Source organism: Lithobates pipiens, unplaced genomic scaffold (genome assembly GCF_037356315.1).
Source record: "Lithobates pipiens isolate NorthernLeopardFrog02 unplaced genomic scaffold, aLitPip1_a1.2 Scaffold_19, whole genome shotgun sequence".
Taxonomy (NCBI): domain Eukaryota; kingdom Metazoa; phylum Chordata; class Amphibia; order Anura; family Ranidae; genus Lithobates; species Lithobates pipiens.
In genome coordinates, this window is record NW_027507764.1 from 88180316 (window position 1) to 88252404 (window position 72089).

General features: G+C 44.8%; 1 protein-coding gene across 1 annotated transcript; it reads left to right on the forward strand.

The window, feature by feature from the left end:
- Positions 1 to 10042: 10042 nt before the first annotated feature.
- Positions 10043 to 17837, forward strand: BAMBI (BMP and activin membrane bound inhibitor). The gene is made up of 3 exons (XM_077491046.1): positions 10043 to 10332; positions 15334 to 15621; positions 17063 to 17837. The coding sequence occupies exons 1-3, from the start codon at positions 10266 to 10268 to the stop codon at positions 17479 to 17481; spliced, it is 774 nt and encodes a 257-aa protein (XP_077347172.1). The 5' UTR covers positions 10043 to 10265; the 3' UTR covers positions 17482 to 17837.
- Positions 17838 to 72089: the final 54252 nt, after the last annotated feature.

Sequence of the window (72089 nt, forward strand, 5' to 3'; positions counted from 1 at the left end):
TGTTTCCCACTTCTGTTCCTGTGTTGTCACTCTTTCTGTTCTCATTACACACCACATTTTACACCCAGTGGCATCATCACTGGGTCCCTTTGCTTCTCTATGCAGCGCAGGCGGATAATGACTGGTGGGACAGGCCAAAAGGATGCTGTACATGAAAACCGGAAGCTGTTGTAATGCCCACATGTGATGCTGAACCTCCATGATTCAATGTACTGAAATCCAATGAATGAAAGGGGTAGGTCAGGGACAGTAAGGCTGGGGAGAACATACTAGATCAGGGGTCTCCAAACATTATAAACAAAGGGTGAGTTTACCGTCTTTCAGAGTTGAGGGGGGCTTGACTGTAGCCAGTTGGAGTAAACAATGCCCCAACTTTGGAATTAGGAGGAGAAACAGTTGGTGTCAGTGGGAGAAATAGTGCCCATCGCTGGTGTCAGTGGGCGGAATAGTGCCCCATCAATGCTGTCAATGGGAGGAATAGTGCCCATCACTGGTGTTAGTGGGAGGAATAGTGCCCATCCCTGGTGTCAGTGGGAGGAATAGTGCCCCATCATTGGTGTCAGTGGGAGGAATAGTGCCCATCTCTGGTGTCAGTGGGAGGAATAGTGCCCCATCATTGGTGTCAGTGGGAGGAATAGTGCCCATCTCTGGTGTCAGTGGGAGGAATAGTGCCCATCACTGGTGTCAGTGGGAGGAATAGTGCCCATCCCTGGTGTCAGTGGGAGGAATAGTGCCCCATCATTGGTGTCAGTGGGAGGAATAGTGCCCATCCCTGGTGTCAGTGGGAGGAATAGTGCCCCATCATTGGTGTCAGTGGGAGGAATAGTGCCCATCTCTGGTGTCATTGGGAGGAATAGTGCCCCATCAATGCTGTCAGTGGGAGGAATAGTGCCCCATCAATGCTGTCAGTGGGAGGAATAGTGCCCATCACTGGTGTCAGTGGGAGGAATAGTGCCCCATCAATGCTGTCAGTGGGAGGAATAGTGCCCATCACTGGTGTCAGTGGGAGGAATAGTGCCCATCACTGGTGTCAGTGGGAGGAATAGTGCCCCATCATTGGTGTCAGTGGGAGGAATAGTGCCCATCTCTGGTGTCATTGGGAGGAATAGTGCCCATCACTGGTGTCAGTGGGAGGAATAATGCCCATCACTGGTGTCAGTGGGAGGAATAGTGCCCATCACTGGTGTCAGTGGGAGGAATAGTGCCCATCACTGGTGTCAGTGGGAGGAATAGTGCCCATCACTGGTGTCAGTGGGAGGAATAGTGCCCCATCACTGGTGTTAGTGGGAGGAATAGTGCCCATCACTGGTGTCAGTGGGAGGAATCGTACCCTATCATTGGTGTCAGTGGGAGGAATAGTGCCCATCCCTGGTGTCATTGGGAGGAATAGTGCCCATCACTGGTGTCAGTGGGAGGAATAATGCCCATCACTGGTGTCAGTGGGAGGAATAGTGCCCATCACTGGTGTCAGTGGGAGGAATAGTGCCCATCACTGGTGTCAGTGGGAGGAATAGTGCCCATCACTGGTGTCAGTGGGAGGAATAGTGCCCATCACTGGTGTCAGTGGGAGGAATAGTGCCCCATCACTGGTGTTAGTGGGAGGAATAGTGCCCATCACTGGTGTCAGTGGGAGGAATCGTACCCTATCATTGGTGTCAGTGGGAGGAATAGTGCCCCATCATTGGTGTCAGTGGGAGGAATAGTGCCCTATTATTGGTGTCAGTAGGAGCAATAGTGCCCCATCATTGATGTCAGTAGGAGGAATAGTGCCCCATCATTGGTGTTAGTGGGAGGAATAGTACCCCATTCTGGGTGTTAGTGGCAGGAATAATACCACGAGGGCCGGATAGTTGAGCAGAGGGCCACATTTGGCCCCAGAGCCACAGTTTGGAGACCACTGGACTAGATGATGCTTCAAGTCCTCCAGCCAGGACATGAGCCAAGCTCTGACTTGATGTAGCTTTTAATGCACACTGAGAGAAGCTCAGCTCACAGCCTGCGATGAAATCAGAGTAAGTGATTTCAGTACAGTGGGGGAGCCTGTACTACGGTACAAGGCGGAAGGTATGGTCAGAGTTCAGCATTAACCAGCTGCCAACTGATGATATGAATACATAGGGATAATCATGGTGCTCTTGTTCATTGATCTTTCTAGGCTGATACAGATGTGTTCTTCCCTGACTATAATATAAATATAAAATATGTAAATGTGGGAGATTATCTAATGGTAGGAGGGTGGAAAGCCTTGGGAGATACTACCAGACGCTGTTGTAGGCTCTCAGCTTTTAAATGCTGAAGAGGCATTAAGTCTCCCCCATCCATGCAGCCATTATGGCATTGGATTTCCAAGGCTAATTCCAACATACACAGTGAATTTGATCTGCATGTTCCTTAATGAGAGCTCCCTGTGCATGCCATAACCCATGCCATGCCATCTCTGCCTGGTGGTAATGCAGCTAATAGGGTTTACTTGGGATGTCTATAAAAGTGAAGCAGACAGCGGGGGTCTGATTGCAGAAGTCATGCAGGGTGTAGGGCCAGAGTCCTGTCTGCAGGTAGAAGGATGCCCCATATGGATCCTGGCTGAGACACTGCATGGTATTCAGTTCTGGGCACAACACTGGAAGGCTTGTATGGGGTGTTGTATGGTCAAGAGCCCGGCTGATATCCTGCACACACATCACGGCGTAAATAAATACCGGTCTTTAGTATCACTGGAGGTCTGCATATGAATCACATACATACAGACCTCCCCACAAGTCATACAGTATAAAGCTGCATAGACATGAATTATGTACAGCAAGCAGCATAGCTCCCAACTGTCCCTGATTTCGAGAGACTGTCCCTCCTTCCTCCTCATTTGTCCCTCATTTTGGTCTGATCTATATAGTTGTATAAAAAAAGCACTTTTTATCTTTCAAAAGTGTTTCCCAGTGATAAGCCTTTCATCCAAATTCTAAATTGCTGCATTTCTTAATTTTACAAAGCCAATATAAAGGAATAAAAGTGGTAAAAAAAAAAAGCACTTGCGGATTTAATTAACCTTTTTTTTTTTAAGCTATTTCCCCTTTAAGGGGGCGTGGCAGGGAACTAAAGGCAAAACCCTTTGTTTGTACATTTAGATAGCATAAAGCAGTGGTGGCTGGTGGTATATTTTTTTTGGGGGGGGGGGGTCACCAGCCCCGCACACACTTACCCCATCTAGGTCGCTGGCAGCGCTTCCCTCTGGGCAATGGGCGGCGGCGGCTTTCCCTGCGTCTCCTCCTTGGCATCACATCGGCTTCCGCTGTGCATCTCCTCCCTCCTCCTCCTAGGCCAATAGGATCACTTCTCCAATCGGGAAACTGGTTTCCACTTCCTGATTGGCCCGGAGGAGAATCAGGAAGACAATAGCAAATATGAATTCGCTATTGTCACACAACTGGGTGAGCCCACCCTTTTTTGAAGCCTATTAGAGTGTAAGCTCTAATGAGCGGGGCCTTCTGATTCCTCTTGTACCAAATTGTAATGTAACTGTAATGTCTGCCTTCATTTTGTTAAGCGCTGCACAAACTGTTAGCGCTATGTAAACCTGTATAATATAATAATATTAGAGCTTCAGGCTCTAATCACATGCTTCAATATAAAAATAAAAAATCCCATTGGAATCCATGCGTCTTCCCCCCTGCATGTAGATTAGGGGGCCGGATGCATGGATAGGGGGCCCCTGCACCCTGCATTAGGCATGCGGGGCTCCCCGGGCATGGGAAAGTGCCAGATGACTTACACTGCGCATGAAAAATGCCTAACATAGTCCTCATAGACCAACAGCAGGATTATGGCTCAGAGCATTCACGGTTTTTAATGTCTTTTGATTGAACATATGGACCAATTATAATGAGTTTAATTACATTGTGACAATCTATAGAAAGGTAACGACATATTATGAATAGAAGATGCATAGCCTAGTCATAGAGACATATGGCCCTTGTCACATGGGCTGTGTCTGATCAGCAGGAGATCCATCATCAGATCATCCACTGATCCGTAGCAGATCGCACAACTGTCACTTTAGATGGACCTGCATGCATTCAGGTTTCTGCTGCATTTAAAGTGTTACTAAACCCACAACAGTAAAATAAGTCTGTATATCCAGTAAAAGGGTTAATCCTACATATTGTGTGAAAAGGCTGTTTGATGCTGTCTTCTATGATCCTTCCCTACTTCCACTGTCCCCAGTCCATCTGCTGATAATACAGAGCCTTGGAGGCACTCTGCACATGCTCAGTTTGCTGTGTATTGCTAGAGAGTTTTTTTTGTTATTTGTTTTTTGGGAGGGTGCATGAGATCAGCACAGAGCCACCCTGCACTCTCCAGGCAGAGGGTCAGGGGTCCTGCAGCCTCATAGGACAATCAGGATAGAATGAAAACTCCTCCTATAAACTTTAACCACTGCTTGGCCAGATCCTGATGAAAGCCACACGACTCCTATATACTGCTGATGAGAAAAGGTATTTAGCAGTTTATATTTACTAAAATAATTGCATTTCCATGTTCTGTGTACAGTGGGAGACCAGATATAGTGAACGCAGGGAAACCAGAGCTTTCTGGACCCATATTAGAGGAGATTCCCATGAAGTCTGCCTGAAAAACTGAGCGGCGAATCTGATCAGACCACCTATGTGAAAAGGGCTTTATACTGAATGCTCATGTTGTAAAGTGCTGCTCAAACTGTTGGCACTGTATAAATCCTGTATAGTAATGATAATAATGTGTCTTTGTGGCAAGGACTAGAGCACCTGGGAGATTAAGCCCTTATCAATTATCATCCAAAAGCAGCGTGATAAGGGGTGCAGTATATGGTACTAGGGGTGCAGTGTATGAGTTGAGGGATGGAAACTGTATGAGATAAGGGGTGCACATGATGGGATGAGGGGTGCAGCCAGGGTATGAGATGGGGGGTGCACAGTATGGGATGGGGAGTGCATGGTATGGGATGAGGGGTGCACATTACGGGATGAGGGGTGCAGCCAGGGTATGGGATGGGGGTGCACGGTATGGGATGAGGGGAGCACATTACAGGATGAGGGGTGCAGGATATGGGATGAGGGGTTCTGTGTATGGGATGAGAGGTGCACTGTATGGGATGAGGGGTGCTGTGTATGGGATGAGGGGGGCTTTGTGTGGGATGAGGGGTGCACTGTATAGGATGAGGGGTGCTGTGTATGAGATGAGGGTTGCTGTGTATGGGATGAGGGGTGCTTTGTGTGGGATGAGGGGGTGCACTGTATAGGATGAGGGGTGCTGTGTATGAAATGAGGGGTGCTGTGTATGGGATGAGGGGTGAACTGTGTGGGATGAGGGGTGCAGTGTATGGGATGAGGGGTGCTGTGTATGGGATGAGGGGTGCTGTGTATGAGATGAGGGGTGCTGTGTATGGGATGAGGGGTGAACTGTGTGGGATGAGGGGTGCTGTGTATGAGATGAGGGGTGCTGTGTATGGGATGAGGGGTGGACTGTGTGGGATGAGGGGTGCACTGTATGGGATGAGGGGTGCAGTGTATGGGATGAGGGGTGCTGTGTATGAGATGAGGGGTGCTGTGTATGGGATGAGGGGTGCAGTGTATGGGATGAGGGGTGCTGTGTATGGGATGAGGGGTGCAGTGTATGGGATGAGGGGTGCAGTGTATGGGATGAGGGGTGCTGTGTATGAGATGAGGGGTGCTGTGTATGGGATGAGGGGTGCAGTGTATGGGATGAGGGGTGCTGTGTATGAGATGAGGGGTGCTGTGTATGGGATGAGGGGTGCAGTGTATGGGATGAGGGGTGCTGTGTATGGGATGAGGGGTGCTGTGTATGGGATGAGGGGTGCTGTGTATGAGATGAGGGGTGCTGTGTATGGGATGAGGGGTGCAGTGTATGGGATGAGGGGTGCAGTGTATGGGATGAGGGGTGCTGTGTATGAGATGAGGGGTGCTGTGTATGGGATGAGGGGTGCTGTGTATGAGATGAGGGGTGCTGTGTATGAGATGAGGGGTGCTGTGTATGGGATGAGGGGTGCTGTGTATGAGATGAGGGGTGCAGTGTATGGGATGAGGGGTGCTGTGTATGGGATGAGGGGTGCAGTGTATGGGATGAGGGGGGCTATGTATGAGATGAGGGGTGCAGTGTATGGGATGAGGGGTGCTGTGTATGAGATGAGGGGTGCTGTGTATGGGATGAGGGGTGCTGTGTATGAGATGAGGGGTGCTGTGTATGGGATGAGGGGTGCTGTGTATGGGATGAGGGGTGCTGTGTATGGAATGAGGGGTGGACTGTGTGGAATGAGGGGTGCACTGTATGGGATGAGGGGTGCAGTGTATGGGATGAGGGGTGCTGTGTATGAGATGAGGGGTGCTGTGTATGGGATGAGGGGTGCAGTGTATGGGATGAGGGGTGCAGTGTATGGGATGAGGGGTGCTGTGTATGAGATGAGGGGTGCTGTGTATGGGATGAGGGGTGCAGTGTATGGGATGAGGGGTGCTGTGTATGAGATGAGGGGTGCTGTGTATGGGATGAGGGGTGCAGTGTATGGGATGAGGGGTGCTGTGTATGGGATGAGGGGTGCTGTGTATGGGATGAGGGGTGCTGTGTATGGGATGAGGGGTGCTGTGTATGGGATGAGGGGTGCTGTGTATGAGATGAGGGGTGCTGTGTATGGGATGAGGGGTGCAGTGTATGGGATGAGGGGTGCTGTGTATGGGATGAGGGGTGCTGTGTATGGGATGAGGGGTGCTGTGTATGGGATGAGGGGTGCTGTGTATGAGATGAGGGGTGCTGTGTATGGGATGAGGGGTGCAGTGTATGGGATGAGGGGTGCTGTGTATGAGATGAGGGGTGCTGTGTATGGGATGAGGGGTGCTGTGTATGAGATGAGGGGTGCTGTGTATGAGATGAGGGGTGCTGTGTATGGGATGAGGGGTGCTGTGTATGGGATGAGGGGTGCTGTGTATGAGATGAGGGGTGCTGTGTATGAGATGAGGGGTGCTGTGTATGGGATGAGGGGTGCTGTGTATGAGATGAGGGGTGCTGTGTATGAAATGAGGGGTGCAGTGTATGGGATGAGGGGTGCTGTGTATGGGATGAGGGGTTCTGTGTATGGGATGAGGGGTGCTGTGTATGGGATGAGGGGTGCTGTGTATGAGATGAGGGGTGCTGTGTATGGGATGAGGGGTGCTGTGTATGGGATGAGGGGTGCTGTGTATGAGATGAGGGGTGCTGTGTATGAGATGAGGGGTGCTGTGTATGGGATGAGGGGTGCTGTGTATGAGATGAGGGGTGCTGTGTATGAAATGAGGGGTGCTGTGTATGGGATGAGGGGTGCTGTGTATGAGATGAGGGGTGCTGTGTATGGGATGAGGGGTGCTGTGTATGAGATGAGGGGTGCTGTGTATGGGATGAGGGGTGCTGTGTATGGGATGAGGGGTGCTGTGTATGAGATGAGGGGTGCTGTGTATGGGATGAGGGGTGCTGTGTATGGGATGAGGGGTGCTGTGTATGAGATGAGGGGTGCTGTGTATGGGATGAGGGGTGCTGTGTATGAGATGAGGGGTGCTGTGTATGGGATGAGGGGTGCTGTGTATAGGATGAGGGGTGCTGTGTATGGGATGAGGGGTGCAGTGTATGGGATGAGGGGTGCTGTGTATGGGATGAGGGGTGCTGTGTATGGGATGAGGGGTGCTGTGTATGAAATGAGGGGTGCTGTGTATGGGATGAGGGGTGCTGTGTATGAGATGAGGGGTGCTGTGTATGGGATGAGGGGTGCAGTGTATGGGATGAGGGGTGCTGTGTATGGGATGAGGGGTGCTGTGTATGGGATGAGGGGTGCTGTGTATGAGATGAGGGGTGCTGTGTATGGGATGAGGGGTGCTGTGTATGGGATGAGGGGTGCTGTGTATGAGATGAGGGGTGCTGTGTATGAGATGAGGGGTGCTGTGTATGGGATGAGGGGTGCTGTGTATGAGATGAGGGGTGCTGTGTATGAAATGAGGGGTGCTGTGTATGGGATGAGGGGTGCTGTGTATGAGATGAGGGGTGCTGTGTATGGGATGAGGGGTGCTGTGTATGAGATGAGGGGTGCTGTGTATGGGATGAGGGGTGCTGTGTATGGGATGAGGGGTGCTGTGTATGAGATGAGGGGTGCTGTGTATGGGATGAGGGGTGCTGTGTATGGGATGAGGGGTGCTGTGTATGAGATGAGGGGTGCTGTGTATGGGATGAGGGGTGCTGTGTATGAGATGAGGGGTGCTGTGTATGGGATGAGGGGTGCTGTGTATAGGATGAGGGGTGCTGTGTATGGGATGAGGGGTGCTGTGTATGGGATGAGGGGTGCTGTGTATGGGATGAGGGGTGCTGTGTATGGGATGAGGGGTGCTGTGTATGAAATGAGGGGTGCTGTGTATGGGATGAGGGGTGCTGTGTATGAGATGAGGGGTGCTGTGTATGGGATGAGGGGTGCAGTGTATGGGATGAGGGGTGCTGTGTATGGGATGAGGGGTGCTGTGTATGGGATGAGGGGTGCAGTGTATGGGATGAGGGGTGCTGTGTATGGGATGAGGGGTGCTGTGTATGGGATGAGGGGTGCTGTGTATGAGATGAGGGGTGCTGTGTATGAAATGAGGGGTGCTGTGTATGGGATGAGGGGTGCTGTGTATGAGATGAGGGGTGCTGTGTATGGGATGAGGGGTGCTGTGTATGAGATGAGGGGTGTTGTGTATGGGATGAGGGGTGCTGTGTATGAGATGAGGGGTGTTGTGTATGGGATGAGGGGTGCTGTGTATGGGATGAGGGGTGCTGTGTATGGGATGAGGGGTGCAGTGTATGGGATGAGGGGTGCTGTGTATGGGATGAGGGGTGCTGTGTATGGGATGAGGGGTGCAGTGTATGGGATGAGGGGTGCTGTGTATGAGATGAGGGGTGCTGTGTATGAAATGAGGGGTGCTGTGTATGGGATGAGGGGTGCTGTGTATGAGATGAGGGGTGCTGTGTATGAAATGAGGGGTGCAGTGTATGGGATGAGGGGTGCTGTGTATGAGATGAGGGGTGCTGTGTATGGGATGAGGGGTGCTGTGTATGAGATGAGGGGTGCTGTGTATGAAATGAGGGGTGCTGTGTATGGGATGAGGGGTGCTGTGTATGAGATGAGGGGTGCTGTGTATGAGATGAGGGGTGCTGTGTATGGGATGAGGGGTGCTGTGTATGAAATGAGGGGTGCTGTGTATGGGATGAGGGGTGCTGTGTATGAGATGAGGGGTGCTGTGTATGGGATGAGGGGTGCAGTGTATGGGATGAGGGGTGCTGTGTATGAGATGAGGGGTGCTGTGTATGGGATGAGGGGTGCTGTGTATGAGATGAGGGGTGCTGTGTATGGGATGAGGGGTGCTGTGTATGAGATGAGGGGTGCTGTGTATGGGATGAGGGGTGCTGTGTATGGGATGAGGGGTGCTGTGTATGAGATGAGGGGTGCTGTGTATGAGATGAGGGGTGCTGTGTATGGGATGAGGGGTGCTGTGTATGGGATGAGGGGTGCTGTGTATGAGATGAGGGGTGTTGTGTATGGGATGAGGGGTGCTGTGTATGGGATGAGGGGTGCTGTGTATGGGATGAGGGGTGCTGTGTATGAGATGAGGGGTGCTGTGTATGGGATGAGGGGTGCTGTGTATGGGATGAGGGGTGCTGTGTATGAAATGAGGGGTGCTGTGTATGGGATGAGGGGTGCTGTGTATGAGATGAGGGGTGCTGTGTATGGGATGAGGGCGCACTGTATGGGATGAGGATCTCAGACTTCCAATGTTCATATTACTGTTGCAGGTTAAAAAACATGAAATTTAGGAAGACAGTTTACTCTCAGCCCCTCCCACAGCAGCTCCGCCCCGCCCCGCCCTCGCCACCTCCCATTTTGTGATTAACAGCTGGACAGTCCAGCCAAGCTGTTTGCCCAGCGCGTCTGGGCGTGGCTCACCAGCCCAGCCGCCAACGAGGGGCGGAGTAGGCGTGTCTCGGCGCGTGCACCGTTTTTATGCAGAGCTCCGGCCGCAGAGAGCTCAGTGTGTTGCATGGCTGGCTCGGCGCTCGGATTGTATCGGGCGGATTATCGGTGATCGGAGGGCTCGGCGGTGTTTGCACTGGACACGGTTGCTTGTGGTTCCCGGATCCCGCATGTCCTGTGGCTTGGATGGTGACAATTTCCTGGAGCAGCCCGTGGTGAAAGACGTTCAGCGGAGCCGGGGAGAGCAGGGGGCTTGTCAATGGATCGGCTAATCTCCATCTGGCTACAACTAGAGCTCTGCGCTATGGCCGTCCTCCTTACTAAAGGTGAGTCACCGGAGTGAGGGCACTACAAGTACCAGCATGCCCGGCCACACTGCACTCCTCTATAGGGGGTCTACTGATCATCACTGCATCCTCCATAGACACAGAGGCTCCATAGAGACACATCAATGATACTTTGTATTCTATCCTCCATAGACACACATAATGATACTTTGTATTCTAAATAGTTTTAAAAGATCCCAACCAGAGCTGAGCGCTGCTAAAGGAGAATGTGAGAAGTGCGCTGCCGACACCAGAGGGCGCTCTGTCCATGGGGGGCACAGCCTGCTCTGATGAATGAAATGCTGATCCTCTATACTACATCGTGTAATGTATGGACATTGGGCTTTAAAGCAGTTTGAAACCTTTTATTATAGTGCAGCTTACCGATTCTTAAATATGATGGCTGTATTAGGTGGGTGGGGGTTTCCTTTTTATTTTCTCCTAGTGATCTGGCCAGTTTGTTTTATTTCAAAAGATCAAGCTGTCTTAAAAATGTAGCAGCTACAGGATTGAGACAAACCCATTTACCCATGGCAGGGGTGCTTACACTGATCAGCTTTTTTTTATATGTAAAGACTCCCAAAATATAGGGGGGGGGGGTACTGCTACAACCCCCCCCCCCCCCCAAACCTGTTGTGCTGCTGTGCTCATTCATCCAGAGTATTGGCACTCAAATACTGGTGTGTTACTGGCCCAATCACCAGGTGAAAAAAAATTAAAACGAATGCAGCCACCACATGACCGAATACATTTTCGGTTTTGCTATAAAGATACTGCAGAGCATCCTGCTGCTCTACATTTTTATTGCCTGGCCTACCCTGATCAGAGGAAAATCACTTATTTATTGCCAAAATGTCCTGCAGATATATATAAAACATTTTTTATTTTTTTTTTTTAATTCTTTGACTGTTATTCAATGTACTCTGCTACAGCTTATAACTGCCCTGGCCAGTACCAGAGTTGCCAGTCCAGGCAGGAGGGTAACCATTGATGTGGTGCAGTCTATGATCATTCCTAATTGCCCTTGTGACCAGATTTTGAGTTGCAGTTTTTCCCTTTCCAGGTGTGAGGGGTTAGTATTGATGCTGTTTAGTCTCCTAGAACTTGCTGCTCTTCTAGACCGAACCTGAGTGCCAATCTAAGCATGGGGTGGGCTCCTAGAACTTGTGTCTGGTCCTGGTCAGATGTGCCAGTAGAATTCATTGCATTAGTGTACCCACCTGCTTGGATCTCTGGTTCTGGCCAGAAGGGCAGTTATAGGATTGTCTGTTCAGACATGAGGGTAATCATTAATGCAATGGAGTCTATCAGAACATTTTAATAGTCCTTCTGGCTAGTGGAAGAGTTGGCAGTGCAGACCTGAGCCTGACAATTGATGAGATGCAGTTAACAGGGTCTTATCTCTGCCATTCTGGCCAGAACCAAGCTAGCCAGATTGCCCAACTAGGCTTGAGGCTAATTATTAATCAGTTATGAAGGCTACTGGAGCATAAAACTGCCCTTTGGCCAATTCCAAAATTGTAAGTCTTCCAATCATGAGGGTCATTATAATACATTGGAGCTTCTAATTGCCCTTGCTAGACATCCAGCACAGGCATGGGAGTAACCCAATGTTTTGGAGGTTACATGAGCTTATTGCCTTTGCCAGGGTTGCTAGACGTCCACTATGAGGATAATGTTTTTTTGCGGTTACTTGAGCTTACAATTGCCCTTACTATTGCCAGGGTCACTAGACATCCAGGCATGAGTGCAACCCAACATTTTGGAAGTGAGCATGTAAGTGCCCTTCTGGCCATTGCCAAAGTTTTCAAATCTCCAGACCATGCGAGATGGTAACTATTGTAGTGTAAGTTGCTTACATTTAGAATGGACCTTCTGGCCATTGCCAGAGTTGTTAAACCTCCAGTCCAGGCACAAGAGTAACTTCATATTGTAGTGGAGGCTCCTAGAGCTTATAATTAACTCTGCCACAAGCCAGAAAGGCATCCGACTACCAGTCCAGGCACGACCTGGGTAACTAATGATGTAGTGGAGGCTCTAGGAGTTTATAATTACTCCTCTGGCCATTGCCTGAGCTAGCGTACTACCAGCCCTGGCATTAGGGTAACTAATGCTATTTTGTTTCTGGTGGTAACATGGTTGTGTGGTGGGAGACTTACAAAAGTCCAGTCATTTCTTTCCCTTAGGTAAAGGGGGAGGTGTGCCGGCCTCAAATCCCAGGTCTTGTTGCTTTAGAGCTTATCCTCCTGGCTCAATCCAAGGGGAAGCAGATCCGGCGGTGACTAGGACTGATGTGAGGTCTGAGATACTGAAACTATGTGCCTGATAATGATATAATTAGAGGCTCGCATAACTTCTGGCTGCTGTTGACTTCAAAAGCTTTTGAACAGCCGAGAGGGGGGTGAAAAAAAAACCTCAGCGTCTCCTGTAGCCATCTTTGACTGGAACCAGGCATTTTTGGTTAATAGCTACATAACATTATAAAGAGATGGGGGGGGAGCCGGAGAACAGACACGGCATTGTTCGCTCTTCTCGGTGTTCCACTACCCTTTTTAGCCTTTTACAAAACATTGTAAGAAACTTTATACACAAACAGACAACATATACATCTTGGAGGTACAGGAGGGCTGCAAAGACTCAACTACAGCCCCCCTCCCCTCATCCGTCAACCTGTCACTGATAAACTTGCTTTATATCAGACACTGTTTAAAAAAAAAAAAAACGCATTTTTACAAATATATTCTATTTTTTTGTTTTTTTTTCTAGCAAAATGGTAGAACTGTAACTGCAGTTTTGTTAAAAATAAATAAAAAAATAAATAAAAATTGGCTCGTTGTAGACTGTTTTATCCTACTCAAAAAAAAAAAAAAACAAAAATAAAAAAACACCCAAACAAATCTACAACTTTTTTTTTTTGATTAGGATAAAAGCTGACTTCCCCCTGGAGCACTTTGGCCTTTTGAAAGCCTGAGGGAGATCTGGTCAGTGCTAATGCAATGCCTTCTGTTACCCAGGCGATCCTGTCATTTGGCTTCCATTAACTAAGCTATTAAAGCAAGGGAGCCAGAGCTCGGTGCACAGAGGTGAAATGTGATCTCAAGGTGGGCCGCGCTGTAATAACATCTAGGCCTGCCCGTGCATTGTAAGCACTCTCTTGCTTTCTAGATAAGGCTGTTATGCTGAATCTTGGAGACGGCTAAACAATCAAACGAAAGCATTTTACTTCTGCAGGATCTAAACACATGTGCAGGCTTATTTAGTAAAAAAAGGGGCAAATGCTGACAAGTGTGCAAGTAAAGTCTGTAGAACACTTCTGTTAGAACAAATTTAATTGCTGATTGGTTGGCATAGGCTACTTTGCCCATTTGCCTTGCAAATACTTCATAAAATGTACACCATATTGAGAAAATCTAATATATTTAACACCTCCTTCAACTTTGGCTTAATGTCATTTGTTTAGTTTGAACCAATTTAGCCTAAAGATATTTACTTTTTCCTTTAAAACCTTATTTCGGACATCCCCCCCCCCCCCCCATTTTTTTTTTTCTTAGCCTTCTATGTGTAAATAGTACTTTCAGGGGACTTTTTTTTTTTATTTTTTTTTTTTTTTTTGTGTTCCAGATTTTGAAGCCTTTTGATATTTCTCAGTTGCTTCGTTAATGTTTGTGCTTTTATTTATTTTTTCTTCCATTTGCACGAAAAACAAACCTGGTGAGCTTTGAAATGTGGCATTCTTGCAATATGGAAGCTGTTAATTAAAGCCTTTATGCCTTAGAACATGAATTTGTGTTCACATCAGATTTCAGGGGCCTGCTGAGGGGAGTTTTTTTTTTTTTTTTTTTTTTTTAATGAAGGGAACCTTTTTATCGTTTCCTTTTTTAGCTTTTTTTTTTCACCCCCCCCTATATATTTTTATTTTTCTCTCTAACCCCCCACGCTTCCTTCCCTCCTTTTTTTTTTTTTTTTTTTTTTTTTTTTTTTTTTTTATAACCACACTGCTGATCGCGTGCAAGTCAGGGGCAGAGAAGCCCGTGTTGTAGTTTTGACCAACTTTTATGGCTTTCCATGTCAGCTGAAAGGAATTGACTTTGGCAAACACACCAGGAATTGTAAAGTGCACAATTCCAGGGTTTTTCTTTTTTTGCAATATACCTTTTTGACTGAAGACTTTTGTGAAATGTATCTCATGACAGCTAGTACAGAGGTCACATAACGCACTGGCCTGGGCTGATGACCATTGTGCTGAATGCAACTGAGGCTGGTCATACATTATATTGTTTTGGTAAATCTAAAATTGTACAATCTAAAGTCAAACCTAAACTTTCAATTTGTATGCAATGGGGAAGGCTCTTGCACCACAAAGTTGAAGGTAAATCTAAAGGAAATTTAATAAGAAAATTTTATAATGTATGGCCAACTTAATTGTCATGAAACCATTTATTTTCAGCTAATATATTGAACCAGTCTTGAGTATATAGGTAGTTTAATACCAAAAGCAATATTTGTCACTGTCTTTGCTGTGACGCACAAGGTATAAGCCATTGCTTAATGGGGTTAATAGTCTGTAGGCTTAAAGCATGCCTAAAGTAATTGCAATTTAACACTCATGAGCATGCATATTCTTATTTACAATTAACAGAGGGTTGTTGTGTGGGTAAGTTATTTTGTAAGATGTAGCAGCATGTCATGGTGTACCCTTTTTGCTGTTTAGGTCCCATTGGGGTATATTATAGTTTTTTGTCTCGAGACAACAGGAAGAGTGATACAATCTGACAGTTATCTCAAAGTGTCACCATGAAAATATTTCCCTGTAGTCATGTTCCAGTGACAGCTTAAAAACAAACAAAACTTTATTTTTCATACATGTCTTTCTAAAAACCTGTTGGTTTTTTTAACCTTTGGCCATTGCAAACAGTTTTACACATTTTATTCAGCTTTTTATGTGTAGGTTGCATTTTGCTAAATTGTGTTTTTTTTTTTTTTTTTTTTTTTTTCTTCCAGGTGAAATTAGATGCTACTGTGACGCCCCGCACTGTGTTGCAACTGGATACATGTGCAAGTCGGAATTAAATGCCTGCTTTTCCAGGTTGCTTGACCCGCAGAACATCAATTCACCACTCACACATGGCTGCTTGGACTCTATAGCAAACACAGCAGATGTGTGCAAGGCCAAAAGCTCTGAGAACAAGAGTGGGGCATCTATACCCAAGCTGGAGTGCTGTCATGAAGATATGTGCAACTACAGAGGCCTGCACGACGTACTTTCTCATCCTAAGAGTGAAACATCAGGTATAGCATGCAATTATTATTTTTTTTTTTTACATATATAATTTTTTTCTCCCTGTTTCCTTGATGTATAGGCCAATGGCTGCCAAGACCCTGTGTGTCTGGTATTGATTTTGTTGTTAATGTAATTAGAGATACCAGTGGGAAAAGAATGGTTAGAGTTAAAGATGTATTTCTAGCTTTGATGTCTGTCTGAGCCTTTGGCTCCTGTCTGGCTTTTAGTGCCCGTTAGCAGGCATTTCTTCCCAGCCTTGCGAAGAATGTTCCATTATTTGTGTGGACGCTGCACTTCTCGAGGTTTTATCTTTTGCCTCTTGCAAACAAAGCTTGTCTGCAAAAGCACAGGGCATGCTAACCTGCAGGTATCTGCAAACAAACCGCTGTGCACGGCATAAAGGTTCGTCACGGCAATTGACCTTTTGAAACATTTTAATTGTTTAACTCTAGTGGAAATTGATTTTATTTCCCTTTTTGGTGTTTAATGTTTGAGGAATGGGTTGGTTTTATGTAGCAAAGTAAAAATTTTTTTTTTTTGTCTGCTGCTTGAAAAATGGGTTCTTCATTACTAGTCCATTCCTAAAAATTCTAATTGCAGAGTGGCATGCAAGAAATCTTTGCAGTTCCTTAGCTCAGAATGGGTTAAAACAAAGTACCAGCAAAATGTCCGGCCAGCTAGCATTTTGTGGGGGATTTCTGCAATGGCAGCTCTTGGGTATTGCTCATTTACAGGTGTCTGAGAATAAGAATGTTAACCTTTTTAGAGGGACTACGGTCTTCCAGAAGAATAAAAAATGTATGTTATTGCTCTTCCTACACTGGGTATTGGTAATGGCATGTCAAAAATTGCAATCCTTAACCAAACTGGTACTCTTGAATGGCTGGCGGCCGCCATGTTGGCTACTGGCCTCTGAAGCTTCAAGCTTTTCTCTGCCTGTAATTTGTGCAGCTGGCTACCCAGCATGCACAGCCCAATCTCACACATGGCTGTTTACAATATGCAGGGCAACGGAGGATGCCTGTTGAAAACATGAATGAAGTGCGTCACAGCGGTGGGAGTTTTTACTAAAGACTTATGCCAAAAATTTTAATTTTTCAAATATTTTAGACGGGTAATGGCTAATAAGGACCTGGTGGTTTGGTAGGGTGAAGCTCCACTTTTAAGTGTGTAGCTGGTGCCTTTTCCTCTGCTGGTAGTGAATGTTTTATAGGTTTGCCTAGATCTGTTATGCATGTGTGGTGGGGTGTTTTATTTATATTTTTCTTCCCTCCCTTTCATGTCAGTTTAAACTGTCCATCACAAATATGGACCAATATTATGATGTTTAGGACTGCTAAAGGTCTTAAACGGATGTCATGTACAGTGCACTTTAGGCCCAATTAACAAAACGGCTATCTTAAATTTTCTTTTTGTTTTGTATACTGATTATCTTTCATTCTTTTGCAGGTTCTGGTAGCAGGTATCAACATGAAAGCACAAGAAACCTTATCACAAAGGTCCAGGAGCTTAATTCCTCCAAGGAACTGTGGTTCAGAGCAGCAGTCATTGCTGTCCCTATAGCCGGTGGACTTATATTGGTGCTTCTTATAATGCTTGCACTCCGTATGCTCCGCAGTGAGAACAAGAGACTACAAGATCAGAGGCAGCAGATGCTGTCCAGACTACACTACAGTTTTCATGGGCACCACTCGAAGAAAGGACAAGTAGCCAAGTTAGACTTGGAGTGCATGGTGCCCGTGACCGGGCATGAAAACTGTTGCTTGACCTGTGATAAAATGAGGCATACAGACCTCAGCAATGACAAAATAATTTCCCTGGTTCACTGGGGGATGTACAGTGGACATGGCAAGCTGGAGTTTGTATGACCACGTTGGACATCTTGGTCCAGTAGAAGCACTTTATCTTTGAACACAAACTGTTATCCTAAGAGGAGGAAGTTGGAATTTTCTGCACAGCAGGATGCTTGATGTTTCTAGTGGAAGGTTCCAAAGGATATCTTATTTGCACAGATCGAAGAGTTTGGGGGGGGGGGGGGGGACTCTTTTGTACGATGTGGTTTTATTGATGAGATGCCAGATGTAGAAGAGTTGTACACACTGTCACCAAGGTTTTCTAACTTTTTAGGGAGCCAATATTGGTAATTGAAATAAACTGTACACAATGTACACATTTCTATATGTTTAATGTAAAGAATTTTTAAATATATATTTTGTCTGAAACAGTTTTTGGTTTTGTGTGTTTTTGGCCCTCCATCAGTTTACAGCCGTGTTGAGCAGAGTATGGATTTTCCAGGGTGCAATTTATATTTATTTTTATATCTTGACTTGATGCCGTATGCTTAGTTTCTCACCAGCAAGTAGATCTAGGGTATAAGCTGGGGATTCAAGCTCTGGAAAAGGCAGAAAGCCCTATAAGTTTGCCAGGGATGAGAATGCTAAAAGCCTATTCACAAATCAAGTGCAGTTGCCATGGATACAATTAAAAAAAATATATTATAAATTGGAGAGATATATAAATGTAAAATATTTTTTTGTACTAGTTACATCGTTTACAAGGATTGTAGAGTTCTTCCTTTAAAAATCTGTGGTGACTTGTGTATGGGGGTGGGGGGGGGGGGGTAGCCCTGCAAGCAGCATCTTTGGGGTGTTGCGGGAGCGATGAAATCAATGGCCAGTGCTTCGGTACCTGTGCTTTAACACTTTTTATTTTTTTGTTAGTGGCTTGAAAGTGACACTAAAACTGGCAGCTCTTTACCAGAGGCCCACCCCAGTGTAAAAGTGCCCTTCGGTTGGAGCTAGCTCCCCTATATAACAATGTACTTTTTGCAAAAACCGCTTACCTCACTCTCTTCATGGCTGTTCAAAAACACTTATCCATTACTTCTGTCTTACTTCCTGGTCAGACTTTAGTTCATGACACAGGAAGGAGTTGACCAGCTTATCTCATTAGCACACCCAGTGTTCCATCAGAATAGGTAACAGATGTGACATTCCATCAACTGAGTATGTGTCCTCCGGTACCAGATTTTCTAATCTGACAGAACACCTGCAGTCAGACAGCAGACCTCTTACTACACCCAGCTAGGTCTTCAATTTTAACAGTAATTTTAGCACTAAAGTGAGCATATAGAAATAGTATGTTTGCATGTTTAATTTTGAAAGCCTAAAGGTTTAGCTCATGAGCAGTGCGAGGGTGTACCAACTTGACCTCCACCACCTTCCTACTGCTGGCGTACAGCTTCTTCAAAATGTAACCATAAAAAAATCGCAGATTGATATACTAAATTTATATACAATTGCTTTATTGCTAAAATTACTGTTAAATTCAAGGTGTAAGATTTCCGCTGACACCTTTTTTCTGACTGCAGGTGTTCTGTCAGATTAGAAAATCTGGTAGCGGCATATGCATGTGTAGATGACGGCAAATGACTTCCGTTACCTAATCTGACCGGTTGCCAATTTTTGACAACACGTCTGCATCATTTAACCTCAGCTGGTCAACTCCTTCCTGTGTGACCTAAAGTCTGTCCAGGAAGTAAGGCAGAAGTGTTTTTAAAAAGCCATGAGAGGTAAGCATGTGTAGAATAAATGGAAAGCTGTTTTATTTCTGCCAAAGTACATTAACGCTATATTGGTACATAGGGGCACTGGAATGTATAAGTGAACAAAGGTGAACTTTGCCTTAAGTGCATGAAGCTTGTCAGAATTTTTATTTTATTAACTTTTGTGTTGCTGTAGGTAACTTTTTTTTTTTTTTTTTTAAAGTACACCTTCCATTTATGGGCTCCTGACAATGTTCTGGTGACTGCCTCTGGCTTTAAGAGCTCCAGTGAAGTCAGAAAGGGAAAGATTTACTGAAACTGGTGCAGTTGTACATGGTAACAAATCAGATTCTAACGTCGGCTTGTTCAGTTAAGCTTTGACAATTTTGCCCTCCTTCACTGCGGCTTCAAAATCATGGGATTTCATCTGAAATCGCACAATTTCAAAGCTGCATGTCAGTGCGACTTGGAAGACATTTGTGTGGCTTTGTGCAGGAACTACTTTTTCAAATCGATGTTGCACTAATTTGAACAGTGCGATTGCTGGAAATGGGGTGTGACTTGACCTGTTGCTCCAAAGTGAACGAGGGCTAAAATCTAGAAGCTGATTGTTCCTTATTGCTGGATCAACTCTTCAGAAGCTGATATCTGCAATGGTAACATAATTTTCCCATTAATATTTTACTATCTGAAAAAGTCAGCAGGAAACCAGCAAAAATCAGGTTATGTGGACTTGGACTTCCCTTATTGATATACTGGAGTACATGCACTGAAAGGTACAAATCGCTTCTCAGCAAGGTCAACTTTTGATATTTTGTAGATGGAAGAGGGACTACAACTGAACAGAGTGCACAGGGTCTTGTGCTATAGGGGTTGATTTTACTAAGCGCTGGTTCACATTGGTACAATTTGACATGTCAAATCGGTGGCAATTATCGGCAATGGGACCATCCTAATCAGTGCGACACTGCATTTGGGTGGCACAGTGGTGTAGTGGGTATCGCTCTCGCCTAGCTGTAAAAAGGGTCGTTGGTTCGAATCCCAACCATAACACTACATGCCTGGAGTTTGCATGGTCTCCCTGTGCCTGCGTGGGTTTCCTCCAGGTACTTGGGTTTCCTCCCACACTCCAAAGACATGCTGGTAGGTAAATTGGCTCTAGTATATGAATGTGAGTTGGGGACCTTGGATTGTAAGCTCTTTGAGGGTAGGGACCGATTTGAATGTATATGTAAAAGCACTATAAGTACCGTTTTTTAAAATAATACATTTGCGCTTCAGGCTGGGATTTAAACTGACATCTGTGCAGAAACCTGTATGGATGTCTCAGAAATCGGGAGTGAAATTGTGCACGCTCAGCTGAACTCGCACGGCTTCATTCCCACAGCTTGGTGTGAACCTTGGCTAAAACTGCTAAGTGCAAAATCTGATGCAGCTGTGTATGGTAGCCAATCAACTTCAGCGTGTTCAATTAAGCTTTGATAAAAAACACCCTGGAAGTTGCTTTTGATTTGTGCATTCCAGTTTTATTAAAGCAACCCCATAGTGTCCAGGGACAGACATTGCATCTGGACATTTTAAAATGGTAATTTCCCCTTAATCTCTAAGGTGGTCAGAAATGGCTCAGTAAAAGCAAAGGACTCTACATATTGGACTGGTTGTAATTAGGCCCATGCAGACAATCTGTTATTGTGTTTAATGCACACTTGCTAACATGCATTATATTACGGCAGAGCCTGTATTTTGGATTGGCTGACCATGAATAACAGAGCAAAATGTGTACTACATTTTTATATGGTATGTGGTGTTCCCATCCCCGCCCCCCTCTGATACAGACACGTGCAGTGTTACAATGCATTTTGACCTGCAGCACATGTGAAACTGCATTACTTTAGTGAGTTGGTGTGCCATTCAAAATAAAGACACTGCAAACAAGCTAGTGTGCTTGATGCGTTGTGAAAATGCATGTGTCAATGAACTGCATGGCAAGGTGGATTTCTGCCATTGTGCAGTTTTTAAAACCCAACTGGGTCCTAAAAAGCCATTCGGGCAGTCAGAATATTCTTGCACAGGGTTTGTGGGTTGTGTGGTGTTTCTTTCTGTAGTGTCTACCATCCAGTGACCAGGTCCAACCCACTCTTAGCCTTGCTTCACACTTGAGAGTTCAAATTCACATGACAAGTCTCGTCCCATGAACGCCAATGGACTTGTTCTAATCGGTGCAACTCAATTCGCTCCAACTTAGGAAAAGTTCCTGTTTTTTGCTATTTGGGGCAACTTCAATACAACTTGCATTGACTTCTGTTAAAAGTCCTATGCGAAAAAACCTTTTGAAGCTGATTGGCTTCTATGCAAAGCTGCATCAGGTTTTGGATGCTCCAGTTTTAGTAAATCAACCCCAGCATATGCCTACTTTAATACAGGAGCTGCAATGTGTATAATGTCTACTTTTCCAAGACTCAAAGCATTGACTAGTTTTTGCTACTTGGAACGCTTTATTTTTTTGTGTGTGCATTGTACAATGTGTCTGGACACTAAAAACCTATAAATGGAAACTTTTGCATTGTGCATATAGTTCCCCTATAGCTCCAGATCCTGAAGTAAGCTTTTGTTGCAGTTATCTGTAATTGAGCCCCCCCTCCCTGAAATCGGCTTATTGTCCTGTTGTACAAACACGCCTGCCATTGTGATGCTACTGTGTCTTATGTGCAGAGCACACCCTCTGTTGTCTTTTATCAAAGGCTCCGCAATAAAGGGAGGGGATCTTTACAAGGCTTGGAATTCAGGCTGTCCTTCCAATTTAAGGCTTTCTTATGTCTCTCTGAGCATGCATGTCATAACCGAAGATCTGACATTTGTCTTTAATTACCTAGAAGGGTTTTCCATCCAGATTATAGGATGATGGTTTTATCCTGTCAGGACTGAAAGTTGCCCAGTCTTGAATCTGACGCTTTCCATGTAACTTAGTTCAGTTCTTTAGGAATTTCAGATAAGGAAAAGGCATTTGGTTTGTCTTGGTAATTGTGTCTGTCATTATGGTGGCTCAAAAGAGATCTCCTAAGCCAACATGATTATTAAACACATGAGGTGATTAGCCATTGATGTGTGCTTTTTAGATACTTTTGGGCCTACTACAAAAACAAAAGCCTGCCTCTGACATGAGATTGGATACATTTGGGCCTGTTATAGAAACAGAAGCCTGCCTCTTGACAAGGTTTTGTCTGTGCTATGAGCAAAAAAATAAAATAAGCAATTGGGCCCAACAAGGGTTACACTTGTATGGACAGCCTAAAGGCCTGTACACACGATCCGAAAAATACTGATTTCGAAGCGATTGTATGATAACCGGATCCTTAGTACACAGCTTTTGAGAGCTGATCACGATAGTTCATCTGATGGGACAAGCATGAAAATTCTTCTCGTACGTTACCAGATTGTCAGATTTTCGTTTCATCAGTACAGTTGCTGTTTGAAACTACAAATACACTACAACACATAACCTTACTTCTGTTTTTTTTTTTTTATATTCTGTCGTATGAGAATTTTCATAAATTTAGTAAACTGTGTTTTGATATTAGAATAGTATACAAAAAATAAAAAAAATAAACGGAAGACTTGTCGTCCAATTTTCAGATCGTGTGTACAGGGCTTTAGGCCTCATATGGACACTTTCACATGCAGTCCCTGGACTGGATTCATAGGCTGGTGCTAGCAGATTTTGTGGAAGTGTCTTTCATGCATTTTAAAAGTGGTGCAGAATGTGGCAAGTTTATGTACCCGTCTAGCACTTGTATTTGGTGTACGTTGCACCGCTTTTAGCATGCACACGAAACACTTTTAAAAAAAATTAAATAAAAAAATCTTTGCCGGTTTCTCTCAGTGAATGCCAAAATATAGCTGGCTTTCACTAGTTCCACTTTTGTAAGCTACAAGCTGTTGACTCAGTTATGACATGGTCCTGCAAAAAAAATAATAATAAAGGCAGCAGTAGCGGCTCCTGAATGCCTCTCTGCGTTGCCTTTACTACCCTCTGAAAAGCAGTCCACTCTGGATCTCTTTTTAGAGGGCTGTAAGCTTTACCACCAGTGTGAGAGAATGAAAGAACCCAAAGACTTGCCGGGGGGGGGGGGGGGGTGTTAAGTGATTGACGCAGGTTAAGGGAGTAGTAAAACCATAACACAGCAGCTGAAGGGGGTTATGCACATACCGTGGCAAAAAAAAAAAAAAAAGATATTCCCTGTTGCGTCCTCTTTTGATTACAACCCATTCCATCAAAAGGGGCAACTCTGCAACCAAGTGCTGTGCATAGTGTCAACATCCCTCTTAAAGGGATCCACTGTGAATTGTTTTGCAGAGGGGTTGGCAAGGGGTTCCCTTCCCAAAGGGTAAAAACACTCGCTTGACTGTACTGTGTCTATGGGAGGAGCTGTGTTGTCAGCTTAAAGCGGAGTTCCGCCAATTTATTATTTTTTATTTTATTTGTACTTAGTAAATAGTATTGGTTTAAAGGGAAAAAACAAATGCAGCCACCATATCTAAGGACTGGTAAGCTGCAATATATAATTTTTTTTCTCTTCAGTCTAGATATCTTTTAACACATTATAGCATGCACTAGGGACACACACACCAGTGCATGCGTGTAATGCCAAGTACACACGACCACGCTTTTCGGCAGACTAGGTCCGACAGTCTTCCCGAAGGACTTTCAACGGAGTTACGATGGACTTCCGAGCGAATGGACTTGCGAGCACACACGAACAGACTAAAGTCCGTTCGTTTTGAACGTGATGATGGAAGACGGGACTAGAAAAGGAAGCCAGTAGCCAATAGCTGCCCTAGCGTCGTATTTGGTCCGTCGGCTACACGGTTTTCCGTTCCGTTTTAGGAATTGAGTGCATCGGAGAGATTTGAAACATGTTCTATCTCTAGGTCCATCTGAAATTTTAAAAGGAAAAATGGTCGGATTATCCCACACACGATCGGAATATCTGACGGAATGTTTCCGTTGGACCTATTCTGCCGGAAAGTCCAGTCGTGTGTACATGGCATAATTCATGCAATAACATACATGCTGAGACTTGAATAGGTATTAATATTTACAATATAGATTTTTCCATAAAGTAGCAACTATTCATGGATTGCTGCAAAGAGTAGCCTGCATCAAGTAAATATCTGTGCATTCATGGCTATAGTGAAGTAAGGTTTGAACAATGTGGGTATCTTATTGCTGACTGTGACCCCCTTCAGGGGTCACCAGGACAGGAAATGGTAGAATCTCCAAAGGGGTTATTTCCTTTATGGTCAGCAGGGCATAAACCAAGAGGAAGTCTCCTCAGTGGGACAATGGCCGTACTTCTAACTCCATACCACCCCAAACTGGAAAAAAAAAAAAGAAAACATTTGGTGGGGTTTCCATTTCTTGTCTAAGTGGAAAATTATTGCTGATGGGTTTCTCTAGTATCATATTGTTGCTGCTATTATCATCACTTTGCTGAAAAATCCCACTTAGACCCCTTTCACACTGGGGCGTTTTTCAGGCGCTTTAGCGTTAAAAAAAGCGCCTGTAAAGCGATTGAAAGAAGCCTCATCTCCAGTCCCAATGTGAAAGCCCAAGTGCTTTAAGAGCCCTTTCACAATGTCAGCGCCCGAAAAACGCTCGTAAAACTAGCAGCGCTTTACCAGCGTTTTTCGAGCGTTATTTGGGCGCTTTTAACTCCTGCTAGTGGTCAAATAAAGGGTTAAAAGCGCTGCTGCCAATAGCATTTTTCAGTCGTTTTTCAGTCGTTTTACAGGCGCTTCCCATTGATTTCAATGGGAAGGGGAGCTTTAGGAGCGTTGTATTCACCGCTCCAAAAGCGCTGCAAAGAAGCTTCTTGCAAGACTTTTTTTGACGCCCTGCCAGCGCAGCGCCTCAGTGTGAAAGCACTCGGGCTTTTACATTGGGATTGCAGTTAGTTGCAGCTTCTTTCAGGCGCTTTTTTTAACGCTAAAACGCCTGAAAAACGCTCCAGTGTGAAAGGGATCTCGGTGTGAAAGCACTCGGGCTTTTACATTGGGATTGCAGTTGCAGCTTCTTTCAAGCGCTTTTTTAACGCTAAAACGCCTGAAAAACGCTCCAGTGTGAAAGGGATCTCGGTGTGAAAGCACGCAGGCTTTTACATTGGGATTGCAGTTGCAGCTTCTTTCAAGCGCTTTACAAGCGCTTTTTTAAATGCTAAAGCACCTGAAAAACGCCCAAAAAATGCCCCAGTGTGAAAGGGGTCTTAAGCCCCATACACACTATCAGATTTTTTGTTGATTTATGTCTTCAGATTTACCAAAACCATGTAGTACAATGGCCTGCCTGATTGCATACAAATTGAAACCCCTAAGGTTTGACCTCATAATATATGGTTTGTATGGTATGTGGTAAATCTGAAGGAAAAAATCTGCAGAAAATCTGATAGTGTGTATGGGGCTTTAGTGACCGGTTTAGTCACGTTGAAAATAATACCAGGTTGTGTCCTCCAAAGAGAAATTCTGCACAGTAGACGGCATGAGTCATGGCCTCCTCTGTCAGCATCAGGAAGGGCCTCATGTCAGTTGACACACATCAAAAGCTCACTAGAAGATTGAGTAAATTGTTCAGACTAGCGGAGAAAGCAAACCGCTGCCATGAATAGTACACTTATATGACGGGTCTGCCCGGGATCAAATGTTTCAACTTTTTCACTAAACGCTTGTGGGCAAAGTTCACCAACCAATATTCCACTTTACTGGAGTCAGGTGAGCAAACTGGTGTGACCCACAGCAACCAATCTGAGTCCACTTTACTGGATTCCGATAACAAAGTACTTTGACCCATGACAACCAATCAGATTTCAATCTACTGGAGATTGTGTTCTCTCGGGGGGGGGATCCGTCCTGGCTAGGAGAACACACTGATTATTGCTAGTGGCTACAGCTGCTGGCAATAATCGCATGAAAAACCAGACTGGCTGGTTGTTCCCAAGCTGTGTGATAGATTGTGTACAGTCAGCCTGCTCATCGCTCGATTCCCCCATCAATATGGTTAATGCTAATGGAGCTATTGTGTTTTCCCAGTGGAGGGGTGCGAGGAGCTGTCCCCTCTGGCAATAATCGCATGTAAAACTTCGACATGCTGGTTGTACCCAAGTCAGTTGATGGATCGACTTTGGTACAATCAGTCTGACCATAGATGGTTTGAATCTCAGCCAGTCCCTGCTGAAATGGTCGAGATGCGAACCATCTATGACCGGTTTTAAGTCTCCAAACCCCGTGGGAGAAAACAATGGCTCAGCAGCAGGGATTCCCCCATTAACACTGGATGTGTCGATCGGGTAATGGAGCTATTTTCTTTCATTGCAGGAAAAAATATTTCACCATATTTGGTCTGTCTATTGTTGCGTATTCACGATCTGACTTTCTGGCAGACTTGGTCCGGCGGACCGGAATCCATCGGACAATTTGATCGTGTGTGGGCTCCAGCAGACTTTTTTTCCCCAGAATTCCGGCGGACCTAGAAATAGAACGTTTCAAATCTATCCAACGGACTCAAGTCCAGCCGACTAAAAATCGGGAAAACCGTTCGACTGTTTGCTAGTCCGACGGACCAAAAATGACGCAAGGGCAGCTATTGGCTACTGGCTATTGAACTTCCTTGTTTAGTCCCCTTTACGTCATCATGTTCAAAACAAACGGACTTTCGAACGGACTTAGTCCGGTCTTGTGTGGCCAAGTCCATTTAGTTCAGAAAGTATATCGAACCTCCGCCGAAAGTCCGTCAGGAAGATCATCCGACCTAGTCCGTCGAAAAGTCCAGTCGTGTGTACGCAGCATTAGGCAAGTTTTGATTTAAATCAATTTTTTTTCTTGAGGTTTGGGAAGAGGGGAATAGTCTACATTTCCACAGTTGAAAACGGTCCCGGATTTGCCAGAACAGTCCCACATCTTTGCCTTCTCCCCCACTGATGGTGCATCCACGGCCTTGTGGTTGAGTGCATAAAGAACAGCTTAAGGGTCCTTTCACACGGGGCGGATCAGTTCTGATCCGCCCCGTGGATGTCCGTTTGCTCAGCGGGGATCACTCCGCCGATCCCCGCTGAGCAGGGAGATGACAGCTCCGTCTCTGCACACTGCGCAGGGACGGACCTGTCACAGCGCCGCTCTCCCCTATGGGAGATCGGATGACGACGGACCGCAGTGCCCGTCGTCATCCGATCCGATCCACAGACGGATGGAAAAATAGCTTTTTCCTCCGTCACACTTTTTCGGATCGGAGCGGGTCGGATGTCAGCGGACATGTCACCGCTGACATCCGACGCTCCATAGAGCTCTATGGAGCACCCGTTCAGGTCCGCCTGAAAAACTGACAGGCGGGCCTGAACGGATCGTCAGTGTGAAAGGGGCCTTATAATGAAAAAAAATCACAAGATCCAACAGAATTTGGTTGCTGTTGGAGGCACACTGTTTGGTGCGTTAAAGTGTAACTTTAGCTAAATGCTTTTTATGGTTGTGGATAGATTTGAAAGGGGTTAGAATCTCTGTCTGGTATTTATTACTGTGTGTATCCCCATTGGGGAGATTTCTTTTCACTCTGTACTAGTGAATGTTGTTACTGGGTTCAAACAGTAATGTCGCGTACACGCGATCGGAATTCCGGCCAGAAAAAGACCGATGAGAGCTTTTCATCGGAAAATGCGACCGTGTGTTTGCTCTATCGGAATTTAGCTGTCCGAATTTCCGCCAGCCAAAAATTGATAGCATGTTCTCAATTTTCCAGACGGAAAAACTTTCTATTGGAAATTCCGATCGTGTGTATGCAATTCCGACACGCCAAAAATCACGCATGCTCAGATTCAACTACGAGACAGAAGCTATTGGCTACTGGCTATTGAACTTCCTTTTTATAGACCCGTCGTACGTGTTGTACGTCACTGCGTTCTTGATGGTTGGAATTTGGTGTGACCTTGTGTAGGCAAGACAGTTTGAGCCGAATTCCGTTGGGGAAACCATCAGAGCTTTTTCCAACAAGAATTCCGATCGTGTGTACGCGGCATAAGTGGAATCTGAAGGGAATGGGTCACGTAAAAAAGCCTGACTGAGGGTTTAAGGTAGTAGTGAACATACAATATTCAGACACTTTCCAATACAGTTTTATCTATGCAGGCATCAGGGCCATCTTTTCGCACGGCACCCAGGCACCAGGGGGAATCTCATGTGGACAGGGAGTGATCATTGCGGCAGTTGGGGGCAATTGCTGGAGCCAATCTTCTGTGTTGCTCTCACTTCCAGTAATTTCCCCCAGCGGCCACAATGACCACTCCCTCCTGTCCACATGCAATTCCCCCTGTGTGCCCCTCCTTTGCAGCTCTGTCAGATTCTCTCCACTCCTCCGTCACTGGCTGCTGCGGGGGATGTGTCAGTATAGAGAGCGGGGCAGTGGCCAGTAAATATGTAATTTACTGGCCCCTTCCTTTTCTAAATGAACACAGTAGTAGAAGGTCCGATGATCTTCCTGAGGGACTTTCTGCGGAGGTTCGATGTACTTTCTGAACTAAACGGACTTGGCCACACAAGACCGGACAAAGTCCGTTCGAAAGTCCGTTTGTTTTGAACATGATGACGTAAAGGGGACTAAACAAGGAACTGTGTTTACTATGCTTCAGTTAATGAATAAACAGCCGCCTCTGGTTGCTATTCATTCATCTGCAGTGCAAAAATGTGCTTCCTCTGTCCCTTTCTCTCTCAAAAGTGAGACTTCAGGGGTCTGTTTAGACCCATGATATCTCACCAAAGACTCCTCCTACCCAAATAGCATTGTGAAACTTACAAAATTATAAAAATGCTAACTTTTTAGAAAAATGCTGAATTTTTTAATCAGTATAAAAACCATGCCTATTATATAGTATAATTTAGCCACACCCAATGTTTGCTGTGGTGCACTACGCACGCTACAGGTAAACATCCCCCTTATAGGGACCCCAGTGCATTACTTTGCCAGTTGCCCATGATACTATTAAGATAGTACCATAACTGCTTTTACTTTGCAGAAATGATCTTTTTTACCTTTTTACAAGGTTAAAAAGTTCTATCATGTGACCATGCATCTCTTTTTCTTGATAGTATGGAGTAGGGTTACAGGACACCGTGCATACAAATCATGTGTCTGTTTAGCCTAATTCCGCGTACACACGATTGGAATTTTGGTCGGAAAAAGCGCTGATGGTTTTCCCAACGGAATTCAGACGGGATTACGCTTAAGCTGTCTTACATATACACGATCACACCAAATTCCGACCGTCAAGAACGCAGTGACGTACAATGCGTACAACGGGACTAGAAAAAGGAAGTTCAATAGCCAGTAGCCAATAGCTTCTATCTCATAGTTGAAGCTGAGCATGCGTGAGTTTTTGCCCTTCGGAATTGCATACACACGATCGCATTTTCCGACGAAAAGCTCTCATCAGTCTTTTGCTGGCCCAAATTCCAACCGTCACTTTTTTGGGGGGGGGGGGGGGGCGGGTACCTTGCTTTTTCAGGCACCCAGCTCCCACTTCCTCCCCTGGTGCTGCGGTGCCAGAAGAAAGTTCACCTCTCTCCCTCCCTGCAATCTTCTGGGACATGTCACAGGTCTCAGAAGATTGCCCGGCCATTCATACTGTGTGGCACAGCTCGTGCATCCACAGTGCATGCTCGGCTGTGAAGCCACAGCCGGGCGCCCACAGTTATAATGCCGGTGTCCTGTTGAGAAATGTCCCCCATCTGATAGTGTCCACCCTGTAATGTGCAGGCGCAGCGCTTGCACAGTACAGAGGACAAACGCCAAAAGTCTCCGCAGATCAACAGCTGTTCATTAGCTCTACAGAGCCTGCTCACTTAACCCCTCAGCCGAGCGACGTCACTTCCGGTTTACTCGGGTGCCAATGGCGCCAGTTTTAAAAAAATATACGGTGCTCAGAATCGCCATTTTCGGCGATCTGAATACATTGAAGTGTAAAGGAGGGATGGGGGGTCTTTTAAGACCCCCCCATCCCTCCATAAAGAGTACCTGTCACCACCTATTACTGTCACAAGTGATGTTTACATTCCTTGTGACAGCAATAAGGGCCGGTTCACACTGGGGGCGATGCGAGGCGACACGTCTTGCCTCGCCGCGACCTGACAAGTCGCCCCCGTTCTGTACAATGGAACCGTTCTGAGAGGAGCGACTCGAGTCGCTCCGACTCAGAAAAAAGGTTCCTGTACTACTTTTGGGCGACCTCGGGGCGACTTGCATTGACTTCTATACAGAAGTCATTTGCAAGTCGCCGCTGAGGTCGCGGCAGGTCGCGGCGAGGCAAGTCGGTGTCGCCTCGCATCGCCCCCTGTGTGAACCGGCCCTAAAAGTGATACATTTTTTTTTTAAAACAATTTAGTCCTTTTAAAATAAATAAATAAAAAATTTTTTAAAGCGCCCGCCGTCCCCACGAGCTCGCGAAGCAAAGAAAACGCATACGGAAGTCGCGCCCGCATAGGTAAACGGTGTTCAAATCACACATGTGAGGTATCACCGCGATCGTCAGAGTGAGAGCAATCATTTTTAAAGCATCGCCTATTGAGATTTTTAGGTACCGTACTTTGTCGTCAATCCACGAGTGCGTGCAATTATAAAGTGTAACATGTTTGGTATCTATTTACTCGGCGTAACATTATCTTTCACATTATGCAAAAAAATTGGGCTAATGTTACTGTTTCATTTTTTTTTTTATTCATGAAAGTGTCCCTTTTCCCAAAAAGTTGCGTTTAAAACACCGCTGCGCAAATACCGTGTGACATAAATTATTGCAACAATCGCCGTTTTATTCTCTAGAGTCTCTGCTAAAAAAATATATATAATGTTTGGGGATTCCAAGTAATTTTCTAGCAAAAAATATGGATTTTAACTTGTAAACACCAAATGCCAAAAATAGGCTTAGTCATGAAAGGGTTAATACTACATTCTGATGCGCCTGCAACTCTGCAAGGGGCCTTGTGCCCAGGGGAGGGCTGGCAGCCTTAGGCCTGGGGGGCAAGTCCAGTCAAGTGGCCCATTGAACCACTTAATCAGCTAGGTGAGTCCACTGGTTGGGGGGGTGTTAGATAAGTCCGCTGGTGGGGGGAGGGTGTTAGATAAGTCCGCTGGTGGGGGGAGGGTGTTAGATAAGTCTGCTGGTGGGGGGAGAGTGTTAGATAAGTCCGCTGGTTGGGGGGGAGGGTGTTAGATAAGTCCACTGGTGGGGGGGAGGGTGTTAGATAAGTCTGCTGGTGGGGGGGAGGGTGTTAGATAAGTCTGCTGGTGGGGGGGAGGGTGTTAGATAAGTCCGCTGGTGGGGGGGAAGGATTTAGATAAGTCCGCTGGTGGGGGGGAGGGTGTTAGATAAGTCAGCTGGTTGGGGGGGAGGGTGTTAGATAAGTCCGCTGGTTGGGGGGGAGGGTGTTAGATAAGTCCGCTGGTTTGGGGGGAGGGTGTTAGATAAGTCTGCTGGTGGGGGGGAGGGTGTCAAGTCCTCTGTTGGGGGGGAGGGTGTTAAGTCCGCTGGTGGGGGGGAGGTGCTAGAAAAAAAAAAAAAACACACGCTGCCACTGCCAAAATTTTAAATTGTCATGATGACTATGCATTATTAATTAAATTTACAACTGAAGTGGATTTTCCCATTCTATTCCATTTTGTGAAGGTTATCACAGATGCCTTAGTTCAGGCTGGGGAGCATTGATTCAGTGAGGACTGGAGACACTGAGCCAGGTCCTTGCCACTCTTCGGGGGGGGGGGGGGGGATGATCCTGAAGCAGGTCTCATCTTCTGTGCAGACTGCAGCTAGCCACTGCTCCCCATAAGCCCAGCAGGTCACGTGCGACGTGACGTTCTTGACGCCGGGCATCCCCTCCCCTGACGTGCCACACACCTGGCCTGCCTCTGAGACTCCTGGGAGGTAGGAGTTGTAGTCTGCTGTGCTCACACCAGGGGCGTACCTAGAGCATTTGGCACCCGGGGCGGATCCTATATCTGGCACCCCCCCCCCCCCCCCCACCATAAAATGTAAAAACACCCACTGTGTCCTCTGCATCCTTCAATATCTTTTTGTCACTACTGTGTACCCCCCCCCCCTCTCCACAACTGCACCTCTGGACCCCTTTAAATTACACTGCACCCTGCATCTCTGGACCCCTTTACATTACACAGAACCTTGCACCTAAGGACCCCTTTACATTACACAGGACCCTGCACCTCTGGACCCCTTTACATTACACAGGACCTTGCACCTAAGGACCCCTTTACATTACACAGCAACCTGCACCTCTGGACCCCTTTACATTACACAGCTCTTGTACCTCTGGACCCCTTACCTTCTGACCCCTTTACATTACACAGCCCTTGTACCTCTGGACCCCTTTACATTACACAGCACCCTGCACCTCCGCACCCCTTTACATTACACAGCCCCTCACAGCTCTGGACCCCCTGCATGTTACACAGACCCCCTACAGTGCAGACCCCCCTCCCTACCATACAGACCCCCATCTACAGTGCAGACCCTCCTACAGTACAGACCCCTCCACCCTACAGCGCAGAGGGGGGGGGGTGATGATCCTGAAGCAGGTCTCATCTTCTGTGCAGACTGCAGCTAGCCACTGCTCCCCATAAGCCCAGCAGGTCACGTGCGACGTGACGTTCTTGACGCCGGGCGTCCCCTCCCCTGACGTGCCACGCACCTGGCCTGCCTCTGAGACTCCTGGGAGGTAGGAGTTGTAGTCTGCTGTGCTCACACCAGGGGCGTACCTAGAGCATTTGGCACCCGGGGCAGATCCTATATCTGGCACCCCCCCCCCCCCCACCATAAAATGTAAAAACACCCACTGTGTCCCCTGCATACCTCTGCATCCTTCAATATCTTTTTGTCACTACTGTGTACCCCCCTCCCTCTCCACAACTGCACCTCTGGACCCCTTTAAATTACACTGCACCCTGCATCTCTGGACCCCTTTACATTACACAGAACCTTGCACCTAAGGACCCCTTTACATTACACAGGACCCTGCACCTCTGGACCCCTTTACATTACACAGGACCTTGCACCTAAGGACCCCTTTACATTACACAGGACCTTGCACCTAAGGACCCCTTTACATTACACAGCAGCCTGCACCTCTGGACCCCTTTACATTACACAGCAGCCTGCACCTCTGGACCCCTTTACATTACACAGCTCTTGTACCTCTGGACCCCTTACCTCCTGACCCCTTTACATTACACAGCCCTTGTACCTCTGGACCCCTTTACATTACACAGCACCCTGAACCTCCGCACCCCTTTACATTACACAGCCCCTCACAGCTCTGGACCCCCTGCATGTTACACAGACCCCCTACAGTGCAGACCCCCCTCCCTACCATACAGACCCCCATCTACAGTGCAGACCCTCCTACAGTACAGACCCCTGCACCCTACAGCGCAGACCCCCCTAAAGTACAGACTCCCCTACAGTACAGACCCCCCTAAAGTTCCGAATCTTCCCCTACAGTACAGACCCCTCCCCCTACAGTGCAGACCCCCCTACAGTGCAGACCCCCCTACAGTGCAGGACCCCTTCTACAGTGCAGACCCCCTCTACAGTGCAGACCCCCTCTACAGTGCAGACCCCCTCTACAATGCAGGCCCCCTCTACAGTGCAGACCCCCTCTACAGTGCAGACCCCCTCTACAGTGCAGGACCCCCCTACAGTGCAGGGCCCCCCCTACAGTGCAGACCCCCTCTACAGTGCAGACCCCCTCTACAGTGCAGACCCCCCCTACAGTGCAGGACCCCCCCTACAGTGCAGACCCCCTCTACAGTGCAGACCCCCTCTACAGTGCAGGACCCCCTCTACAGTGCAGACCCCCTCTACAGTGCAGACCCCCTCTACAGTGCAGAACCCCCCCTACAGTGCAGACCCCCTCTACAGTGCAGACCCCCTCTACATTGCAGGAACCCGCTCTACAGTGCAGACCCCCTCTACAGTGCAGACCCCCTCTACAGTGCAGGCCCCCCCCTACAGTGCAGACCCCCTCTACAGTGCAGACCCCCTCTACAGTGCAGACCCCCTCTACAGTGCAGGACCCCCCCTACAGTGCAGACCCCCTCTACAGTGCAGGACCCCCTCTACAGTGCAGGACCCCCTCTACAGTGCAGGACCCCCTCTACAGTGCAGACCCCCTCTACAGTGCAGGACCCCCTCTACAGTGCAGACCCCCTCTACAGGGCAGGACCCCCTCTACAGTGCAGGACCCCCCCCTACAGTGCAGACCCCCTCTACAGTGCAGACCCCCTCTACAGGGCAGGACCCCCTCTACAGGGCAGGACCCCCTCTACAGTGCAGACCCCCTCTACAGTGCAGACCCCCTCTGCAGTGCAGGACCCCCCTACAGTGCAGACCCCCTCTACAGTGCAGGACCCCCCACAGTAAAGAACCCCCCTAAGGACCCATAATGTACCTCGAGCCCAAGGCAGTGGCATTGCAGGGGGGAGGTGCGAGCAGCACCCGAGTGGAGTGACATCTGTCGGCTCAGTGATCCGGGACCCGGAGCAATAATCCCCTTCTCTGTGGTCGCGTGACTCACGTCGCGCCGTTCTGATCAGTCCCGGCAGTGGCTGTCACTCACAGCCGAACAGAGTGAAGCCGCCTCCCCCTCCTCCTTTATGTCTACACAGTGCTGTGCATGGAGGAGGGGGAGGCGGCTTCACTCTGCTCGGCTGTGAGTGACAGCCGCTGCCGGGACTGATCAGAACGGTGCGACGTGACCACAGAGAGAAGGGGATTATTGAACCGGGTCCCGGCTGCCCGTCACAGCGTAAAAAAAAAAAAAAGAAATGAACAAACAGCCAGCGGCCGTTTTAAACATAATGTAGGTGCCGGCCTGGGGGGGAAATTTCCACCCTGCCCCCCGGCCCAGCCCGCCCCTGCTTGTGCCTACACTATGCCCAGAGATGGGGCGGTGATAAGGGCGGGTAGTTCAAGTTACAATCCACCAAACCCACCCATCAACATTGCTAAACCCACCTTCAGTTCTCTAAATATGCCCCCCAAAGATATGCCCATTTGGCACCTTTCAGGGGGGAGGGGGGTGCAGAAACTTGTCTAAGACAGGTATTTGCACCCACTTCCAGGTATAGACTCCCACGGGAGTCTATGCCTCTTCCTGTCTGCTGGGACACACACGGGCGCCAGAGACATCGCGGACCATTCCCATTGCACTGCGCGGCTCGTGCATGCGCAGTAGGGAACCGGGAAGTGAAGCCGCAACGCTTCACTTCCTGATTCCCTCACCAAGAATGGTGCCGGCAACAGCCGAGAGCGGAGTGATTTCTCGGCCTCGGCTGCCGACATCGCTGGTCTCCAGGAAAGGTAAATGCCCATTTATTAAAAGTCAGCAGCTCCAGTATTTGTAGCTGCTGACTTAAAAAAAATTATTTTTTGCCGGACTCCCTCTTTAAGTGCGCAGGCGGCATGTAGAGCCGATGGACAGCTGTTAATCTTCGGAGACTTGCGGCTTCTCCTTTGTCCTCCGTACTGCGCAAGCACTTTTTGCAGCTGCCGACTGTTAAATGGGTGGAACTTCACTGTAATGGCGGGGTCGCTTATGCCCTAGTAGCATGTAAGGTTTATTTGTGTAAACACTCGTGTATATAGATTGTTCTGTGCCTTGGAAGGAACTATATATTTACGTGAATCAGTGAGTTGGATAGATGTATAAAACATGTAAAGAATGTTATTACGCTTGAAGGGACAACACTCATTTACTATAAAATGTTATACAACATCATATTACTTTATTGTGGCGCCAGGCAGTAAACTCGTACTGGTTAAGAATAGCTGGTGCTTTTCTTACAGTAAAACTAAAGGCAAAACTTTTTTTTAAATTTTGGATAGAGTAAGGGAGATTTATAAGATCTGTCATTTTTTTTTTTTTTTGCCCATCTGTGTCTCATTGGGGGACATTCGTTTTCACTTCCTGTCTCATGGCCACAACAGGAAGTGAGAAGAAATCCCCCCAAAGTGATGAAATTCTTGGCTGCAATCAGGGTCACCAGAACTAGTGTCCCTTTTGGAAGATTTCCCCTCTATTTCTGTTCTGGTGAATACCCCAAATTTGGGATTTTCTTTCACTTTCATTGATAACAGATAAGCTATAACAAGCAGGGCCCTCTGATTTCTCCTATATGAAATTGTATTGTAAGTTATCTATAACTAAAAGGTTTGGCTTTTGGTTATACTTTAAAGCTGAACGTGCAAATAATTTTTTGGCCATTTGCACAGTAAAAAACACTAGCTCTGATGACATGTGCCTCATCTCAGAATGCTGCAGCATTTATCACATATCTTACTTCTACTGCCATTGACACCAGATGTCTGTGCTGGGACTGGGACTGTGCTGGGACTTGTAGTTCTGAATGCAGTACACTGATCACTATGAATCGATTGCACTGCACCCCCTCCATTCATAAAAAGCCTCATTTTTTTTCAATGAATGCAAGGCATTTTGTGTTTGGAGGAGGTGTGGATGAACATTACAATCTCCCCTCCTCCAATCACAGAGCACCGTGCATTTACTGAAAAAAATACAAGCCTTTTTTGAGTGATGAGCAATTGACCCACAGTGATCAGTGTACTGAGGCCAGAACTACAAGTCTCAGCACTAGATTTTAGACCTTCATCTTTAAACTAGCTTTGTGTTTGTATAGAAAAAAAAAAAAAGAAAAGGCTAGATTATAATTTTTTTTTAAATATCCCTAGACACTCTATTCTTTTCTTTCTTTTTTTTTTTTTTGCATACTTTTCAGAAAAGTCAGTGCTAGTACCCATACACCACATAGATAGGGTGCTCGATCCATAGTCGCTGGCTGAGTAGAGTAATGTCGAAAAAATGATCCGCACTCCAGTTGGTGCTATTAAAATTTCTTAATTTTATTGAATAGTCACAATGAACAAACTCAGATTGACGCGTTTCAGCCTATAAGGCCTTAGTCATAACCCAATCAAATAAGGCTGTAAATATGCTGTGAAGCCGCAGTTCTGGATGTACAGTTGACTTTTTCCTATGTGTGCTTACTTGCTAACGCACACAACACCGAATACATGTGAGAACTCTAGCGGGGGGTTCCTGGTGATTGGCTGTGGAAGGAAGCCCCATTGACAACAATGGTAGACTTTTGGCTCCCACAGCAAATCGCAGGCATGTAATCGGTCATGCAGCGATCCTATGCGAGTGATCAGCACTGGATGCAGACTGCCTGCTTCTAATGTCATACACACACATGTGATCGATGCAAAAGCGATTATGCATAGCTTCCAACTGTCCCTCATTTGGAAAAAATTCCCTCTTTCCTCCTCATGACCTGATCTATATAGTTGTATATAAAATTCATGACTTATCTATCAAAAAGTGTTTTACAGTGTTAAGCCTTTCATCCAATTTCTAAATTGCCTAATTTTTACATTTCAAAACCGAATATAAAGAAATACTAGTTGTAAAAAAAAAAAGCGGGTTTAAACCAGTGGTTCTCAACTCCTGTCCATAGGACCCACTAACAGGCCAGATTTTCAGTATTACCTTGGGGAGATGCAGACTAGAATACAGCAATCACTGAGCAGCGAATGATATCACCTGTGATGTATTTCAGTTATCTTGCAACCCTGCAATATTAGTGGGTCCTGAAGGCAGGAGTTGAGAACCATTGGTTTAAACCAATCTTTTTTTTTTTTTGTAAAATTCTTATTTAAGGGGGCGTAGCTAGGTGCCCCTCATTCCCATCTCAGAAAAGTTGGGAGGTATGCGATTTTACGTCAGTGCCTGCGATTATATGCGGGAGCCGGCAGCTACCCGTTGTCGGGTCTTTATTATTTGAGTTTATAATAGGAGTGAGAACATGTGCAGCCTATTGGATTAGGGTGTGCACCCCAAAACTCTAACACACATGTGTGGGTATATATATATATATATATATATATATATATATATATATATATATATATATATATACACACACACACACACACAGACACACACTTTTAAATACATGTAAACAAACATTTTGAAATTTGTTAAAACAATTTTTAATATTTCAATACATTTTACATCTTATGGCAAAGCTGGTCAGAGGGAGAAAGTGGGGATGAGAGAGGGGGGAGATGGGATCAGTGGCAGTGCTGGAGAGGGGGGAGGGGTGATCAGTGGCAGTGCTAGGAGTTGATGGGATCAGTGGCAGTTGTGGTGGGGGGTACTGGGATCAGTGGCAGTACTAGGGTGTAAGGATGAGCTCTGGCGTGTTCAAACACTCCACGTGCAGAGCCCGGCAGGAAGTCGGCGCAGCGCTTCGCTAATCATAGGCAGTGAGACATTTCTCCGATGTGTGGCTGCAGAGATCGGGAAATGTCTCACTGCCTGTGATTAGCACAACGCTGCACGAACTTCCTGCCGGGCTCTGCACGTGGAGTGTGCGAACACGCCGGAGCTCATCCCTACTAGGGTGGGATGAGTGGCAGTGGTGGGCATCAGTGGCAGTGCTGGGGGGATGGGATCAGTGGCAGTGTTGGAAAGTTGATGGGATCAGTGGTGTTGATGGTGGTTGTGGTGTGGGGGGGGGGGGGGGTAATGGGATCAGTGGCAGTATTGGGGGAATGGGATGAGTGGCAAGGTTGGGGGGATCATTGGCAGTACTGATGGGATTAGTGGCAGTGGTGGGGGGGGGGGATTGTGGCAGTAGTGAGGGGGGATTTGTGGCAATAGTGAGGGAGATGAGTGGCAGTGGAAGGGGGGATCAGTAGCAATGCTGGCGGTGGAGATGGGATTCTTCTCCTCTTCCTCCTGAAGGCATTCAATGGCTGTAGGGTGAAAAATGCAGAGCATCGGTTGTTCTATATGCCGCCTGCTGCCCCTCTCATCCAGTTGTAGACAAGTATGTCAGGGAATTAGGGTGTGCCCAGGCACACCCGGCACCCCACCCCCCCGCGCACGCCTATGAGTGAGACATTTAGATACCTTTAGCTACTTTGCTAAATAAATGTGTAGAACTTTTAGATAACGCGGTTTCTTTTGATGTTGCAATCTGCCATTACACTAAAAACATTATAAAATGTTATATTGCTTTATTGTGTAGTCAGGCACGTTTGCCATTTATCTGCTCATTTTGGTGGACAATGACTGGTGCTTTTGTTATGGCCCAGTGACACAAGCTGCAGTTGTCTCTCTTTCCCTATCCCATTTCATGGTAATTTTCAGTGTCGCATGGTCTAATTACTTCCAAAGAATACACAGGAGTCTGTTTACAGCATCTATTTGTAGGCAAATGAAGGCGGCGGAGGGATGCTCCAGCCTGCTGGCTCCTGGGCTTATCTATTGATTCCTGACTAGTCGACCCCCTTCCTGATTAATACTGACATTCTAAGTACATGGGGAAGGACATGTCATTGTTGGCCTCAGCAGACACCATTTGTTACTTGCACAATTAGGCTGAATTGCTGGCATTAATACTGGACACATATGTTATATTAGACTTTGTAGGCTGTTTAACGGTCATTTGTTCAGCCACTAGGCTGACGTCTCCCTATTGTGTCTGTAGCATTATTCTCCTTCTATGTAGCCTGTACTTGCACTTGTCACTTCTAATGCTGATTGGAACCATCAATTTCAGGAGGATAGAGTCTAATCATTTAACTTTTTTAATGATTTTCTGTACTTTATCCATTGTTGGGGCAGCCATCTTGGGCACGCTCAGTAGAATATCATACTAGGGCCATTTTTTTTATACAGAAATCACTTAAAGGGATATTTTTTCTTTTTTTTTTCTTTAAAGCAGAGTTCTGCTAAAAAAATAAATAAAATAAAAGTCAGCAGCTACAAATACTGCAGCTGCTGACTTTTAATCACTTTTTTAATCAAAGGCACTTACCTGTCCCAGGGTACAGCGATGCGGGAGAACGAAGCCCCATTTGTCTCCCCCTCCTTTCTGCGGCTCTGACATTGTAAGTGTGGGCGCCTGGCAGTGTCTTCACAGCCGGGCACCCACTGTGCATGTGTGAGCTGCGCCGTGACTGGCCGGGCAATAATCTGGGACCTGTGACATGTCTCAGATGATTGCCGAGAGGGAGGGTGGAGAGGTGATCTCCCTTCCCGTGCCACGGTGTGCCGGGAGGAAATGGAAGCTGGGACCCTCTGAAAAGAGGGTACCGGCTCCCCCCCCAAAAAATGACATGCCAAATGTGGCATGTCAGGTGGTCACCTCTCTTAACGCGGAAGTTCCATTTTTGGATGGAACTCTGCTTTAAAGTGGTTGTAAACCCACTTTTTGGACTTCTACCTATAGGTAAGCCTAGAATAAGGCTGACCTGACACTGACATTGCCAGGTTTGCCAGAGGGGCGGGAATGGTTCTTGGGGTTGATAGGCGGAGTAAGGAACCAAATATATTCAGCGGCTCCTTCGGGGGTAGCTCTACACATGTATGGCCTTTCCAATTTGGCAAGTTAATCAAACAGTGGCGGAGTCCCACTGTCAGAATACAATGTCTCAGCAGGGATGATTCCTCCTCCCACCCCAATTGTGTAGATGGAGGAATCTTTTTGTTCATTTTTTTTTTTCTTTCAATCAACCCGCTGGCTAAATGAAAAAAGAGTGCTTGTGAACCTCATACACAAATGATGCATATCCCTCTATAGTGTGTACTTGTCTAAATTACTGTAAGAGCACTAAGTGTAATTTTTGTCTGCTGCCTCATTCTTCTGCTATCAGCATGAATCACTACTGACAATTTTTGCTGACACTAAGAGAAAAATGGTGACAGGGGAGGGAGCTTCAGCAAACAGCCTGTGATTGACAGCTCTCTGTACCTGTGTGCTCTGTGAAGAGGGGAGTGTCCGTTCCCTCCAATCAGCTCTAAGAGGTCTCACTGAGCTCTGCAGTGTGTAACTTTAGCTCCCCACCTCCTGTTTTTTGAAAGCTCAGACAAGTTTTATACATTCTTAAAGTGGTTCTAAAGAAGGTTTTTTATCTTAATGCATTTTTTGAATGTTGAACCATGGCTCCTTGTCTGAATAGACACAGTGAGCAGCGGCTTGGCTTGGGTGCCCCATAGCAAGCTGCTTGCTGTGGGGGCACTCAGCAGGGGGGAGGATCCAGGAGCACCGGCGAGGGACTCGAGAAGAGGAGGATCTGGGCTGTCCTGTGTAAAACAATTGCACAGAGCAGCTAAGTATATTATACAGTATTTATCGGCATATAACACACACTGTTTTCCCCTTAAAATCAGGGGGAAATCGTAGGTGCGTGTTATACGCTGATCCCCTGCCGATTGAGAGCCTGTGGGTGGCTTTCGCCCATTGTCGCTGGCTTTTTCCCGCCATCGGCCGTTCTCAGCGGCTTTTGGCGGCAAAAAGCCACCGAAAAGGCCGAGAGCTGCCGAGAACGCCTGAAAGGCGACGAGATTGGCCGAAAGCAGGACATCCGGCTCTGTGTCTCGCCGCCGATCAAGCTGAAAATGACACTGACAAGGCTGCATGGCAAGGCTGCAAATGAAATGATGGGCATTAAAATGTAAGTTTTTTTCCTTAAAATTCCCTCCTAAACTTGGGGTGCGTTTTATACGCCGATAAATACGGTATTTGTTATTTTTAAATGGACAAAAAAAATTAGACTTTAGTATCACTTTACTTTGAATGGCTGTAGAGAAGAGAAGACTGCAGATAAACAGGAACAACTTACGTAGGAGGATTTGTTTCATCACTTTGTATCACCTGAGACCAGTCACTTCACTGAGTATATATAAGGGTTTAAAACCACTTTAAATCACTGCACTGCCCCAGTAGTAGGCTGAAAAGGTAATGTCCATTGTAGAATGACCATCTTCTGGTCCACGGAGGATCAAACAGGAAGAAGGGTGTTAAAGTATGCATAGTGCGCCATGGTGAAAAGTGATAATGGCTTAGCGAAAGTGGCCATGTCTCTTGGTTAAACCACTGTGAGTCCTGTTGAGCATTGAAAAACAGATCCATATTTTCTTCAACATTGTGACAAATAATGTTGTTTTTTTTTATCTCCTGAGAAGACAGACTGTGTCATAATTTTTTATTTTGCCCGGAGTTCTACTTTAAAGAGTTGCATCAAGCTGCTTCTGAATTGCATCATGCTGCTTCAAGCTGCTTTTGCATTAACATATTACACAAGCTCTCACTGCGATAACATCCAACAACACAGCACTGTACTATGAAAGCCACAAGGTCCATAATGACGTTGCAAAACATGCCAGGAGCGGGGGGTAATTCTTCCTTTAGGGTCTAGGAAATTCTCATTATAATGGTGACTTTTATGTTTTAAACATTTTGAAATGTTACTGTGGTGAAACCGAGGCTTCCCCCTTTCTCATCTAATGCCCATGTTTATCTAACCCTGACCCCACATATAATTAATGTCAGGCTTGCAGAGAGGTAGGGCCTGGGGCCAGTAAACTTAAATTACAACATGGCTTATATGAATGATCGGTACCTTGCCTTTTCAGATATACGGACCTGAAGAATACTTTTTATTGTGGGATTGTGAGAGAGACATTTTCCTACAAACTAGTGACTTTCATTCTAACCTCAATGTCACCCCTCCATGCTGTACTTTCCTTGTCTTATAATATCAAAAGACAACAAAATTACCTTAAATACTTAAAGTGGTAGTATAGTCAATTTTTTAACTTTTACCTACAGGAAAGCCTATAATAAGGCTTACCTGTAGGTAAAAAAAATATCTCCTAAACCTGTACGGTTTAGGAGATATTCCCCTCAGTATGCGCCGCTGACTGCAGCGGCGCATTCGCACAAGGGGGTTCTCTCCGTGAAAATCCGGCAGCGCTTGTGCGGCCGGACTGAAATCTCCCGCGCGCATGCGCGGGAGTGACGATATCGCGGCTCCGGCCACTCACAGCGCCGGAGCCGCGATACCCGGAAGAGACGCCGAGGGAGCATGTCGGCTCCCTCGGCGTGGATCGGGCCAGATGTCGGGGCCTCGTTCTAAGGTAAGTATTTCATAATGAGCTAGTATGCGGTGCATACTAGCTCATTATGCCTTTTGCTTTGCAGGTTTAAAAAAAAAAAAAAAAAAATTGTGGGTTTACTACCGCTTTAATCCAAAAATACATTTCTGTGGTTTCGAATCTGTATTTATAACATATGGCTTTCTTTAAAGCAGAGTTCCACTTAAAAAAATTAAAAGTCAGCAGCTGCAAATACTGCAGCTGCTGACATTTAAAGCGGGAGTCCGCCGGGACTCCGCATTTTCTTTTCTTTTTTTTTTTTTTAAAAGCCAGCAGCTACAAATACTGCAGCTGCTGACTTTTAAAATAGTGACACTTACCTGTCCAGCGCGCCCGCAATGTCGGCACCCGAAGCCGATCTCTCGATCGTATCTCGGGTGCTGCCGCCGCCATCTTGGGTATGGGAATCAGGAAGTGGAGCCTTTCGGCTTCATTTCCCGGTTCCCTATTGCGCATGCGCGAGTCGCGCTGCGCAATAAGGATGGACCCGCTGCCTCTGGGATCTGTGTGTTTCCCAGCAGGCAGCGGGGGACTTTCGGAAAGGGGCGTAATCTATGCCCCTTTCCGCAGACAGCTATCCCGGAAGTGGGTGCAGATACCTGTACTGTACAGGTACCTGCACCCCCCTCCCCCCTGAAAGGTGCCAATTGTGGCGCCGGAGGGGGGGAGGGTTCAGATGAGCGGAAGGCCCACTTTAGGGTGGACCTCCGCTTTAATAATCGGACACTTACCTGTCCCATGGTCCAGCGATGCAGGGGATCAAAGCCCCACTCGGTGGCACCGGCATTTTAACATCCGGGCACCCACTGTGCATGCGCAAGCTGCTCCACGTGCTGTGACTGGCCGTGCAATTATCTGGGACCTGTCATGTGTCACAGATGATTGCCTAGTGGGAAGGGGGGGGGGGGAGAGGTGATCTCCCTTCCTGCGCTGAGAGAAGTGACGTCAGGAGCCCAGGCGCTGAAGGAGGCAGATTTTGAGGGACCACATAGCAACAGGCATTATAAGGCAAGTAAAAAAAAAAAAATGTTACAAATGTTTTTTGCATGCGCCGTGATCACCAAGTCACTGAGACTCGGGTGATCACCGATCTGAGTAAGGGGCCAGTCCCAGCCCCTTACCATGTGATCAACTGTCAGCCAATGACAGCTGATCACATGATCAAAACAAAAGCTTGGTGAGCTCACCTTAAAGGGACAATGGTCCCAAAACAGAAGAGGCAATTATGCCTTAATAATTGCACCCTAAAAGTTCCCACAAGTGCCACCTATCAATGCCCACAAGTGCCACCTATCTATGCCCACCAGTGGTGCCAATCAGTGCCACATAGGAGTTTTGCCTATCACTGCCACCCATCAGTGCCCATCACTGCCACCTATTGGTGCCCATCAGTGCCGCCTCATCAGCGTACATCAATGATGGACAAAAATTACCCATTTTAACATTTTATAACAAAATAAACTTTTTTTTTTTAATTCGGTCTTTTTACATTTTTTTTAACAAAAAATAAAGATCGCACAGGTGATCAAATAAAACCAAAGGAAAGCTCTATTTGGGGAAAAAAAATTATAAAAATGTAATTTGGGTACAGTGTTGTATGACCGCGCAATTGTCATTCAAAGTGCATCAGCGCTGAAAATTGGTCTGGATAGGAGGGGGGTTTAAGTGCCCTGTAAGCAAGTGGTTAATGACTTTTTTTTTGGGTAGAACTCCACTTTAACCATCTCAGCTCCGGAAAACATTTTACCCCCTTATGACCAGGCCATTTTTTGCTATTCAGAACTGCGCTACTTTACCTGGCAATTGCGCGGTCATCCGATGCTGTACCCAAACGAAATTTATATAATTTTTTTCCCCACAAATAGAGCTTTTTATTTTGGTAGTACAGTAAAACCTTGGATTGTGAGCATAATTTGTTCCAGAAACATGCTGGTAATCCAAAGCACTTGTACATTGAAGCAAATTTCCCCATAAGAAATAATGGAAACTCAGATGATTTGTTCCACAACCATTTATTCATAAATCCTTCAGTTTATAGTCCATATAAAAAGATTATAGCAATGTGATTTGGTTTTGTAACCATAAAATGTCCATCCACAAATGGAAGCCTCCACAAAGAGATTAGAAGCAAAATCCAGCAGGAACTACAGAGTATAAAAGAGAAGAGAGGCGCCTAAGCGTAGCAATATGTTTCTAAATGTTGTACATTAATTAAGTGTAACCATATTGCTACACTTAGATGTGCCTCTCTTCTCTTTTATACTCAGTTGTGACATGAGGCTACTTGTATATCAAGACATCGCTTGTATATTAAGTCAAAATTTATTTAAAAATTTAGCTTGTCTTGCAAAACGCTCTCAAACCAAGGTTTTACTGTATTTGATCACCACTGTTTTTTTTTTTTCATTATATAAACAAAAAAAATACCTGATAACCTTGAAAAGAAATGTTTTACTTTCTGATATAAAACATATCCAATAAAAAATGTTTTAAAAATCAAATTCATTCATAAATGTAGGCCAAAATGTATTCTGCTACATGTCTTTTGTAAAAAAAAAAATTCCAACAAGTGTATATTGATTGGTTTGTGTGAAAGTTATAGTGTCTACAAATGGAATTTTTTTTTAATACTAGTAATGGCGGTGATCAGCGAATTATAATGGATCTGCAATAGTGCGGTGGACAATCTGACACTAACTGACACTTTGTGGGAACTGGCTAACTGACGCTGGCATCACCAGTGACACTAATACAGTGATAAGTGCTAATAATATACACTGTCACTGTACTAATGAGATTGGCTGGGAAGATGTTAACATCTAGGCTGATCAAAGGGTTAAATGTATGCTTAATAATGTTAAAGCAGAGTTCCAGTCATTTTTGTGTTTATTAAAAGTCAGCAGCTACAAAAAGTGTAGCTGCTGACTTTTAATAAACACACACTCACCTGTCCCTGGATCCAGCGATGTGGCCTCCCAAACAATTGGTTTCCTCTCCTCTCCCCGGAACCCGGCATTACAAGTGTGGACACCAGACTGTGCCAGCTTGCTGCTTCACAGCTGGGTGTGCACTGTGCATGTGCGAATCACGCCACACATCCTGAATGGTCGGTCAATCTTCTGACCTGTGATGTGTCCCAGAAGATTGCAGGGAGGGAGGAGGAGAGAAGAACTTCTGCTTGGATCGCCCATTTCACCCAAAAAAAAAAATGCCAAATGTAGCATAGGAGGGGGGGGGGAGTGCTTTAACTGTGTACTGTGTATTGCGAACCCCAACCCAGAAATGCAAATCGCGTATATATATATTTATGTGATCCCACACAGCCGAGCCGCACTGTAGCAGTAAAAAAGCGGTCCGGAAGTGGATAATAAAGAATTTTTATTCCTACGCCATAAAACATATCAAAGCAAAATTAAAAAGAAAAATACAAACATATGCTGTGCGCACATTTGTGTTTTTTCGTTTTAATTTTTCCTTGATATGTTTTACAGCGTAGGAATAAAAATTCTGTGTGAATCTGGTGCAGCTGTGCAGAGTAATCAATCATCTAACTTCAGCTAGTTCAATTAAGCTTTGCCAATAAAACCTAGAAGCTGATTGGTTACTATACACAGCTGCCCAGATTCTGTATGCACCAGTTTTAGTAAATCTCCTCCATAGTGGGATCCTACCCCCCTCCTTGACATGACAACACACCTATGAATTCCTAAACATGTAGTGTCAGCCCTGCCTACTCAATTTCGGATGGATTGAAGAACATAGACCTTTCCTCATCTCCATAAGCAATTTTTGAAAAACATGTTGGCTTTATTATGTGTTCCTCCTGCCCTTTTTTGACAATAGATTTCATATTAGCCTTTAAAATGGCCTTCATTTAGTATCAATAGTGGCCCCTATAGATATCATTACATTGCTTGGGTTTTAACTGCTTCAGATCTGCGCTATAGCTGACTGACGGCTACAGCGTGGACCTACTTTTCCGGGAGTACGTCTGTTGATGTCCTCGCATCCCCGAACGCTCTGTGATCAATGAGTCTAAGAGACTTGGCTGATCACAGATCGGAGTAAGGGGTCAATCCTGACCCCTTACCACCTGATCAGCTGTCAGCCAATGACAGCTGATTATGTGATATAAACTGAGCCGGTAATCAGCTATCAGAAAAAAAAAAGCCGATCACTGACGGCTCTCAGAGGAACATCGGTCCCGATCAAGGAGAGCTCCTCCTGCCAGCTCATCTGTACCACCTGCCAGTGCTTCCTACCAGTGCATAATAGTGCTGCCTACCAGTGCCCACAGTGCCACCTATAACTGCCCACAGTGCCACCTACCAGTGTCACCAATCAGTACCTCATCAACAGTGCTGCCTACCAATGTCACCTACCAGTGCCCATCAGTGCCACCTATCAGTGCCAAATATCAGTGCCATCTATCATTGGTACCTACCAGTAACACCTATCAGTGCCATCTTATCACTGGTCATCAGTACCACCTTATCTGTGCCCATCAGCGCTACCTTGTCTGTGCCTATCAGTGCCCTGCCCACCAGTGCAGCCTATCAGTGCCCACCAGTGCCTCCTCATCAGTGCATATCAATTACCTGTTTGCAAAATTTTATAACAAACTATGAAACATGATTATTTTTTTTCAAAATTTTCAAATTTTTCAAAACTTTTAGCAAAAAATAAAAACCCAAGTGGTGATTAAATACCACCAAAAGAAAGCTCTATTTGTGTGAAAAAAATGATAATAATTTCATTTGGGTACAGTGTTGTATGACTACTCAATTATCATTCAAAGTGTGACAGCGCTGAAAGCTGAAAATTGATCTGGGCAGGAGGGGGGTTTAAGTGCCCAGTAAGCAAGTGGTTAAATTTCAAACATTATTCAACGAACCCCCCCCCCCCCCCCCCTGGAATTGACCCTGGGCAGATTCCCCGATCCATAGTTATCACACATGGTTTACAATTCATTTCTGTTCTCAAAAAGTCCTGGGAAAAAAATGTGTTCTGGTTCCTCTTGTTACACGCCGGCTATTTTTCCTTTGTAAATAAGAGACCGATTGTACCAATCGACAACAAGCTTTATTTGAGATCTGAACACAGAAACTAAACATCTTGTACGGTAGAAGTTTTTAGCAAAGGGTCCTGGAAGCCATCTGAACTTCTTCTATTTACAACTGGAGACCACAGGGGTTCTGACCTTGCCTTAAAATACCAAACGTCTGCTTTTGAAATGGCTAAATGCTGCCATGAAAAGCCTGTAAATGTGGTTTCAATAGCTGGTGATTAGAGACTGATCCTAGAGGTTTAGAGTGAGTCCTAGATTCAGAAATCAGAATAAGAGCAAGAGGGGCCGGTAAGAAGTGACGTAATAAGAGCCTAGCGGTAGTACTTTACTAAGAGGCGAATTCCATTTTATTAGAAATTTAACAAAATACATTTTTCGGTATTCGGAAATTCGGATACGAATTTAAACACATCCAAAATAACAAAATGAAATTTCAGACTAAATTCAAATTCTATTAGTTTTCAAAATAGTTTTTGAATTTGATTCGACTTTCCAAATAGAACAAATTAGAATGGAAAATAAAGGAATAGAATAGAAAAGAATATACTAAAATAGGGAAAAATTGAATAGAAAATAAAGGAATAGAATAGAAAATAAAAGACTAGAAAAAATAGAATCGAACATAAAGTGAATAGAATAGAATTAAGTGAAACAGAACAAAATAGAATGGAAAATATAAAAAAACTGAATAAAATAGAATGGAAAATAAAGGAATAGAATAGAAAAAAAAATAGAATTGAATAAAATAGAAAGAATAAAAGCATTTCCCAAAATTCTAATAGAATAAATTTAAATTCAAATAGAATAGAAAAGAAAAGATTAGAAAAGAAAAAAAAAATAGAATAGGGTAGAAAAAAAATAATAGAATAAAATAGAAAAAATATAACTATCTTCCCAATTTGAATTTCAAATTGAATAAATTCTAATTTGAATAGAATAGAAAATAAGAGTCTAGAAAATAAAAGAATAGAATCAAATAAAATAGAAAGAATATAACCATCTTCTAATATTCAAATTTCAAATAAAATAAATTAGAATTCAAATAGAATAGAATAAAAAATAAAATAATAGATTAGAATAGAATAGAAAAAATAAATATATATGAATACAATAGAAAAAATATAACCATCATCCAAAATTCGAATTTCCAATAGAATAAATTAGAATTAGAATAGAATAGAAAATAAGAGACAAGAATAGAAAATAATAGACTAGAAAAAAACAATAGATTAGAATATAAAGAATATAACTATCTTCCGAAATTCGAATAGAATAAGTTTAAATTTGAATAGAATAGAAAAAACACTCAAATTGATTGAATTCTGAAAATTTTAATCCAATTCTATTCTGAATGGGATAGAAAGAATATACTGTAACTTCTTCCAAATCTCTAATTTGAATTGAATTTGATTTAAATTTTCAGAATTCAATCAATTTGAGTTCAATTTGCCCGAATTCGGAAAATTCAAATGTAATTCAAATTTGAACAAACAAAACAAATTCCAAAACAAATTAAATTAATTTAACAAATTTATGTAAATAACTAACCAAAATGAAACAAAACATTTTTTTTGTTCTGCAACGAGTCTAAATTTTACTTCCAAGTGGCGACTCATACAGTAAAGTGGGTGTAAAGGGTTAAAGGTTCATAATGCATGAAGGTAAAAAACCTTCAGTGTGCTGCCCCCCCCCCCCCAACACACCATTCTCGCCCGAACCCCACTCGTTTCAGTGATGTGCACAGGAGCCTTGGTTGTACTGGGTCTCTCTCCTCATTGGCTGAGACACATCTACAGGAGCCATTTGCTCCCACTGCTGCCAATCACAGCCAGCAAGCCAATGAGGAGAGAGTGTGGGGGGGGGGGGGGTCTATGTTCCTATAAGATGCATAGAGCGAGACACCAGTCAGACACAGCAAGCAGCACTTTAATAAAAACCTGAAAGGTCGAACTCTTCTCTACTCCATCCAGACTGAAAAAAAGTTTTGTCTTTAGATATATGTTTAAAATTCCCACAATATATATGCTTATGGTAAAACCTTTTAATGTTATTAGATGTACCAACATGTGCAGTATGTCAAATTTTCTTCAACATGCATGAAAAAAGCTAACCAGCAGCACTGGATTTTTCCTGTGTGCTCTTTGTACTTTGCATGACATTCTAACTTGTATGAACATTTTGTCGGATTACATTAAATCTTTCAGTGAAAGTAGGTAGTGACAGCGGTGTAGAATAGGAGTAATGAAGTGGCAACCAACCACTACTAGACCCATCCATGGTTCAAGGCTCATGGTTCTGGCAAGAACCAATGCAGAACTAATGGTTCTGGGGAGGCTCAGTGCTGTTCCCATGGTTCTAGGGAGGTACAGTGCTGGTCACATGGCCCTGGTGAGGCTCAGTCCTTACCAGAGCTCTGGAGAGGCCAAGTGTTGTGTACATGGATCTGGGGAGGCTTGGTGCTGATCACATGCCTCTAGGGCAGTGATGGCGAACCTTGGCACCCCAGATGTTTTGGAACTACATTTACCATGATGCTCCGCTACACTGCAGAGTGCATGAGCATCATGGGAAATGTAGTTCCAAAACATCTGGGTGCCAAGGTTCGCTATCACTGCTCTAGGGAGTCCAGTGCTGTTCTCATGTACTGGGTTTATCATCCTGGGGAGTTTCAGTGCTCATCACATGACTCTGGGGAGGCCCAGGTCTAGGTTCATGGTTCTGAGGAGACCCTGTGCTGAGTCTGTGGTTCTGGGGATGCTCAGTGCTGGTCATCTGGTTTTGGAGAGGCCCAGTGCTGAATTCATAGTCCTGGGAAGGCTGTAAGCTGGAGTCTTGACTCTGGGAAAGCCTAGTGTGGTTCTCATGGATCTGGGGAGGCCCAGCTCTAGGTTCATGGTTCTGGCGAGGCTCTGTGCTGGGTCCATGGTTCTGGGGATGCTCAGTACTGGTCACCTGGTTTTTGGGAGGACCAGTGCTGAATTCATAGTCCTGGAAAGACTCTATGCTGGGGTCATGATTCTGGGGAAGACTACTGTGGCTCACATGGCTCTGGGGAGGCCCAGTTCAATGTTCATGGTTCTGGGGAGGCCCTATGCTGGGTCTGTGTTTTTTGGGATGCTCAGTGCTGGTCACCTGGTTTTGTGGAGGCCCAGTCTGAATTCATAGTCCTGGGAAGGTGCTATGCTGGGGTCATGACTCTGGGGAAGCCTAGTGCGGTTCCCATGGCTCTGGGGAGGCCCAGTGCTCGGTGCATGGCTTCTGGGGGGCTCAATACTGGTCACATCGCTCTAGGTAGACCCTGTGTAAGGTTCTCTACTCTAGAGAGGCAAAGTTTTGGTAACATGGCTCTAGGGAGGCCCTGTGCTAGGATAATGGCTCGGGTGGGGCCCAGTACTGGTTACATGGCTCTGGTGAGGACCATTGCTGGGTTCATAGCTCTTAAGAGGCCTAACACCTAACACTTCTCTAGTTTCTAAGTAACAGATACATTCTAATATTGCAAACACAAATGTTGAAAATGCTGTCAAGTAACCCCTTAAGCATTCGTGTGAATGAAGCCTTGCCAAACCATCAACTCAGATTTAGAAGCCCTTGCCTGGCTGCTATTATTTTTTCTGCTACCTGCATAATTTGTGCAGGACTCCACCTCATTCTAACTTGAAACTACAGATACACTCATGAGGTGCTTTTGATTAGAAAAAGACCAACTATTGTCTACTGTCTATGACCAGCTTATTGGTAGCTGACCATCTAGAGCAAGATTGTTGCACAATACTGGCGATTTTGGCCCACTCAATCAACAAATGTGTAAACAGTAGGGATGAGCCGAACACCCCCGGTTCAGTTCGCACCAGAACTTTCGAACGGACCCCAAATTCGTACGAACGTTAGAACCCCATTAAAGTTTATGGGACTCGAACGGTCGAAATTAAAAGTGCTAATTTTAACGGCTAATATGCAAGATACTGTCCTAAAAAGGGTTTGGGGACCTGGCTCCTGCCCCAGGGGACATGGGTCAATGCAAAAAAAACTTTTAAAAACTGCCGTTTTGGCAGGAGCACTGATTTTAATGACGATTAAAGTGAAAAAAAAGTGAAATATTCCTTTAAATATCGTGCCTGGGGGGTGTCTGTAGTATGCCTGTGAAGTGCCACGTGTTTCCCGTGTTTAGAACAGTCCCTGCACAAAATGACATTTAACGGAAATAACGTCATTTAAAACTGCTTGCGGTTTTAATGTTATATCTGGTTCCTGCAATATGGTTGAAAATCATTGAGAAAAATGGCATGGGTACCCCTCCCTGCCCATTACCAGCCCCTTTGGGTCTTGTACGGATATTAAGGGGAACCCCGTACCCATATTGAAAAAAGGAAATACGTGTGGCCCCCAGGCCCTATATACTCAGAACGGCAGTATACAGGCGGTGCAAACAAGACAGGGACTGTGTAGGTTTGTTGTGTTAAGTAGAATCTGTTTTTAATTCAGAGCACGCAGACAGCACGCACAATCTCCTACCGCTGACTGCAAGCTCTATTTAAAACGAGCAAGATAGTTTGCTATATAGGTGGATATAGCGGTGTATACTGCGTTCAGAGCACGCAGACAGCACGCACAATCTCCTACCGCTGACTGCATGCTCTATTTAAAACGAGCAATATAGTTAGCTATATAGGTGGATATAGCGGTGTATACTGCGTTCAGAGCACGCAGACAGCACGCACAATCTCCTAACACTGACTGAAAGCTCTATTTAAAACGAGCAAGATAGTTTGCTATATAGGTGGATATAGCGGTGTATACTGCGTTCAGAGCACACAGACAGCACGCACAATCTCCTAACACTGACTGAAAGCTCTATTTAAAACGAGCAAGATAGTTAGCTATATAGGTGGATATAGCGGTGTATACTGCGTTCAGAGCACACAGACAGCACGCACAATCGCCTAACACTGACTGAAAGCTCTATTTAAAACGAGCAAGATAGTTAGCTATATAGGTGGATATAGCGGTGTATACTGGGTTCAGAGCACGCAGACAGCACGCACAATCTCCTAACACTGACTGCAAGCTCTATTTAAAACGAGCAAGATAGTTAGCTATATAGGTGGATATAGCTGTGTATACTGGGTTCAGAGCACGCAGACAGCACGCACAATCTCCTAACACTGACTGCAAGCTCTATTTAAAACGAGCAAGATAGTTAGCTATATAGGTGGATATAGCGGTGTATACTGGGTTCAGAGCACGCAGACAGCACGCACAATCTCCTAACACTGACTGAAAGCTCTATTTAAAACAAGCAAGATAGTTTGCTATATAGGTGGATATAGCGGTGTATACTGGGTTCAGAGCACACAGACAGCACGCACAATCTCCTAACACTGACTGCAAGCTCTATTATAAAAGATAGATATATCGCTAGCTATACAGGTGAATATAGCGGTGTATACTGCAGTCAGGGCACGCAGACAACAAACACTACAGAAGAGCAAGAACGAAAACTCGGCCGATAACAATCGGTGTATACTGTGTTGAAGGTACACAGAACACCTACTAACTGCTACAGACGCCAACACACTACACAAGGCCGCCGCACTGGCGGCCTTATATAGTGTGGGGCGTGTACTACACAGCCTGAGCTATGATTGGCCACAGGCATCCTGCCTGTGGCCAATCATGGCTCTCCTCGCTGCCAGCGCTGTGATTGTCCAAGCATACGGGGTCACAGTGCATGCTTGGCCAATCATGAGCCATCGCAGTGCATTGTGAGCTGTGAGCGCCACACAAATTTGTCGCGAACGGCCCATAACGTTCGGAATTCGCCGAACGGGCGAACAGCCGATTTTCGAGTCGAACGTATGTTCGTCTCGAACACGAAGCTCATCCCTAGTAAACAGTTGCCAATCTGTTACCAATGGTTAACTTTTTGGTGGGAGCCAACAATCAAGCCACGTTGTAAAATATCTTCTGCTGATAACAGGGAGAGATCTGCTGAGCCTGATCTCCGCACCCACTGGACTCTCTGCAGTGTTTCTACCTAACTTCTATGATGGGACTATGTGCTACCTGCAAGTGCTCTCATTATTGATATTGATGGATAAATACATCATTACTGGGCACTGGCCAGGTAGAAGTGTAAAAGGCATGTAACATAGCAAGTAAATCAATGAAATGCAGAACAATTAGGATGGCTTCTCTATTGACAGAAGAACAATGCAAACAAAGGTGAGAACTAGACTCAAGCTGGGTGGAGTCTGGTGGCTCCTGCCAATCTGTATTTCGGCTCCCAAAAATAAACAAACCTTGTAGTTTTCTTTGTTAGCTCCGCAGCCATTGTTTGCTGATGCTACAATCACTGGGTGAATCTGAAAACAAGTTGGAATATATGAAAGGGAAGTACATGGCACCCAACCACAGAGAGATGCCAGGATTCTCCGGCTAAAACTCAGCAAACAGAATGAAGACAACAAACATTGCTCCAGGCTCATCATCTCACATGAAAGAGACAAAAGAGCACATCAAAGATTATTTTAATTAAAATACAGTCTACAGCATTACTATGTATTTAAAAAAAAGGCTTTGTCCCAGAAAGGGCTAAATCATTCATCTTATCTTTATAATTTGAATATTTACAACTTTCTTTAAAAAAAAAAAAAAATGCTCAATTTGTCTATGAGCGTGGTAAATTTGGCCATTTGCTAGTAAATTTTCAAACAAATGTCCGTACTAACATTCATACAAAAATGTCATTACGTTCAATGATGAAAACCTCATTCACTGTTGGAAATTTCCATCTCGGCCCTTCTAATTTTCTCATCACTGCTGTCAAAAACCAATGACGATTTTGACCCTAATAATCATTAGAAAGTGAAACAAATATTCTTGAAATGAAAAATTTCTAATTAAATTCTACTATTGCATGGCCAGCTTAGGCCGGGTTCACACATGTACGGCCCCAGGTTCATTAATGGGGTGCAGTGCGTTCCTGTACACTGGTTCAGGTGCGATTTAGGTCTGAAATTTAGCCTGAATTCGCACCTGAACCAGACCCAAAGACGCACTGGACCCTTTTTCAATCTGGACCGTGGCCACCCCGGACATGTGTGAACCAGCTCCATTGAGAGCCAGTCACACCGGCATTTGACATGTGAATTGGAATGCGGGGAGAGGAGAGAGCCACTGCAGACGGGCACATCGTTTGGATTGAGGTCACACTCAGGTGTGTATACAGGAGGATGAGGGAGCTATAGAAGTAGGGGGACATCCTTTATCTTATTGCAGGAAATGCATTAGGGTAAAAAATTCCAGCCTTTTGAAACACTTTAACCACTTCAGCCCCAGCTGAATTTAACCCCTTCCTGACCGGGACAATTTTTGCGATGGCACTCCATCGCTTTAACTGACAATTGCCTGGTCGTGTGACGCTGTACCCCAACAACATTGATGCGCTTTTTTCCCCACAAATAGAGCTTTCTTTTGATGGTATTTGATCTCCTCTGCGGTTTTTATTTTTTGGGCTATAAACAAAAAAAGAGCGACAGTTTAAAAAAAAACATAATATATATGTATGTATATATATATATATATATATATATATATATATATATATATATATATATATATGTATATATATATATATATATATATATGTATATATATATATATATATATAGGAAAACATTTATATTTTTTATTATTTTATACATATGTATATGTATATATATATATATATATATATATATATATATATATATATATATATATATATATATGTATATATAAAATAATTAAACAAAAATAATAAAAAATAAAAATGTTTTCCTCAGTTTAGGCCGATATGTATTCTCCTACATATTTTTGGTAAAAAAAAAAAAAATCACATTAAGCGTATATTGATTTGTTTGCACAAAACTTATAACGCCTACAAAATAGGTTATTGATTTATGGCATTGTAATTATTTTAAATTTTTTTTTACTAGTAATGGCAGCGATCTGTAATTTTTATCGGGACTGCGACATTACGGCAGGCAGATCGGACACTTTTGACACTTTTTTGAAACCATTGACATTTATACAGCGATCAGTGCTACAAAAAGCCACTGATTACTGTATAAATGTCACTGGCAGAGAAGGGGTTAACACTAAGGGGGCGATCAAGGGGTTGATTGATGTTCCTGTATACTAAGAACACACGATTTGTCTCCTCTCCCCTGACAGAACGTGGATTTGAGTGTTTACACACAAAGATCCCCCGTTCCTGCTCTGTCAGGAGTGATTGCGGGTGCCCAGTGGACATCATGACCGCCAGGCACGTGCATCGGCTCCTCAGTGACGTGGCAGGCGTGCACACCCCCCTATACACCTTAAAGCAGCCGCCATACAGATAACAACGGCGGACGGTCAGCATGTGGTTAAAGTGATTGTAAACGAACACCTTGTAAAACAATCCATTCAGTTTAAAATAGAAATGACAGGCTGCATATGGATATAAAAAAAAACATTAATAAATACCTTTTTTTCCCCTTCCTTATAAGTGATCACATTCCATCTGTTCTCAGCTGCATAAGAGCTGGGGTCAGAGAAATAGGAGGACACCGAGCGTGACAGTGAAAAGCACAGCTAGAGAACTGACCACAGTGTTCTCTCCTGCTTAGTGTGGTCACTTTTAAATAGGAAAGCAAGAGGACTGGTAGGAACACCAGGGATTTCACGCAAAGGAAGCAATACAAATAGAACAGGATACTTTCCATTCAAGTACATGGTACAGCCGGCGCATATCAGGAAGATGAAATGTTTGGGTATCAAACGCTTTAACTTTAAAACAATATCCAGTTTTTGCATTTTAAAATACTGATTTTAAAAACATGATTGGAACTATTTGTTAGATGCCCCTCCCCCAATCCCAGTCTTTCTCCACCTTCCTCTGTGCCTCTACACAGCCCAAGTGTGTGGACACAAAAATAATGGGTGTGCAGGGGATCAAGCACAACACAAACAAACAAACAATTGTTTTCAATGAATAATAATGCACAATGTCTTAGGGCTTTATTACACTTTTGCCGCAGCCCTTGCCACCCCTCAGAAAAGCGATCACATTGGACAGACGGCTGGGAGGCGGTCTGTTTTAATTCTGTAGACCCAAAAGACTGCCCCACAACCATGTGCAGAGCATGCAGTTGTGATGCCCCCACATTTACTTGAATGGGTTGCATTCGGTGGCAGTAGTGCTTCATGAACGTGGCAGGGGGTATAATTTTTGCCATGAGCACAAAGCAATGTAGCTGCAGCATGTGTACAACCCCATCTGACTTCTTTTGCAACTACGGTGGTTCTAAAGCCTTGGTGTTTTTTTTTTTTTTTTTTACCTTAATGCATTCCTTGTAAAGAATTGAAACTGAAGTGTCTTGCTTACTTTAAAGTGGTTGTATAGTCATTTTTGGGACTTTTACCTACAGGAAAGCCTATAATAAAGCTTACCTGTAGGTAAAAAAAATGTCTCCTAAACCTGTACGGTTTAGGAGATATTCCCCTCGCAATGCGCCACTGACTGCAGTGGCGTATGCGCACCAGGGATTCTCGGCTGAAAGCCCGGCAGGCGCCGGACCCTCCTGGGAAGAAATCTCCTGCGCGCATGTGCGGAAGTGACGATATCGCGGCTCCGGCCACTCACAGCGCCGGAGCCGCGATACCCAGAAGAAACGCAGAGGGAACATGTCAGCTCCCTCGGCGTGGATCGGGCCAGATGTCGGGGCCTCGTTTTAAGGTCAGTATTTCATAATGAGCTAGTATGCGGTGCATACTAGCTCATTATGCATTTTCCTTTGCAGGTGAGCAAAAAAAAAAAAAAACACATCAGCGGGTTTACAACCACTTTAAAGTGGTAGTAAACCCATGAAAAAAACTAAAAAAAAACCCCCTGCAAGATAACAGCATAATATGCTATTTTGAATGGCATACTAGCACATTAGAACGAGGCCCCCCACAGTGTGCCCGGTCACCGCTCAGGGAGCTGGCATGTTCCCTCTGTGTTTCTTCCAGGTTCCCTGGCCTTGGAACTGTGTGTGGCCAGAGCCACTATGATGTCACTCCCGCACTTGCGCGGGGAATTCCTCCATTTCGGAGTTCTGACTAGAAGTGTCCCCTCTACCGGATAGTGTCCGCCCCGCACTGCGTAAGCGCAGCGCTTGCGCAGTATGGAAAACAAAGGAGACGCCAAAAGTCTCCGAAGAAGAACAGCTGATCATGCGGAATACACGGCGCCTGCGCAATTAATATTACATTCTGTCACACGCTTCCGATGCTCGAGGGGGTGGATTTCTGAAATGGGTGGATGTTTACTGAACTGAAGGGTGTGTTTTGTGAAGGGGTAAGATATGTTGTAACATTGAAGTACCCGCCCTTATCACCGCCCCAGCTGTGTGCATTCTGTAGGCAGAACGCCCCTTGAAAAGTTGTACGAGCATCGGGAGCGTGTGACAGAATGTGGTATTAAGTGCGCATGCACCGTGTAGAGCTCATGATCAGCTGTTGATGTTCTGAGATTTTCTGTCCTCTGTTGTCCTCCGTAGCGCCTGCGCACAACAGGGTGGACACTATCCGATGAGGGACTATTTTCAATAGACCGGCAAGTTCCACCGCATCTTCAGAGCGCATGCGCCGCTGACGTCAGCAGCTGCATGCAAGGTGAATATCTTCTAAACCCTGCAGGTTTAGGAGATATTCATTTTACCTACAGGAAAGCCTTTTTATAGAATTACCTGTAGGTCAAAATGACCAAGCGGAGGATACAACCGATTTAACTGACCTGTAAAAAGTTTCAATTCAGTAAACTTGTCAAACAGCTGAGTGTTGTCTTTGCAGCATTCTAACAATTCTTTATAGGAGTTCACTCAGTGCAGTAGACTGTTTATTACACTTAAATATTCCTGCACTATATGATCCTCAGCACCATCTAGTGGCCAAAGTGCTGTATTTTCCCTATTCACTCGATTCTTATAAATTAAAAACATTCAAACTGGAGAAAAAATAGCCTAATAACATTTATTCAATAACACCATTTTCATAAAATGAATGTACATGGAGTGTCACAAGAAGAATATCTATGACATTTTTTTTATAAATGCAACCCTTGGGCCCCATTCACACTTGCGAATGGGGCTGTTTGCGATTTCTCGTAGGAGACTAAGCGGGGATCCATGTGAATAGGTGCAGACGGGAAGCTCCACTGAAAGCAATAGGAGCCTGACAGCAACCACGACGGGTGCAGGAGGAGGATGTCAGAGCCACCAGACTCTTCCCAGCTTGATTCTAGGATGTCAGAGGCGGAGGATGATGCCACCTGTGTGTCTGTTTGCAGCACCAGAACTCCTAGGCTGAGAGCGGCTGCTACATTGCACAGCTACACTGTCTCTGTACCGACATCCCAGGGATAGAGCACCCAACCACGACACTAGCTGCATGGAGTTTGTATGTTCTCCCTGTGCCTGCTTGAGTTTCCTCCAGGTACTTCGGTTTCCTCCCACACTCCAAAGACATGCTGGTAGGTTAATTGGCTCCTGTCTAAATTGACCCTAGGATTTGTATGTGTGAACGTGTGTTTGGGACCTTAGATTGTAAGCTCCTTGAGGGCAAGGACTGATATGAAGGTACAATATATACAGCACTGCGTAAATCGACGGTGCTATATAAATACCTGTAATAAATAAATAAATTGGCTGCTAGGACTGCCTGGTGTCCATGCAGTATTGTGGTGCTTCTCACTCTCTGCTCTGCAGTGAAGATGAGATCGGAGGGAAAGGACCAACAAAGCAGGATCATGTTCGCAATCTACCTGACAGCTACCCGCAATCAATGGGTTGTTGACCCCCGGTGTTCTAACAAAATGTCGAACCTGGCAGAATGAGCAATGCGCGTCACTTCTTTTTACTTTGAGGCTGGGTTCACACCTATGCGAAATCCTCATTAAATTCGCATAGCAGGAGAATATGACCGGCTCTCTATGGAGTCGGTGCACATATCTCCGGGGCGGCTGCGGAGCGCACTGCACAGAAACGCTGTACATCTTTGCCTCAGTTTCAGGGCCGAATTCAGGCAAAGATTCTGCCCTGATTCATCCCTGAAACAGAGAACAGGGACAGACAGCGTTGTGTGCAATCCGCGGCCGGTTTAGGTGTGAACTGAGCCTCAACCATCATGAATTGCAGATTTTCACAAATTTCTGTTTGGACACAATACCGGCAACCGAATAGAGTCCAGTGCACGACATTATGAGCGGAGATTGTTACTCTGCTCCAAAACTAACCAAGCAAATTGCAAATAGCAGCCTCTGCAGCTGTGCTGTGAAAACAGCAAAATCCTCCTGTACCGGACTATATTCGGTAGCCGGTGTTGTGTCTATGGCCAGCTTTAAGCTGTATTGTCTAGTGGCGGCCTACTCATCTGCCGCCATGATGCCCACGGAGAGCAGGGGAAGGGGAAGCTGCTGGGGAGGCCCTGCCCACCATAGATGGGGTAATCCCTCCAGAGCCGACCGGGGGGGGGGGGGCGTCTTTGTCCACTGATATTGTCTATTGGGTAATAGCGGATTAAAGAGGAAGTAAAGGCTATTTAAAAAAAAAAAATGCAACCTGCAAGGCAAAGGCATAATGAGCTAGTATGCATAGCTTACCATAACTTACCTGAGAAAGAAAGCCCCCAAAGCGGTCCTCCGTCTTCATCTTCGCCAATGCCATGTATCCCGGAGTGACTTCTGGGTCTCGCTGCTCCGGCGCTGTGATTCGCCGGAGCTGCGATGACGTCACTACTGCGCATGCCTTTTTGTAAATATCTCCTAAACCGTATAGGTTTAGAAGATATTTCTTGGACCTACATGTAAGCCTTAATCTAGGCTTACCTGTAGGTCAAAGTGGTTTGTAAGGGTTTACAACCACTTTAAAGTGGTTGTAAAGGCTGACACATATTACCTTTTACCTTCAAGCATTGAATGCTTGAAGGTTAAAAAAAAAATGTACACATGCTGTTCCCATCCAGTCCTCCCTAATACTTACCTGAGCCCCTTCTCAGTCCAGCGATGTTCACTGGAGCCTTGACTGACCGGGCCTCTCTCTCCTCATTGGCTGAGACACCAGTGGGAGAGAGAGGTCCACTGTCAATCACAGCCAAGGAGCCAATGTGTAAAGTGTGGGGCCGAGCCATGACTCTGTGTCTTATGGATGCATAGAGCGGGGTTTGGGAGCGAGCACACACAAGTGCCCCTATAGCAAGCTACTTGCTATTGTGGGCACTGTTCAAGGGTGAGGTTCCCAGGGGGGGCGGTGGGGAACCGGAGAAGAAGAGAATCCTGGCTGCTCTGTGCAAAACCATTATACAGAGCAGGTAAGTATGACGTGTTTAGTCTTTTAAAAAAAAAGAAGCCCCGAACCTTTAATAACACTTTAAGAAATAGAATCACACTATTGAGCGTATTTTGTGTGCGTTTGCAGAAACACAGCTGTCCAAGTGTGAACAGGGCTTTATGATCGAATGTGCAGGAATGTTACATTCGCTTTGCAAAAGGAATCAAGTAACAAAGGACATTTCACAGATATTACAAACATTACAAGTCCGGTTGCACCGATACTAGTACCGGTATTGGTATGGGTGCCGATACAGAGTATCTGCACAAGTATCGGTACTCATGAAAATGCACCTATACCTGAAACCGATACTTTCAGCCTCGGTTCTTTGAGCTGTCAGTCGGTCTCCCCTGTGTTAAAAAAGTCCGGTAATTGGAGCTGTGAAAAAAAAGAAGCAGCCAGCAATGTTTATGAACAACATTGCTCAGCCCTGAAACACTAAAATAAAAAGAAATATTGATTCTTTTTGTATATTTCTGTTTCTTCATCTGCAGATCAAAGGGATGAACAAATGTTTCTCTGTTTAACCCCTTAATAACCCTTAATTTACTCTAATCAGCCTTAATTAACTCCCTATTCTCCTCTATTTAATTATTATTTTCCTGCTTTTTTCTTTTGTTCACATCTATTTTATAAACGATAAACAATTAAAACTTTTTTTTTTTGTTGGCTTTGTTAGTGAATATTTTTACACATATATATATTAACATAAATTTACACATTTCACATTGAAAAAGCACCAAATAACAAAAAATCTATTTATTTCATTTGTATAACTTTTCAATGCTTTGTACCATTGCTGAAAAGCTGAAGTTAAAACAAAACAGTTGCGGAAGTTATCGGTGATTGGTATCTGCGAGTTCTAAAAAAAAAAGTATTGGTACTTGTTCTGATTGTAAAAAAATGTTATTGGTGCATCCCTAATTAATTACAAGTATTATTCATGACTTGCTGCCCGCGTTTTTGATAAATAGACCCCCATGTGTTGCAAAAATACTTGAATATCTTGCAGTTTTTTTATTTCCTTTTTTTTTTGGAAACAATAAATCCACCTTAATGAAATCTTTTTGCCAGTTTCCCAGTTGTAAAATTCTATTTAACGTGATTTGAACAAATGCTGTTTGAGATGGCTCAGCGGCGGTGGCTGAGATGTTAAGTGATAGGAAGTGAGTAGCAATTACAGAATAAAATCAGTGGAAGAGCTTTGTAATAAATAATGGTCATGCAGGAGGCAGTAATAGCCCCAGAGGTGTTTGGAATGGGCCTCTGTGGATGTATTTATGTGCCACTGTGCAGCTGAATGGGAAGTCTCAGGCTGCTGAGGGTCATTAGCGGGCCTGCACTATCAGGGATCATCATTAGCAGAGGAGCAGTGCCTGAGTTTGGACAACTAATGTGTTCAGTATGTTTGCTAGTTTATTTAGTGAATGTTAGTTTTGGGGATTGTTTGCCCTCACATCCCTTCCTGTCACTTAGCAGAGGAATCTCCCAGGCAGACCGGCCAGTGACACCAGCAGGGCAAAGCTCACTAAAACATGAATAATAGACTCAAGTGCCTTGTTAAACGGTGGGGGGGTGGGGGGAGAGGTGTTTGTATTTACGTGGTAATGGGGCTGGGACAAGAACATTGCTTTGAAATGCTCCAGCTGGTTGAGGTCTGCTCTGGCCTTTCATCATTACCTGAAAATGTATATGGCTGTGTTTCATGGCTATCAGCAGTGAATCTGGCCTAGCCCCGATCTGGGCGAGATCAGATATCATATAGGTGCCCAAGGGCGATTGGACGTGTATGAACATTCCCACTTTCCTTCCACTGGAATCGGACGGCACTGTCACTAATGGGAAAGTTTGGATCAGCCAACCATTCATGGTTATGAGCTATGGAGTGAGGCCACTGGGGACAATTTTGGTATATTTAGACAACGGTCTAGCCATAGACGGGTACTTGTTTTTACAATCAGTAGGCTGGTCAAAAAACCCCCCCAAAAATTCATAAATTTCCCCATTCACACAAGCGTGGTAGAGTGAGGAATAATCCCCACTGTGCTATTGATTTCTGACAGTAGGACCTCCTCCTCTGTCAGAATACACTGATCACCGCAAATGTCGATTGGCTGCAGCCGCTGATTTAACCACTTAATGACCGCCCACTGGAAATACACATCATTACTTCGACTTTAAATGCCAGTGTTATGGCAGCAGCTAGCTGCCATAACTCCAGTATTGTTTTTTTACTGTGGGCGATTCGGTGTCGGATAAAAGTGGTCCCCCAGGCGGATTTGCCTCACGATCACTTTTAGAGGCAGCAGAAGAAGTTACCCCCCCCCCCCCATCACTCAGTTTCCAAGCTTACTGGAGCTGTCAGTAAACCCGGAAGCGATCTGATGCGGCTGTTTGTTGGGCAGGAAGTCAAGTGAGTGCAAGATGGCACCCATTCATCTCTATGCCCTTGGAGGACTGGAAGGACCTCTAATGTCACTTCTGGTTCTTGTTTTTTTTTTTTTTCTGTTCTTTTAAGGGTAGATGAGAGATCTGGGGTCATCTCTCAATAAAGAGGTCCTGTCATGCTTATTTCTATTACAAGGGATGTTTACATTCCTTGTAATAGGAATAAAAGTGATAAAAATAAATAAATTAATTAAGGGGCAGTGAAAAAATAAAAAAATTTAATTAAAATAAATATGAAAAATATAAATGTAAAACGCGCCATCCATCCGTGCTCACACGCAGAAGCAAACACACATAAGCCACTCTTACATATGTAATCGGATTTAAAACAACACATATGAGGTATTGCCGCAATCATTATAGTGAGAGCAATAATTCTAGTGCAAGACCTCCACTGTAACTCCTAAACAGGTAACCTCTAAAAAAATGTAACATGTTGCCTATGGAGAATTTTTAAGAAATGTAGTTTGTTGCCATTCTTTGAGTGTGCGCAATTTTAAAGCATGACATGTTAGGTATCTATTTACTTGGCGTAACGTCACTTTTCACATTATACAAAAAAAATTCATCAAAGTATATTTTTTCTAAAACAATTTAGTTTGAAAGATCGCTGTGTGACATAAAATATTGCAACGATCACCATTTTATTCTCTGGATTCTCTGCTAATATCTATCTATCTATCTATCTATCTATCTATCTATCTATCTATCTATCTATCTCTTGTAAAGAAAAATTTCCAGGAAAGGCCTGGTCAGCAAGTGGAAATTTTCTAAATTCTCGTACAATAGAAGTAAATCGTTAGATTGACTTCTGTTGAGTGAAAAAACACAGAAAAATAGGCACAAATTAAATAGCACATCATAACCATAAAACAACTGTGATGATAAAGAAAATGGAGCAATACAAACAATCCTATAGATTCCAATTTACTGTAGTGAAAACAAAACAGTCCCGTAAGTCCATTTCCTAGGGCAGGCTACTCCTTGGAGCAAGAAGTAGGTTCAAATGATCAAGGAAACAAAAAGGAAACAGGAGAAGCGCCTCTAAGTGCAAACTTTAGGACAAGTTTATTAAATTCCAAGATTGGTCACTCACATTTTTTAAAAAAATAAGAAGGTTCATCACTAAAAAACACTAGACATAATCGCTTATCTCTATGGGAAGAATCGCCACAGGATCTTGATGTATTTAGCTGTCTGAATGAGGAAGCCGGCTGGAAACTATTCAACATCTGGAACCAGGGCTGGAATGCACTGTGGACCACAACGCTAACGTGATGACGCCCCCCTGGAAGGAAGAAACTAGTTTCGGAAAATGTGCAATGCTAACTCCGGAGCGTGCACGCTTTTTTCTCAAACTACTTTGTCAAGCTTGACAATAGAATGTGCATACCATGAGTTGGCATTTCACATGCATTTCACATGCTCAGAAACTCATTGCTTCCTTCCTGTGACATCATCACACCAGTGCTGCAGTTCACCATGCTCCACGGTTTCATAGCACTCAACAAGCACAGATAAAAATTCCCTGCAAAATGAACAGCCTATTTGCCCTTATTAAATCAACCCCCAATCAATTTGGGTATAGTGGGCAGGCTACCGTTTGTATAAATGGCAGAGGTGAAGCAGGTGATTCCTGCTCCTGAGGACGTTGCACATGAATGATGAAACGTGTAGGGTGGTACTTCCAGTTATGTCACTTCCGCAACATTGGAAGGTATGTTTGTGCACACAGTGGCTGTTCCAGTTTCATTTTGTGATCTAGCTTTGTTGTGATTAATTGTAAAGTGCAAAACTTTTTATTATTTGAAGTTTTAATTGAAATATTACACTATGAGAGGCCTTCCCTTCTATTGTTTTTATGATCCTGCTATGTACATCTGGTGTCTTTGAGAGAACTAAAGGGCTGTTGGAGCATTTCCATTATCGGTGGAGGATTCAATATACAGTATGATGTAGTTGAAGTACAAGAGCCTATTCTGATCCTGATCCACCATATAGTGCATTCGGCATAAACAGGCGCATTCAATTTTTTTTGTTTTTACAAGAGGTCAATATGGTCTGAGTGCGGTGTGTGTTATAGGGGCGCGGTGGAGTGGGGAACGAACAAATTTTATACAGAGCCCATGGGATTTGGATATATAAGCACAAAGAATATATATTCCATGGACACATTACAACATTGTTTAATGTTTTCTATTGTTCACTATTATGTTAGATTAGGTCCGACGGAATCATTCCGTCAGACAATCCGATCGTGTGTGGGCTAATCCGATTGTTTTCATTTAAAAAAATCAGACGGACCTAGAAATAGAACGTTTCAAATCTGTCTGGTGGACTCAACTACTATCGGGAAAACCGTTTGTCTGTATGCTGGTCCGACGGACCAAATACGACGCAAGGGAAGCTATTGGCTACTGGCTAACTTGCTCTTTTAGTCCCGTTTTACGTCATCACGTTCAAAACTAATGGACTTTCGAATGGACTTAGTCTGTTCGTGTGTGAACAAGTCTGTTAGTTCGGATGGTCCATCGGAACTCCGGCTAAAGTCCGTAGGGAAGACCGTCGGACCTAGCCTACCGGAAAGTCTGGTCGTGTGTACGCGGCATTAGTGTATTTATTGTTGGAATATACATTAAAAAGTGCTGTCATATTATTTTGGTTTTATTAGGCAGCTCATAGATTCATTTGTATTTTTCGTTTAACCAACAGGTTGAAGGAAAAAAAAAAAACCTGATTCCCCCATCTATACATTCAGGTTGATAGGGAGAGAGTTCCTCACCATCAGAATACACTGATCAGCCCTGTAAGCATTTTTCCGACAAGATGGTTGTACAGAAGTCGATAGATACATTTCTGTACAAACACTGTCTCCATACATGGATAGAAATTCAGCCAGTCCCTGCTGACCCAGACACATTTCAGTCCATGTATGGTTGGCTTTCGGGCCAGTTCACACCCTATGCAGTCCAGTGCGTTTTTTCCCTGCATCAAAAAATTTGTTTTTTTGACTGCATGGAAAGTAGGTTATATGGTTTTCAATGGCAGTTCACACCAGTGCAGTTCCAGTGCACCAATTCCAGAAAAAAAATACTAGAACATGCTACACTTTTGCCTGCACTGTACTGGAATGCTATAAAATGTATAAAAATTACTGGAATGCACCAAAAACACACTGGAACACACATGTCCTTATTTAAGGTTAAGAAAAAAAAAAAGGGGGGGGGTGCACTGGACTGCATCAAAAACGCACCAAAAATGCATCCAACCGCACAGGAATGTGTCAAAAACGCACATGCAATAAATAAAAAAATCTGGAATGCATCCGAACTGTGTTTCTATGGTGTGAACTGGCCTAAAAGCGGTTGTAAACCACGCTTGGTCATTTTTACCTACAGGTAAGACTATAATAAGGCTTACCTGTAGGTAAAATCAATATCTCCTAAACATGCACTGTGACATCACTGGCACATGCGCTCTGAAGGTCTGGCATACTTTGCTGGGACTTCACAGTTCGTGCCGGAACCTTGACGTCATCGCGGCTCTGGCCAGTCACATAGCCGAAGCGTGCAAACCCAGGAAAAAGACAGGGGGAACATGTCAACCTTACCCTCTCATCGATGACATTACAGCACTGGAGGGCTTTGTTCCAAGGTGAGTATTTCATATTGTGCTAGTATGTGATGCATACTAGCACATTATGCCATTGCCTTGCAAGGGTTTTTTCTTTTTTTTTTCAACATCCACAGGTTACAACCGCTTTGATGTTTTTTAGATTGTTATAACATTACAACAAGACATCTCTTATCATTTATGTGTGAAATACCACTTCAGCCCGTCTATATGGACTGGGCGAGTCCCTTCCTTTCAGGGGATAATTTCTGCATGCTTGTCTGACCTGAACACATCCATCTCCATCTGTCTGGCACCAGAGCCATCTATCTGACCGTCTGACTCCTGAGCCCAACCCTGTGACTACAGCTATGTCCTCCAGGCATGTCAAAGACCTTTATGTTGCTGTCAGACAAACAGCTAAGAGAATGGTAATGACAGGGATCTTTACATGGCGACATCTTGTAGCAAAGCTGACGTGTCAAGAGCCAAAAAATACTGCTGATGACAAATGGGTATGCAAATCAATTATTAACATCTCATTTAAGCTTTAACATACTAATGTCAATTTCAATTATTTTAGGTTTTGAGCTTTCAATAAAATTATACTTGGTGGTCTTGCTATGAAGTTTCTTGTTCAGATACTTCCAGCTATAGGGTGACGGTGCTCTGTCCCTATCTCCCAACTGTGCACCTACAGTGCCACCTTGTCACATGGGCCTTCGTTGGATTATTAATATTATACAGGATTTATATAGCGCCAAAAGTTTACGCAGCGCTTTACTACATCAGGCAGACAGTACAATTACAATACAATTTAATACAAGAGGAATCAAAGAACCCTGCTAGTTAGCGCTTACATTCTAACAATGAGAGTCAATAGATACAAAAGGTAATAACTGTGGAGGATGGGCTGATGTAGAAAATAAATGTACAGTTGTTAGGTGGGTGTAGGATAGGCTTCTCTGAAGAGGTGAGTTTTCAGGGAATTGTCTGAAAGTGGACAGAATAGGAGATAGTCAGACAGATTGAGGTAGAGATTTCCAGAGGATGGGAGAGGCTCTGGAGACATCCTGGATGTGAGCACGGGAGGAGGTGACGAGGGAGCTAGAGAGCAGGAAGTCTTGGGGGGAGCGGAGAGAACCATTTGGTTGTTATTTTGAGACTAGGTTAGTGATGTAGCTGGGGACAGAGTTGTGGATGGCTTTGTAAGGTATTGTTAGTATCTTGAATTTAATTTGTTGGGTGAGCAGAAGACAGTAGACCAGGGGTCTCAAACTGGCGGCCCTCCAGCTGTTGCAAAACTACAAGTCCCATGAAGCATTGCAAGACTGACAGTTACAAGCATGACCTCCCACAGGCAGAAGCATGATGGGATTTGTAGTTTCACAACAGCTGGAGGGCCACCAGTTTGAGACCCCTGCAGTAGACGGATTGGCAAAGAAGGGTAACAGACACTGAGTGGTTGGTAAGGTGGATGAGCCTGGCAGCAGCATTCATGTTGGACTGAAGGTGGGATAGCCTATGTTAAGGGTAAGCCAATGAGGGGGGAGTTGCAGTAGTCAAGGAGGGAGATAACCAGGGAGTGAATTAGAAGTTTTGTGGTGTCATTGGTTAGGAAGGGGCATACCTTGGAGATGTAATTGGAAATTACAAGTGGACATTTCAACACACATTGCACAGTCATGGTCCACTGTTGTCCCCATCAGAGAACTTGTCCCAAGAAGTTCCATTTGCTGGAGCTCATGCATGTAGGCAAGAAGTGGCTGTAAACAGTCTGTGGCTGAAAAGAAAAGAATGGGAAAAAATTATTGTTTATGATACACAGTGCTTTAGCAAACTAAGTGCCATTCATGGGCTAGGGGTTACTTCTGCTTTGATTCTACTTCCCTGGACACTTTAAGGCTTTTTTAATGCATTATTACAAAAAGTTAAAGTGGTCCCGACGGACTGCTAACGTTTTCTCTGTCATCAATGCTTATAATGTTACCGTGTTTCTTATAGCAGGTTACTGTTAGTGCTTTATGAAAACACCAACCTATCCTTGCTGTGCCTGATACAGGTGGGACCCTGCCCTATGCAGCACTGAGACTATTCTAAATTTAGTGCTGTTAGGCAGTTATCGGCCTAGGTCTGAGTTCATAGTTCTGCTTTCTATAGGTTTTCCCTTAAGTTTGAGTTAATGTTTGCTTCTGTCTGCTGTTGGGGGATGTTCCTGGCAATAATGGAAGAATAAAATAATAATAATAAAGGAATAACCTCCCTAGATATGTACATCTATATATACATCTATATCTCCCTAGTCAACCACTAGAAGGTGTAGCACTCTCCTAGTTAGGGTATAGGGTGTCAAGCAAATTTAGCTTGGCTTCTCTCTAGCCACTGAAGTAGTGGTTGATTACTTTAGCCTTCTCAGGGTATCACAGGCTGCTGGTCTGAATATTTCCCCCTGTATTCTAGAAGTTATAGAATTACAGTGGGAGGAAAAGCAGAACAGCAGTCTAAATATTCAAGGGAATCCAGCTAATCCCTGGTGAGATGTGCTCAGTAGGTGGCTGGAGAGCCCATAAACAGTCCGAGGCCTGGAGCAGGAGTTCAGCTGGTCCTGGGTCCAGTTCGCCAGGAGGAGTCCCTTGCCTAGTGGCCTCTTCCCCTGGGGCAGCAAATTTAGCTTGGCTTCTCTCTAGCCACTGAAGCAGTGGTTGATTACTTTAGCCTTCTCAGGGTATCACAGGCTGCTGGTCTGAATATTACCCCCTGTATTCTAGAAGTTATGGAATTACAGTGGGAGGAAAAGCAGAACAGCAGTCTAAATATTCAAGGGAATCCAGCTAATCCCTGGTGAGATGTGCTCAGTAGGTAGCTGGAGAGCCCATAAACAGTCCGAGGCCTGGAGCAGGAGTTCAGCTGGTCCTGGGTCCAGTTCGCCAGGAGGAGTCCCTTGCCTAGGGGCCTCTTCCCCTGGGGCAGTCTGATGCAATGCCACTTCAGGGTCATCAAGGTCCAAGTTGTAGCATAGCTGGGGGGGGCTATTTAAAGACTGATCTGGAATTTTGGTCTCCAGAGGTTACTGATGAGTACCTGATGGAAGTTGAAGGAGGGTTTCCAGTTGTCCTGTGGTATTGTATGTTTCATTTCTCCCTCACTGGAGAGAAATTGAGATTGAAATTGAATTGAAATTGGGAGCATGGGATACCACAAGAAAAGCTCTGAATTCTCTTCCCACTGTTCTTGTACTGAATCACAAGACAAGTGAAACAGATAAGATTCCCAGATAAGTCACCACTGACTGAATAATGACTAGTGCCTTTCTGGAGGAGGGACAGAGTTTTGCACACAGGTACTAGGGGTCTGGGCTTAGGCTTTCAATCTGCAATAAAAATATAAAAGATATCCCCTGGGCTTTTGTCCAGCTAAAGAAAGAGAAAGTAATGCTGTGTGCCTGCCTATGTTTGCACTAAATATGGGGAAGGAATCTGTACATAATCAGCTGCTCTTTAGGGGTTTATTGCCAGTGGTGTGTGCTGGGGAAGGGTATAAATATTTGGAGAAACCTTCTGGAAGCCCCTTTTCCTCCCTAGCTTTGCCTGGGAAGGACAGCTGTTCTTTGAGCTCCCGGGACCGCTGCCTGGGAAGGATACATATCTTATATAATGAAGGCCAAATTTTGGCTGCTTGACAAAAAGATAAATAGAGGAGTGAAACTGGAACCCAAATATTAGCACCAGGGGTGAATTTCATCTGCTGGAACTGTTCAAAAGAGCTAGTTGCAAGCTTGGACATTGCAGGAAGTTTGGTGGCTCATCCAGAGGGATTGTGCACTGCACCTGCTATACAATCTGGAATATACAGTGTTGGTCTGGCTTAAAACTTATTTTCTGTATGCAATAACTACCCCATAAAAAGTCAAGGGTCCAGTCCTGAGGTGAAATGTTAGCCCACAATGGCACTTGGGTAATTTTGGCTGCCTTAAGGGGGTACAGGGTTGTTTACAAACATAATTCACATTGTTTCGAGAAAGAGGAATGGGGGAATAAATGGCCCAAGCAGACATTGTTTATATCTAAAGCTGGTGATAAACTGTGCGAAGCTCAGTGAGTTCCTCAGTGGGTGACCCCAACAGTCGCTTCCTGCTCAACAACATCTCTCAATCGAAAAATTGAGAGAACCAGTTGGAAAATTGTCACTGAAAAGCAGCTACATCTAATCATATGCAAGTGGTGTTCAGGTATTTCATTTCAATAGACACAGTGACAAATTCATCCATCTGAGCTGTATAACATAGATGGAGGAATCTTTCAGTTTTTTTTTTTTTTGTTCAGCCTGCAGTGTATGGCCAGTTTA

Excerpts from the sequence above, each read along its gene's own strand:
- BAMBI (XM_077491046.1), top strand. The coding sequence starts at position 10,266 with ATGGATCGGCTAATCTCCATCTGGCTACAACTAGAGCTCTGCGCTATG. Across the intron at positions 10,333-15,333 it reads GGCCGTCCTCCTTACTAAAG|GTGAAATTAGATGCTACTGT; the intron begins GTGAGTCACCGG and ends TTTTTCTTCCAG. Across the intron at positions 15,622-17,062 it reads TCCTAAGAGTGAAACATCAG|GTTCTGGTAGCAGGTATCAA; the intron begins GTATAGCATGCA and ends ATTCTTTTGCAG.